The sequence below is a fragment of the Temnothorax curvispinosus genome, unplaced genomic scaffold, assembly GCF_003070985.1.
Source record: "Temnothorax curvispinosus isolate PA1 unplaced genomic scaffold, ASM307098v1 QBEX01012496.1, whole genome shotgun sequence".
In the NCBI taxonomy this organism is placed as follows: domain Eukaryota; kingdom Metazoa; phylum Arthropoda; class Insecta; order Hymenoptera; family Formicidae; genus Temnothorax; species Temnothorax curvispinosus.
Genome location: NW_020222276.1, coordinates 137,351 through 189,811, shown reverse-complemented (window position 1 = coordinate 189,811; position 52,461 = coordinate 137,351). Strand labels below are relative to the sequence as shown.

Here is a 52,461-nt window from a genome sequence, read left to right as displayed (position 1 = left end):
CGGGGAGAGATAGAGGGATGCGACGAAAGCGAGTTCAGGGCGGGTTCGCGAACCGATAGGACCTAACCCGGGATAGCAAGAGGATAATGGTGTTGGTGTATAAGGCACGAGCAGCCAACGTCTGCTCCTGACAGCCCATTACCACTGTACAAACGCAGGCACGGTGGTCTGGTACGATGGCAAAGGCTCTTCTGAATCCTGTCTCTTTCTCCGCAACGTGGCTTTCCTCCTCCTCTTCCTCTCTCTCTCTCTCTCTCTGTCTCTCTGTTTGTCCCTTTACGATCCTTCCTCTCTCCCTCCTCTCTCTCTCTCTCTGTTTCTCTATATCTGTCTCTCTCCCCCTCCTGTCTCTCATTCTCTCCATTCATTTTTCACTCTGCGACTCATTCTCAACGTATCGAGGATTTCTATCCCGCAAGGAAGTAAATCGAATGAGATACACTTGCGACTTCGTCGCCATATTGCGCTTTATAAAGGTGTATAATTTTAGACATTTTTATGTATTATTTTGTATTTTTATCAATATTTTTTTATCCATAGCTCTCAAGTCGATGTCTTTCGAAGAAACATTTCTTGTACAAAGCAGTCGATTTATTGCGATCTTTTATTTTTCAGCATTAATGTCCATTTCTATCACTGCAGATTAACACTTTAATTTTTCGGTTTAATTTACTTTTTATCTTTTTCTAATTTTCTAAGAAACCGAGATTAAAGTTAACATTGGTAGAAATGGACATAAGTGTGCAGTAATTAAATTACAAGTTAAATTTCTTTTAACGCGCGCGCGTAAAATTCAGAATTAATAAAAAAAAGAAACAAAGATTTATATATCTCATTTGACAAGATCCCTTAATTTTTTACTGTTACCAAAAGAATCTCCAATCATAATTTGAAAGAAATACCTACGCCTAACATCTCTCTGCAGCATTCTGAAATTTACTACTTCTATTCAAATAATGAAATTTATCTGCCAACGATTTATATGAATCGACCGCAACTCCATGTCGAAGAAAAAAAGAAAAAAGAAAATATACCCGCGAAAGAGAAAATGCTGCTCATCCGAGCTGTTCAAAGTAGGTGAGCCGGCAAGAAAAGTAGATTTTGCAGCTTATATACATTCGCGTGGGCGAAATGGGATCCATCCTGAATCAATTCCCCGTAAATACATTCCCTCAGCACGCTCTCGTTTCTCTCGGGGTAGCTTTTTCGGGGTTGGCTCGTAGCCACGCCCGACACTCTCGCCAGGCCACGCCCGCGAACACAGATCCCGCACACATACACGCACACACATACGCACACACATATACGTATGTAGACCTGGAGGTTCTCTGTGGAGCCCAAGGGCTAATAATTCACGTCACGAGCACACCCCACTATAAAGAGTCAGCTACAGGCACCGGCGGGCGTATATTCCACCGGCGACAGCATAAACGCTATCCAGTTGCAGTTACTGTTAATTACCGATCATCTTTTATAATTTATTACCGCACCCGCTAGCGCGGATATTCCGCCGGGCCCGGAAAATTCGCTCGATGACTGACTGGCCTGACAATTATGTAACGCACCGCCGAATCATTCGCCGAAGTCACTTAATTGTCGAACTCGTCTCTCATCTTCTGCATAATCGGACGAATAACAATGACGCGGTGTGACTGCTCCGATCATCTCGCCGATTGAACGAAGTCATGCGAAAGGAATTTGATTCTGAAAAAATGTTTCTTTGAGTGAAAAACTTTTCTAGGAAATATAAAAGATTATAAAATTGCATAATTATTTTACGAAATAAAAATGGGACGATTGTTTTCTGACATATGTACGATGATTAGTTTCCGACAATTAGTTTCATTTTACACGGTAATTTGAAATAACACCGGCAACGTGAGATTAAAAGAAAAGAAAAGTGATAAACAGCATTTTTATGGCAGCTCATAACTGAAAAGCGACTCTACTCGTCGCTGTACAGTGACGAAAATTAACGTCACCTATCAATAAGGGCCTCTAGGCTATCAGGCTTATTTTATATTATTTTAACATATAAAAGATAGGAAGAATAAAGATTATTATTGTGATATTAAGCCTCAATCTAATAATGATTAGTTGATCAGTTAATTTAAAACAAACAAAATAGTACATAAATGTATAAATAACTAAGGACTCTCGATAATGAACATAACAAGTAAAAAAGTGGACATAATTACACATCAATGTATAATTATGTGTTTTATTAATGACATACCTTATATTTACTTTAAGCAAATTAAAAATTAGCATAATTGCGATTTACAGTGCTCTGTCTCAGGAACTACTTACAATGGGTCGTAGCTCCTGCCGAACCGTCATTGAAATTTTTGCCGCCGAGACAAAGCGTCGTACGGCTTAATGATGCCGTGGAGACTCGTTAATTGTTAAGACGCGAGCGATGAGGAAAAGGGGGCGGGGGTAATGGGCGTCGACACGAAAAAAATCAGGCCGAAAGTTGGATCTGATGCTGATTGCTGCAGGTTTACAGGATACGATACGCCCCCTTCCCGTCTTTGAGGTTCGGCGGGGGTGCCCGAGTCGCCGGTGGCGCGGGGTAGTTGGCCCCCTAAAATTAGCCACAGTGACATATTGAAGTGCGCGTGTCGAATCCCCTAAGATACAGTTCCCTATCCCCCCCTTTTCACCCCCCAAATTCACAAAGCTGCTGCCCTGGGAAAATCAACTGACGCGTAACTAAACGGTGTATCATTAATTCCGACGTGTATGTTTATATCGCGCTGGTTAAAGAACGCGTGCATGGGACACTGCGGCCCCCCTAACTGTGTGGGGGGAAGGGGGTTCTAGATTTCCAGATTGGCTCATTTGCCGATCACTAAAAAAAGCGACGTCGCTGTAAATTAGCTGTTGCGCGCGCGTGCACGTAACGGGAGGGTGAAACGATATCATTTTGATATCTCATAAAAGTGCTTACAATTAGTATAAAAAAATTTGTTTCTATATCATTACATTTGCCACTTTGAACAATGCATTTACCAGGTAGCAAGTTGACGTTACTTGTCGTCATTTTAAGGTCAAAACCAATGACGACAGATAACGTTAGATTGTTACCTGGGTTCTTGTCTTACAAGTTTCTTTTATATTTAACAAATAAAAAATTACTTTAGCTAATAAATTTTAACACTTTATTTTATATGTACCCTATATCTAATACATTTTGCATACACGCGTGTTTGCACGTGTGTGTGTAGAATATTATCGGCAAGATCTATTTTAGAAATAATCTAACATTGAAAGACAATCGAATTTACATAAATATACGACCCATGTGATTTTATTTTTATTTTCGAATCATAGCTACTTCTGCAATCTATTTTTGTCTGTTTCTTCTACAGCTGACGCTAAAAATCTAGCATGTAGTATCTCGCAAAGTCCGATTGTCCGATTGCAGTACTTTCGCTTCTGAATTCGCGTCTTATCAGGCCAGAGCTCTCCCCGTATTCTTGCGCTCGAAATTTCTCATATTTCGCTAGAAGCACGGCTCGTTTCCAATTGGCAACTACTTCCGTTCTCGCGGAGGAAAGGCACCAAATTGTCGGACAGGGATGTCGATTCTTGGGTGACCATTTTATCGGCGACGCGTCGCGCTGTCCACCTGATCGGCGTGAAACGTATCGGCACGCTAAGTGTCGGGGAAAAAACGACGACGGACGCGCTTTGAAGTCACCAAGTTGAGATGCACTTTGAACGGTCCGACGAATCGCACGTGGCAAAAAAATAAATGCCACGAATCTGTAGATTGGAAGAAAGATGTATATCTGAGATAGATATCTTTGCCTCCGAGCAAATAAAATCATTTTTCTTCACCTCTTAAACATTTTCCGCCATAATAGACACAGGAATCTAAAATTATCTAATTATGATAAAAAATAAATGTATTTTATAATTGTGATGGAGAGGAAGAAGAGGAGGGGGGGGGGAAGAAGAAGAAAAATGAGAATGGGCTGATAGAGACAAATACATCAACATGTACTTGTATTTTTCTTTTTCGTCTACAATTGTATCTTCTAATTTTCATCGAAATGAGAATGAAATCGGTTCGACGAGGATTCCTCGTCAGATTATGGCATTGGCCGAATCGCCGGCCGGCAATGTCGGGGGATTCATCGCCGCGGCGCAAACAGGCTTTAGGCAACCAAGCCTATTTGGTACACGTGTCCTCGCGCATTGAATCGCGGCGATCCTCCTGTTCGCGACGATCGAAACGCGGTCAGGGCGAGCGAGAGAGAAGGAAGGAGCGGGACCCCGCGATCGGGGACAAAGGGCCCGCACACGTCGCCACGTGACCGCCGGTGGTACGACTTCGGGGTACCGTAAGTGCCAGAAAGCACAAAGCTTCACCGCTCTCTTTTTTCTCTCATTCTCTCCCTCCTTCTCTCTTTCTTCCCCTCTCGTCCATCCCCCTCCTCCTCCGTGCTCTCTTTCTCTCTCTCTCTCTCTCCTTTCGTGTCTCTTTATACCAGAAATTGACCGCAATTTAGCGACGCGTCGTTGCACACCGCGCGGGATTTGCGGCGAAGAACGTCAACTGCATTGCTCTGCATATATTTCATTTTTGTTCATTCGCCGATTCATCCGCGATGAGAAGCGAACGACTTCTCACCCCGGAGGAAACTTTCATCGTCGTATTCGCTTGGAAATCAAAGTCCATCTACTTTAATTATACTGAATTAGACGGAAATTATATTAAGCGCATAGTTGTTCATGGCAATTTTATCCGTCTCCGATGATACGCTAAATTGTGTCTATTTCAGGTGAAAACATTTTTGGACCTGCAGCAAAAGGCCGCGGAAATAATGGCAGCAGTTACCATTTGGGAATCGGAATTAAATGATTTTGAGAGGGACCTCAGAAAAGTTAACAAGCGTGGAAAGTCATTTATGAAAGAGAAGACTGGTCCTTCGTACAAGTAAGTAAATCTTTTCATATAATTATTTTATATATATAATTATTGTGTCCAACAAAATTAGATAAAGAAAAGTTTTTAATCTTTTATCATTTACACGTATTTTAAAATACTATTTCGAATATTATTTTTCACATATTTTTGTTATGACATAATTTTTACTATGCGATTATATATGGTTGAAAGAGGCTACAAGATGAATGGCTTAAAATCGAAATTTTTATTACAATTTATAAAAAATTGCCAAAGTATTTTGTAAAAAAAGCGAAGAGTAAAAGAAAGAAATTTTAGATTTCTTTAACTCGTGCAGAGTAAATATGATTTATCAAAAGAACATATAAAAATATCAAGAAATTGCTAAAATGTAGATATATAAATATACATATAAGCGTCTTTTTCGGAGCTACGTCTTTATAAGGATTTTTTAATTGTTGTGTTATCTGAATTTTTAATATCACATTGTGTATTTTAAATTAAATTGAAAGTCATTTCGCGTCGCGTGAAGAATGTATGCACACTAAATACAATATGTGACTGTGACGATACGAGATCGTGAAATGAAAGAAAATTGATACGGCAGGCGGAAAAATTTCACACCCAAAATTATCGTGACCCGTGACATAGTGCAGCGACCATCGGCACTTGCCGTTGATTCCTGGAGGGATAACATTATCGTAACCTGTCCGGGATCGGGACGGATTGTCATTCTCGACAGGAAGTTCAAACTTGTGCGGAAAATTCGTCACCAGGAGATGATGGCACCTCAAGGAGTTGCCTTCCTGCAGGAACACGACGAGATATACGTGACAGGTATCAATATTTAATCCTCGAGCGAGGATTAATCCGTAAAACGGCAGGGCTCCAGATTAAGTTCCTAAAATTTAAATTTTCTTTCGTTTTTGTTGCATCTATACATATTTTCCTTTTTAAACGAACGGTTTAACGAAATAAAAATTAATGAGTATAGACAAATAAATAGTAAATGTATAAATAACCGTTGAGTAGGAAAAATATATATCTAATCATAGAATGGTGGATCAAATTAAATAGCGAGAGATTTTCCTCCACCACTTTTTTATCTATCTTGACTCAGAAAAAAGCTGCAATCCATATACAATTATTACAATAGTGATCTCCAAATTATAGATCACATATATTGATTGAAATTTGTTATTCACAGTTTGATAAGCTTGGTTTATTAATTCGGACCATTATTTACGAAAGAACTAGTATTTCAATAATCAGAAATAATTAGCGAATATCAGTAATTCGTTAATTATTCGATGTTCCTCGCAGATAAATGGAAGCATTGCATCTTCGTGTTTAATCACAACGGCGAACTCGTTCGTCGCATGTGCGAAAAAGGTCACAGAGAGTCGGAGCTGTGCTCGCCGGAAGGAATCGCGTTTCATCCGGAACGTAGCGTGCTTTACGTCGCTGATACCGAGAACAATCGTATCCAGATTCTTGAGAGGGACGGCACGTATCTGGACAGCATCGGGCCCAAGGGTAAAAACACAAGGGGCACTGTCAGATTCCGTAAAACTGGCCCAACCGCGAGCCAATTGAATCAACCGACCGACGTGGCTGTTACGATAACTCGCGTCGCCATCGCCGATTCCGGAAATCACAAGATAAAGGTATAATCATATTAAAGAGTTGTCTTGGATATTTATTCACCTTTCTCTGATGGATTAAATTAATTTTTCTTTGATCTTCATGGAACTTTAAAACTAAACTTGTATACTGCATTAACATTGTGCACAAAATACTTAAAGAATTATATCAAATATTAAAATAAATGATATATATTTATCTCATAATATATATTATTATTGTTTTACTAATGAATATTGCAAATAAACCACAATTTTTTTATGTAGATATTCAATCACGACGGGCAAATTCTACAGTCGATCGGTGGCATCGGCACAGCAAAGGGTTTATTTAGGTTAATATAAAGTTATTTATACTTTAATGACACTAAATTTATATTATTATTAGTATCTAAAAATTTACTAGAGAATAATTTCTAATTTGTAGATCACCTGAGGTGTTGAAGATCGATGCGAAGGGATACATCATTGTTGGTGACGCTGGAAATGGGAGAGTTCAGATTTTTTCCCCGGAAGGCGAATTTCTACGAGTGTTAGGTGTTAAAAAAACTCAAGGACATAAATTTGCATGGGTATCAGGTTTGTTCGTGACAAATAATTATAATATTTTAGTTTCTGATAGCAAAAATAATTTTGTATATTTATTTTAATATTATAGACTAATGTACGAATGTCTTTACCTAATAAGAAAGTCATTCACTTATTGTCTCTGTATATAATGTATATTATTCACTTATTTCATAAATTTTTTAATGTGATAAATATCATACAACAGTATTAGAGTTCGATTTTGAATTGCATTATAAATTATGTTATTTATTTTAAAATCGAAAAAAAAAACATTCACTTATAGTTATAATGTAAAAGAAAAAATTTCTTTTAAATTTTATGTTCTGACAAATAGTCATTTTAGAAAACGTATACTGTATATTTTACAAATGCGCGGCATAAAACTCTATATGCAGTTATACAATATGTTTGATTTGAGTGGAAATTAACATTTAAACGGACTATTAAATAAACAATGTAACAGAGTTGATTCCTTTACAAAGCGATGGATATTTCTCGGTGAAATTAACAATATATTCTACGAACAACATTCTGCTCAATCAAAAAACATGACATCGTAAAAAATTGTGCAACTTTTTAAAAATATTGAAAGCATTATGAAACGAAAATACTAATTTCCTATTCGGTCAGAGAATGAAATAAACGCGTGCTAGCTGCATTTTTTTCGTTCTCCAAGAACATTTATTTATATAATGGCAGCTAATTCTGAATCAAAGTGGATAATTCGCAAAATATTAAAAAATAATAAATCGAACGTCTTTATCTTTAATCTTTAACTGTTCATAAAATAATTTCGCGCCTTTAGTTAAATCATACTGCGTAGCAATACGATTTTAATAGGCTATTGCAAGTATAAAACAATCGCGATCATGCTGTACAGTAATGTTACATAATGAACGTGGCGTCATTAAATGTTGAATGACGTAAATAAATTTATTCCATATGGCTTTTGTGCACGAATTAAAGTATCACAAAATAAGAATATCACGTAAACTTCTATGTATATTCGTCAAAAAGTAAATTTTGTTTAGAATTAAATGTCTAATTTCCAGGAGTTGAATTAGATTTTTGAATTTTAGATTATCTTTTATCTTTAACTTGTCATCTTTATCAAAACGCTAAATACGAATAGAACTTATTTAAATGTATTTTATTCTCTCTCTCTTTTTCTCTTTAGATGCGAAAAATAAAAGAATATTAAGAATTTAAAATCTGATTCCAAGAAATTGCGAAACTTAGAAAATTTTAAAATTTTGAAATTGTGCAACGTTAATTCATGTAAATTTTTACTAATATTAAAATTAACATATAAGATGCTATCAAAAATTCCCCAGACTATAATAGAACAAAAAGAAATAATGACTGACCATATTTCCCACCGCGTACACGATTTAAAGGTTCAATACGTCGCGGTCCAACAGATAAAAATAAAAAATGCAGAATGCACAGGGATCGCGATGTTTGTTTTTCCCAAACCGCACTCCCAATCGCAGATCAAACAAATTCGCGGTAGCGTGGAGGCGCCGTTCTCGTCTGCCCGTTTGACCAATAAATAATTTGGCAAACAAATTGATCCCCAAGGACTATAAACAGATACTTAGAGGCACACGATCTCGCCGTCCGGCGGATTAAATGTCCTCGCACGAGCACGAGCGTAAACCGAACTATCGGACAACAGGAGATCGTTCGACGTACCAGACCCCTACTGTGAGAACCGAAGTGGGCCCTGCGGCGTGAAATCTCTATTATTCCAGGGGTCGAAGAGTGGTTCGAGTACGTTCCAAACCGTTCGACGGACACGCGTGTGCGTGCCGAGGGGGATGCATTGGCGTTGACAGGGGGAGCGGGGTAGTCGGCTGGTCCTCGCCCCCTCGAAAATAATGTAATCGCGAATTAAATGTTTGCTCGGATATCGTCGATCTCCAACCGGGCCTCTTGTCCAAAGAAAGAAACGAATCGGAAGTGGATTTGACTCCGACAACTGCGATCTTCGGAACAGATCTCTCTGTTCCGCGATATGCGATTAGATAATATATAAATTGCGATGTGTCGATTGATCTTCGAGATAATCTCTTTTCATTGTCCCATGATATAGCTTTGTTTTCGAATTCTATTACCTTGATATCACTTTCTTTTTTCAAAAAATATACTTTTGTATTACTTTTTCAGTATTGCAAGGTTTGTGCTTTATATATAGCTATACAAGTTCACGCTTAGATTTAATAATTAATACTTTATGTTAAGTTGCAAGTATAATATATTATGTTGTAAATGTATGTTTTAGGATAGTTTCTGCAATTTTGTTACGTAAAATGCTATCGCATTAAAGAATTTAGTATAAAATAAAGCATGCAAAATTTTTATGTAAATAGATATAATAACTCACACGTACTCGTATACATAAATCTTATCTAACATAAAAGTGTTGTCTGTGCCTATTTATTGCTTAACTTATTCACAGATATATTGCAGTCCGCGTTCGGGTCCACGATATACACGTGCGAGCGATGTAGAGGGAAAAAGGTAGCGAGGCATCGGCAAATCTCGAAACCACCCCTCCTCTCCCCGTCTGCTTTCCCTTAAGCAAACGCGACAAATTGAGATAAATAATGGTTTGTGGGGATACAAAGGTCACTTGAAATTTGTCACGGTGATACTCGAAACGGCACGCTTCCAAGCAGTCGCGGGCCGATAAACGATACGCCCTCAAGTCGCATCTGGTGTGTTCCGCATAAATGAATCGGTAAAGAGCGCAACAAAAAATTTTTTTATCAAAATTCGTTAAATTGAGACAAATTAAGGTAAAGTTAATACGAGCGTTTTTTTAAATCATCATATCCGTCGATGATTAATCTATTATCGAAAATTAAAAGAATTAAAAGTAACTTATTTACTTTTCACCCTTATACTAATGCTGAAAACCTCATTTAAAAATGTGTGAGAGATAGTCCAAAATAATTTGTTAATTTTACTTCGAATTCTCTGCCATATTAATTTCGAATGTTTTTCGCAGAATTCCTCGCCGTAGAAATATGTAAAACGGATATGCGGAGCATTTTGAAAGATCAATCTCGTGGCGGTGATAGGTTTTCACAGATCTCTAATCCCCAATTATACATGAGCGGATCGGCCGTTCAGTAGGCCCGTCAATAATAATCCGGGCGATGCCTCCAACGAGGATCGACCGCGAGGCATCGCCCTCTCGCAAACCGAACTCGTTTCAGCGGGGACAAAACTTTGTCTCGTCCGCGTGTAGTGGAGGTTTGGTACAACCCCGGCGAACCACCATTGTGATCGTATTAACACCTCGCATAATTGCACCGCCGCGCTTCTATCGTCGCGCGTGCACTAAACATGGCTCATTTGAATATTGGCCCATTCATACTTATTGAGGAGGCCAATATTCGCGCCCTTAAAAGAGACAACGCCATCGAGCCGGTCGACCTCGGTTTCCCGGCTCTATTCTCTAGATATCATCCTAGACGACGTTTTCTCAGGCTGTCATAAGCGCGACGTGAATAGTTTTTACAAGCACAGATCATCAAATTTATTTATTTTTTTCGTTTAAATCAAGGCGTTCGCGGAAAGAACGGTTTTGCTGAAGTATCTAAAAATTTAGCTGGATACAGATCTGAAAATAATTTTGTTGCACCATCAGAATAATTATAGCAGGTCGCTGAAGTATAATGATAATGCTGTAAAAAATTTTGACATTTTAGCAATCGATTTGAGTGTTTTACATAATTATTTCGATGGTGAAACAAAATTATTTCTAATCATTCTTTCCATGTTTGTATGTTTAGCTTTTGACAAACAAGACAGAAATAGCAGAAATATTCGCAATAGAATGAATATCGATTTCAACTAGAATGCACTAAAGTAGATTTATATTAATTCAATGAGAACATATTTTTTTTTACCCGAACGTAATAAAGTACATTACTGGTACAGAAAATGTGATAATCTCTTCTGCTTATCAGCTTCCCCGAATATTCTTAGAAAAGTTCACAAAGATATGGGATAGCTATATACAGGCTAGCATCTGTATCAAATATCTAACTTCTAACACAAACATTTAACTCTTTCCGTCTAAAAGAGAAGATAAAAAATAAAAATTCTAAAAAAAATTAAAAATCTATTCAAACGTACTGTTACAGAAAACTCTCTGTACAAAATTATATTAAAAAATCACATTTGTCGTTTTACTGCATGTTCATTTTACTGAAAATAAAATTAATAGATACATATAATATAGATTTTTTACATCAACCATAAAATTTTCATCTTTTTTTTTATATTTATTTTAATACTTTATTACTTGTCATGTTTTATACTTTGTAGTATTAAAATATCATAACACATATATGTAAAGCTAGAATATCATATTCGCAAAAGAATTAACATATGTACACCAAATCAATATGAGAGCGAGAGTGAATGAGCGAGAGAGCGAGAGCAAGAGAAAGAGAGAGAGAGAGAGGGGGGGGAGGGAGGGAGGAAGTTTGGAACGAAGGAGCAGGAAAGAAAATTATTTTCAATCAAAAGAACGCTCGTAATATTTCATCCGTGCTTGGGGAAATTGAAAAACTGTTCCGCCACCCCTCGCCGCGTTCCCTCCCCGTGCCCCCTCCTCCCCCGCGAATAAATCCGCTCCGCCGTCTGCCGTTGAGATGACGACGGGGTAACGGTGGGTGGGGACGAATAAAATTTGTGCGGGGGTGTTGCGCCCCGTCGTCCCCCAGCCGATAAAACCCTCGTTGGAGCGTCCGCCCGCCAATCCCGTGCGCGTCTGATAGTCACGTCCAACACGCGTCTCGGCTCGCCATTGGCCGCAAACCCGCCCAGGGGTTGGTATCGATCATCCCTCACGCAAGCCCGACGCTTTTCATATATAAAGCGGGCCTCCCTGGGGACATCGTCAATAGTCGAAATCCGCGTATTCACCGTATACGAACACTTCCGTTTGCACGATCAATCAATCGATTAATTGTAGCCAGATCGATAAAGAGAGAAATCAAGAAATTGACCGTCGCGAGTCAGCGTGTTATGAAAGAATTCAGAATTTTTTGAAAAAAGAAAACTAAATTAAAAAAATATATATATAAGAGAGAAGTCGAGGCCACGTTTAGTGGTTGTTGGTTGATTCGTGAAGTACAATTTGCGCGGGATACCGCACGACGAATGAAATTGTGAAAACGTGCGTTATGGCGAATCATCATCCCTCGTACGACTTTGACGACAGAAGCCAGAGGATCCGCCATCGGGTCGGCACCGCGTCAAGACCTGCAGATTCCACCGTGGCTTGTACCAGGTACTATCTCACTTTCTCTTTCGGTTGATCAATCACATTAATAAGAAACTCTGAATCGTTATTCAATGTATAACTAAATAATTAATGTTTATATAATTAATTGTAATAAAGAGAGTATTCTAATATTTTTAATTGAGATTTTTTTTTAACGTTCGGTAACAAATATCAATAATATCGACAGAACTGTCCACGTGCGAATAGCTAAAGATTTGTAGGATAGAAAGAAAAATTTAAATCATTATTTGAATTATTATTTAAATTGTTCTTATTAAATTTAATAATAAAGAATTAATTGAGATTTTTATCAATATGAGATATTTTTTTTTAATTTTATATTAAAAGTATTTTATATCTGACACTGACAATGAGTGATTCCTTCCACTTATGTATATAATTCACTACTTGTATGTGATTGCTTTAGCAAGGAACAAAAATTTTTCCTCGTGCCCATTATTTGCTACATAATAAAAAAGTTTATTAGATAACTTAGACTACAATTTAAACAAAGAAAATAAACAATATTTAAATAGCTCTGCATTAATTAAAACAAATTTGTATAATTATTTTTTCCCTATAATAAAAATTAAATGGCACCTTAGCATGGATAATTGTAAAATTTATACTAAATAAAAGTAAAAGTCATTTTTAATTGCAGAGTATTTTCTAATAAAGTATGATAAAAATTATAAATAATAGAATTTATAACATATTACTTATATTACATGAATATATAATTTAAATATTATATAATGTTACAGTATACATATATTATCTAAGCTATTAATATAATCTAAAATCTTATCTCTTTAATATAAGATCGATCTCTAAACAATCTACTTTAAATATCTTTTAAAAATGCGAATTGTGAGTTTTACTAGCTGTAATAAAATTTATAACTATTAATACAAAATTTGTATCAATAATATCGATATACTTAGCATCAGGAAATATGAACAATGAAAACATTATTTTCAATTATTACTTAAAAATACGAATACCAAATTTTTAACAGTTCTATACAAACACAAATATCAAATATCTGAGTAGCACAAACAAATTTTGCATTATTATAATTTTGCAGTACTCAATATTACGTGGGGCACAATAGCGATATCACTGAGGAAGATTTGGCAGAATTACCCTCATGCGTTTACGCGGGCAGATCCACGCAACACGTCACGCACACATCGCCACATACACATTCTCCTTTGCACTATCACATGCCAGTTTCAACGCCAGGTAATGAATGCTAAATAATTATAATAATGCAGTTATTTGATTAACGTTTCATTATATAAATTTTTTTGTTCAGATCATGACACAGAAATGAACGGCGTAGAAGAGGGTTATTATCCAAATGGTAGTCCTTATAGAATTCAAAGACACGCAGCTAATATTCGTGAAAGAAAACGTATGCTGAGGTAAGGAATTTTCAAAAAGTAATTAGCAATAAATTTTAATCTATTGGAACAGATTTTATGAGTAGTCTATGTGCAGAGATTTAATTTTTGAGATAATATCAGCGAAATTATACATTATATAAATGTAAAACGCACTGTAAGTTTATTTCAAAAAAGATAATTGTATGTACCAAAAATATAGCGTAAAATAATTATAAAAATTGTTTTAAACCAATAATAAAATAAAACTAAAGCCTTGCATTTGCGGACCGTCGCTTGCTAAAGAAATCAGTTGTTTACACGTTAACCGTTATATTATTAATATTTTGCGTTAATGACAAAATTGATTCGCAGTTGTAATGTTTTATTCTAAGATGTTTATAATTGTGTAAAATCTCTTTCTCTGCTTTATATTTCCCTCCTAAGATACGCACGAGCGGATTGTTAGTGTGATTGCAATTTTTAGCAGCATCAACTCGGCTTTCGACGAGCTCCGGGTCCACGTGCCGACCTTTCCTTACGAAAAGAGACTGTCGAAGATCGATACCTTGCGCCTGGCCATAGCGTACATTGCGCTCTTGCGCGAGGTTCTAGCGGCGAGGCTCGACCCTTTGACTTACGTCGAGAGGTGCCTTAGGGGTGAGATAAACGGCGAGCGCGCCGAATGGAACACGAGCGGTATGTCTGTACTTTCGTAATTATCTCGATTATTTGAAAAATAACATGACGCGCTAAGAATCGATCATAAGCATAAAAGTCATAAGTAACGTCTCGGTATGCATCTCGTATACATATTTCAGAGAAATTCTATCAATCAGATAATTGAGATAATGATGTGTGCAGGTCAAAAATTATAAAAATTATCTTTCAATTAATAAAAAAAATATAGATTCCGTCTTTGTGTCTTGCATTATAAAAACTTAATATTAAAACAGTAATATTACGATTGGAGGATTCTATTAAAAAATTAGAGGAGTGTAATTTAATATTGAATGCTCAACAAGTTGAATATTGTCTTCTGCAGAGTACCTTTACTTGGAAACTAAATATATCGCTTTCGGGTTCGAAAAGAAGTTACTTTGAAGAAGATGATTACTTCTTCAAGAGTTGGCAATGTACAGCTCTCTCTTGAAAATTTAGTAGGACAAATATCACTACATGTTTAAAATCAATCTTATGAATATCGTTTGAATTACAAACCACACGTAACGTTTACGATTTCTCGATGCGTTAATTATATCGTGACCATTATTGCAGATCTGACGGCACGCTTGTCTTGGATAAATTGGGAAAATTTGGGAGTAAACCCAAACCGTCGATCTGTGCTCACCACCCTCGCGCTGACAACCGACAATATGAATTGAGTGCTCGTAACAAAAAACATTTCGGCGACTCTTCTTTTCTTTGTAAATACCTTTAATGCTGAGATAGGGAAGGGGAGAGAAAAAAAGGGAAAATGCTAAAGACTTTTCCGCGATCTCGGTTTTAGTTCATGATGTGCAATACGAGCGACGAATATTGTATTCAATATCTACATGTATGTACATGTAAAAGAACTATAGTTAGTATAATTTAGTATTTGCTTTGAAATAAAATCGATGCTACTCGAGACTGGCTGTATGTATCCTCAACGACGATTTGGAAATTATGTACTATTTAGAATGTATAATAATGCAAAGTTTATACGGCGCTTTTATTTGAAATGATGAAGCAGCCGTTACCCCACGCTTTCCAGTTGCCAGAGCCTTCGACTGTCAGTTCTTGTCGTCCAATGGATTTGTCAGATCTATGGGTGCGCGCAAACGACCGACCGACGCGATGAAAACACTTGAGAAGCGACACTGTCGTGACAGCCGATCAGTGCTTTGTTTTACGAAAATATCTTTCATTCCACCGTCTACGTCTCCGGAGCTGCTACTCCTTACTATTTCCCGATTGATACCGATCGTTTTATTTGGTCCGGATATTGTTTATAATTTTATCCAACGGCCAATAAATATTTAGGAGTCCCTCAGGAATTCACCAACTTGCCTTCAAAGTACGCGAACTCCATATTTCCTCTTATAACAAAAGAAGAAAAACGTTTACGGTAAAAGACGTCGATAAATTTAACAGCGGATTTCCGTTGTAAGTTGGCCGAAGTGTCTGTCTACGAAGAGGAGTAAATAAAATCACAAGGTACGTTTTTTCCCCTAATTTGCATTTTTTAAGATTATTTTACACTTCACGTTTACTTTTCTCTCGCGCGTTTACATGTCCACAAAGATACAATTCTCATTCTAAATACAGCGTAGTTAGAAAGGTAGTTAATGTAAATTGAATAAGTTTATTTTACAATAATTTGCTGATTTGCCTTAGATTATAAAACGAAAAAAAAAATTACTTAAAGTTACAGTATAATTAAATATCAGAAAAATAAAAAGTTTGTGTCATAGACATTTATATATTTTTTAAAATTCAAGGATACGATATTATGTGCGGTATTTATATTAGAACACAGCTCTATAAAAGAAAACACGCAACACGCACACCCATACGTCGTAGGCACTCGATGGAATTTGTCATTTCACAAAAGTGCCGGTGTTAAAAAAAAATCGACAAATTGCGCGAAATAAAGAAAATACACATGAGTAGATGTCTCAAAAATATATTCGCGAAATTTTTCAATTACACAGTTTTATACGTTTTCAATTATTTATGCGAGATCCTTCCAACTCTCCAGTGCTTTCGGCGCAAAATAAGATCTGTAAATCTTATTGTTTCGTATGGGTTTTCACATAATTTGCCGCGCTTACTAAATATTTCGTGAAAAGGAGATTTTGCTAAGCATTTAGATTAGAACATATACATACGTAGACTAAACTGAATGTAATACAAAATAAATATAAAAAAAGTGATTTAGATTAATGGAGGTACTGCCGAAGAACTCGTATGCATTATCCGAGCAGCGTTCTTTTAAGATCCAAGAAATTAAAGAACCACCCACGAAGATCGACTCGTCGATCGGCGAAGATCGAAACGAAGATGTCACCAGGAGATACGTTTCCTGTCTCGATTTAATTGCAAGTTCGGCGTTAATGAATCGAGAGAAAATATACGACAGAAATGCGGAGATGATCCTGCTGGAACAGACCCGAGCCAGCGATCGCGGCAGGATCAATAATGTAAATCGTCGCGTGATCGAGTTAAGTGACAATGACTCCAAGATGATCCTACGGAGGCAATTCGGAGAGATGGCAGAACGCGAGGGTGCAAATTCGCAAAGCAACGCAGTGGATTATGAAAATATGGAAATTCTGCAGAAACTGCCGCCAGACACGATCGTGATACGGCAAAAACCGAAGTCGGATATGGAAGACAGCGATTATAGGGAATTGACGGAGACGAGTAACAGTAGTAGCTCGACTTCTGGCTGTACGGATGTTAAAATGAAAGGAATTTCACGAGCACTCAGGAACAAAACGTGAGCAATATTAAAAGACGCTTACGTAATAGACTTGTGCTAAAAAGTTTATTATATTTGCCAAATAAAATTCGAATTAATTAATTACGTATGATATAATTTATATATTTGCATATATAAATTATATATTATATATAACATACAAATTAAAAATTATTTATGCATGTATATAAACTTGTATACAATTATTTTATATATAAATGTGTTTATAAGCCTAAAAAATAACTTTTAATCGATGATAAACTTATATATGCAAAAATGATAGATTTTTGTATATCGAAACTTGTTATTTAAATTTTATGTCACACAAAATATAATATAAAATAAGGAATATGAATAATTCTAATTTCATAATTCATTTCAATTTCATTCACTACACATATATATTCCGAAAAAAGATAATAATCTGTTTAGAATAGTTTTTTTCAAATTTTGTGATATCTTTGTTTCATTGTTCAGTCTCAAAACGATGGAGGTGAGACGAAATCCCATGCGAGTGTCTAAGAGAAATATTGATAAGGATTTTTCGCGACCGAAACAACGACTGCTGGCCAACAAGAAAGAGTTTTATTCGAATTATGAACTCGGGAAGCGCGTAAGATCGTCCACGATGCCGTACATGAATACCAGATCTGTTACTCGAAAGATGTATACTGTAGGTGCTACTTATCAAGCACCTACCAAAAAAGATGAGACGGAGTGGAAGGAGTGGCCCGTGCATGGAATGCATGAGAGACCGGTCTACCATCCTCAAGTAAAATTATCTTTCTATACAATATAATATCTATATAATCTTGTATTATCTATAGCAGTTAATGAATTAAAATAAAATATATTTGCGCACTTTAATTAAATGTCAAAGGAGCGAATAGGCAACTGTAATTATTATACTTCAGTAACTGCACTCTATAAGTTTTAGGTAACACTGATTTGAAATTTATTTTAGTAGAATTTTTCATTCTAAAAAGATACACATTTTTTGAAAGTGTTAAAATTCTATTTTTTGAAAAACTTAGAAATAATAAAATTTCTTAATAATTTTTACTAAAAAAAAAAAAGAAAAAGATCAACTCTCTCCAATTTTATGAAAGAAAGAATCTGAATGATCTTAAGACATTCTTCATACGATTATGTTTCCAGGCTGGTTTAGCAGTGGAGTATTTAGGAAGATACTTCACCAGCCTCGATGGATTATCTTATTGCGAGATCATCAACGAGCCTGATATCGAGGTGGTCTCTGTCGATCCGCATTGCGATCGGGTCTCTTCGGCCGAGAAGAAGTCCAAGGGAAAGGCGAGAATGAAAAGCAAACGTTCATCGAATACCAAAGATCCATGGAATACGTATCTCTCCGTGAACAACAAGTCCTTTGAGACATGCATGCACGAAAGTCTTCATTGCGTGTTCGGTTATTGTTCGCAAGTTATGACGCCAGTTTACAGGCAAGCTGTGGAAGAAAAGATGACGAAGGTGACGATTTCCGCCAAGACGAGCTCTTTAGAATTGGCGAAGGAGCCAACGGACGTCAAAGGTAACGTCGCAATTCCTTCGGAGAATGTCACTAAGCTTGCGGAAGAAACAAAATTGTTGGAAGCTTATGCGATCGCCATGGCGCAGAGTATACAAAATAAAAGCACCGCCAATAGCACGAGCGATCAGAAAGTCACCTCGACTTTTCCGTCATCTTCAACAACGTATTTACCAGAAGCGCAGAAATCGACCCCGGACTTCAACAGCTCGAGGACCGCTTCGCAGAATGGAGGAACGATCAGGATGAATTTGAAGCAGATTATTCGAGGCGCTCCAAACAGCTCTCTAATCTTGTTGAGAAGTTCGGCCGCGAGATCCACGAGCGGCGATGCTTGTACAGCAATCGCAAGGAATATATTCAACTCGGCCAAGTTGGAAGATGCGTCCGGCGACGAGACGCTGACGGGGATGTCGTCGATCTACAAAAAGCTGATGTATGCCAAAGAGCCGGTTTCGAAATGCGAGGAATCGCCAGTGAATAACAACGTGCGCACCTTAAAGAGGTGCGCCACGAATACGCAGGAATATACAACGAAGAGGACCTTCCTCGAGAATCAGTTGGACAACAAGAAGACCGTCCAGGTCGTGAAAGAGGCGCGCGAAAACAAGAGTCTCGATCACAAGATGAAAATTAGCAGGGAGTCAGACGGTAGAATATCCATGACGAGTTCCGGCAAGAACCTCGCGTGGTGCACCAACGAAACTTCGGAGATCGCTAGAATCTTATCGGAATACAACAAAGGCACGAGAAAGCCTACGCAGTCCATGCAGAGCCAAACTTACAGCTCGAGAGATACGAAGACGAGCTTGACGAATCCGAGCGTGAAAAGTTTGCCGAAGAGCCTCTGGCAGAAGAGTACGACGGCTGAGGAGACTCAACAATTCGTATCCAATTCGAATACGAGTTTTGATTTCCCGCAGGGAAAGTGGAAGAGGCTTCATCTGATGCTGGAGAAGACCAAGGACGGTCAGGTTGCCGGTGGCAATCAAAACGCTTGGAAGGGCCCTTCGACATCAGAGAGTCACAAAGTTCCTTTGAGGGAACAAGTGAACCTGGGCACGCTGAATTATATAAGAAAGAATTCGATTGACTCTCGCAAGGATCCGAATGAGCACGAAGTTATCATGGTTGATGTGAAGCCGAAAGAAAAGAAATCGGAATATTCTAAAGATGAAACGGGGTCGTTGCAAGAGCTTTTGGAGAACACGGCGATCTTATATTGCGCCGCCAACGGGGTTCATCAGGACGATCTGTCAAGTTATATCGACACTCTCGACAGCAAACAGAGCATTCAATGGCTAGAGACTTGCAATAATTCTGTCGTGTAAGAAATTGAAGATAAAACAGTATTTTGTTTATTGTATACGATATCGTTAAGTTCAAAGTTATGTGTCTATCGCATTAAAACAGTTTTATGAAGATAATTTTATGGGTTAATAGTTTATAATAAATCGCGTATTCCTTTGGTTTATTTTACCCGAAGAACATATACAGAGATATGGATATTATAAAAGATACGCCTTTGAAATTTTTAATCAGCAGCCATTATCGACAAAGTATTAATGACACCTACAAAACATAAAATGCGTAAACTAATAATTATATTTTTCTAGTCGTCACATCTAGATAATATATTTTTTCTCTTTAAATCGGATCAAAATTTTAAAACGTTCTAAAACGCCAAAATCAATTTACATAAATAAACATCTATGTTTTACTATTTGGAAATTATTAAATAGCTACAGACATGCGCACGTGCGTATATATACACGCATTATAAATACATGGAAGTTCGTTTGACTTTACAAATATTACTCATGTTAGTCTCTACGTTGAAAACGTTTCGTTTTTGTGATTAATGTCACGCCGTCGTTAATTCCAGCCTGTATCAAAAGGATGTAAGTGACTAGAATTGCAGAATAAATAAGTAATAATGCCACGATGTCCAAATTCCGTTGTCAATCTCTGTCTTGTCTCCGCTTTCGATGCGTATATTTACGGGCACTGTAAATAATTGTAAATAATGGAAAATTATATCTTTGTGAAGCTAGTATTCCCTCCAAAAAAAATTCGAAATTGTACTTGTGTTAGAATTACGTGCTTCTTACGTGCTAATTTTGTACTTAATTCCCGATTTTTGTGTTTAACATTCAAATATAAAATGTAATACGTACAAGTAACTTAATTTTAACTTGAATTTAAAATATTATATGTTTACCTCTTTCTATCGGATTCCGATTCGCTGCGTTCGCTGATAACTTTACTTTCAGTCAGCTCGTCGCTGAAAGACTCGTTCTCACTATCAAACTTTCGATTGGAGCTCTTATCGGAGTCATCGTCGTTCTTAGTTTTTGTCGACTTCCTTTCGTTTTTCTCAGAAGACTTTCTGCCCCCTCTTCTTTTATGCCTCTCGTCAGACGTGCCACGTCTAGTTTCCTCTCTACGCGATTTTTTCTTTTCTTCACGCTTGTGCAACCTGTCGTGTTTGCTAGAATTACGAGAGCTCGACGTTGAGTATCCAGTGTCTTGGCGAGTCTTTCTAGAATAATTCATTCAATATATGTAAAATACCAATAAAATACTTGTATAATATTTTTATAGACAAAATTTGCCCTAGTCTTTTTAATTTTCTATTTTATATTAAACAAAATTTATAATAGCTACTTCTAAAAGAAAATTTTTTCATAAATTAATACTCTGCTGGATAAAGGAATTTTTTGTATAACGATAAAACATAAGAGAAATGTAATTTAGTGCGCCTTGTGTAAAATAAAAAAAAATTTAATTATTAATTCTGATTATTTTTTAATTATTGTTAAAAAATTAGATTAATTTCATTTAAAAACTAAAATAAATACAAAAAATAAAGAAAAAGATGTTTTCTTGAAAATAATTCTTAATTTTGAGAAATAAGTATTTGCTCTTAAAAAATAAATTCTTTCCTTCGTTTTTGTAACTTAATTATTTTTACTTTAAAAGTAGTTAAAATGCTAACCGTTTGGAACGAGCGACAGTTCTTGGGGACGAATCGAATTTATCAATATCTTCTCCCGAGTCTTCGGTCTCACTATAATTTGCTTCTACGTCCTTATCACGTCGATTCCTATGCCTATTGTTATCTCGCGAATTTCTCATTCTTACATCTTTGTACATGTCACCTCGAGAAATGATACTGATGTTCGACACATCCATTTTACTATATTTCTTATTCCGTTTGCTCTTACTCTCGGTTTGTACTACGTAAAGTCGGTACAATTGTAGCAGTATCACCAATGTGTTCTTGCATGTAAAGAATATATTCATATAACTGACTATCTGATAATGAAATATCAATATCAAACGAAATGCCAAAAACGGTCCGTCCTGCAAAATATCAATATCAATATCAATATCACTAATATCATACATATTATATATATCGTTTATTAAATCGAATTAATTCTAAGACAATAAGAAAGAGATATTTTTTTTAGATTCGTCAATAATCCACCGTAATTTAACATTATGTTTATATCGTAACTTCATCAAAAATATTTTTACCATTTAAAAAAATTTTTAATAACTGGTTATTAAGGTGCTAATAAAAAAATTACTTCAGAAAAATAACAGATGTTACAAAACGACGTTTTATAATTTTGAACAGTCTCTATGTTACTTTTTATTTATTACTGAAGATAGGTCACGAATGAGACCAATGCGTGAATAGGTCTAGAGTTAATACAAATATCTCTGATGTCTTTGAGATGTATTTTACATATATTATTCGTGGACATACTTGAAGAAGCATGTTGAGAGCGATTCCCCATACGTCGATGCTGCAGCAACTGGTTTCCGTCCGGACTTTCTTCCTGGCCACGCCGGACGACAATCGCGACTTCCTCGACTTGGTGGCGGTCAGCACAACCGTGAACTGCATCAGGGACCATGCCCAAATGCCCAAGGTCAGGTATACGAGTACGGGCTCCCTCGCTATCCTGTCCTCCTTGAAGGAATCGAAGAACTCGATGATGTCGGCCGCGGTACCAATGTAGACCAACAGCAGCTGGCTCAATTGATCTCGAGTCAGATCACCTTTCGGCAACATCCACCGGCCGATTATCAGAATCAGCATTAAGAATTGTTCGATCAGAGTGACCCATGTTTCTGTAGAAATTTTTAGGTCCGGTAATCGGATATCAACCTGGATGGTACGAAACAAGACCTTGACTTAATTAATAAATTTTAATAAAATTATCCCTGCTAATTATTATTTTTATTAGTTTTCATAAATTTTATAAAAAAGAGATAAGATTAAAAATTACACGCACGCCTAGAGCTTCTTCCAGATGCTTTAAATCACCTGCTGCCAGATTGGATAGATCGAAATTCTCGGATATATTGATGTTCGACCCGCGAGATTTCAGTCTCCTGTCTACTTTATCCAGTTCTAGCAACCATATTGCAGGCACCACGCTACTGAGATATAAAAATACGGACGGGCAAAACCTAGAAATATAAAAATTGTATAGTAAATAACAAACTCTTAACGCACTACATTTCAGGCTGCAATGATAAAACTAAATAACAAAAATCTTCTTAAACTATCGAGATTCCTTTCATCTCGTGTTTTTCACTTGTAAATCTTATATTATATTATTTTTTATATTTTATTATATTGTTTATTTCATTCTTTTATTATTACTCATTGTTCACATTCTCTTCCTCAGGATTTTCGAGAGCAAATATGCGCTGTGAGACGGTATTCCGCGCTACATCTAATTCGATTGATCGATGAGTCAGGTAAACGGAATCGGGTCACGAGTTCCCTTTTTCGCAGATGTCAATAATTTTTGATACGACCGCTCGTGCCCCGAACAAAGTGGATTCTAACTTGTTGGCTCATGTTACTAATGCTTCAATTTCCGTCTGTCAAACTGAGAGACGGTCTCACAACACACACCCTTTCCGAGGAATCCCTTTTACGCTGATTTTCGCAATGAATGATACTGTATCTAACGCAATATTACCTCTACGTATACTTATGTTTTCCATACAACTAATAACTGTTAGAGATAAAATGATAATCAGGTATAACAATACGACAAGAGAGGAGATAACAATGTATAATCTTTATATTTTACTTTTGCAGTCGCATATATTTGCGTTCAGTCATCTATTAATGTATTTTTTAAAACAATTATTGCACAAAGTAACTAAATTAATAATATTAAATTATATATTTTACAGTTTTTAAATTTTTAATGTAAATTATTCTATATAATAATATTAACACTATAAAATATATTATTTTTGTCTAAGCTTCTTGTTCCTTTTGTAATGCATGAAATAATTATCTCGTAAATATTTACTTTAGCTATCCAATTAACAATTGTAATAGTTCGTAAATGAGAATTAAATATAAAAGCATAGAAAATATAGAGAGAAACTTTGTATAATATTTTATATATTAATATAATGTGACTAAACCATATATTAACTTTAATACACCCATTCATATTACTGCTGAAATAATCCATGTAGTTGTAAATTATAAATAAATAATTAATTTTAAAACTTTATACATTAAAACTGTATTGTAAAATTTGTTTAAAAAATCAAACTATATGTTACTTTACCTTTTCTATTTTTTGGAAAGTCATAGAAATTGAATCTTTCTTAATTTCATTATTCTTACATAAACAATTTTTTCAAAGCATAAAAATTATATTTGCAACTGCAGTTTGACATACCATTTCCATTCTTGATTTTCCTTTATAGTGAGGGTGAAAATACCCTCGAAGAACAGCAACAAGATAGGACAACTCAGGTACCAGAAATACGGATTTTTCTTGAATGTTGTCACCTGCCAGATAGCGATGAAACCGTGGGATGCGAATACCAAGCGCGTGATTATCGCCTTAATGGTTGCCAAGAACTTTGCCATAGCTGGTAATTAAAAGTTCTTCTTGTGATTTGCGAGTATTTCTTACGATAAATAAATTAAATAAAACTATCTTTCACGTCGTTCACGTTAAATATACATGACACACATTCGCAATACCGTCGCCGAAATTTAATTCACACATTTTTATGTTAAAAAAATTCAAATATATAATGTTTATTACTATAAATATAACTTGAAGTGTACGAGGAAGTAATCTCGGGGAAGACGCAACGTTCGAAGCACAGTTCTCCAGAGAACAGTACAAACCATCACCTCTTTCGCGATGCGCACATGCGCCCATTGAATCATCCGGTTTAGAAGACACGGCCTTCCCCGTAGATCTTTTTTCCTACGATTTCAGATCATATTTAAAAAATTCCACGTCAAATTTTCGAAACAGCGTTTTGCTTCGCAATAATTGTCGATGATACTAAGCAATATTATACAACTTCAATATTAATTATTAACATATAATCGATTCTATTAAAATCACGAATTTCCTGTTATGATTCGAAGAATCTGCAAAAATATATTCATATTATCACTATATTATTACTGTAGCTAAAATATATTTTGAACACAAAACAAATAAATTTTTAATATAGAAATAAAATGTATCATTTAAACTAGTCCAGAAACAAAATCAGTATCTCGTTTTATGTCGACTTATAAGACGGGGGAAGCAAAGTACTTATGTTTTAGAATATTTATATATTTAGAATTTGATACATATAGAATATCATTTATTGCAACTTTCGAATTCATAACATTTAAATGTCTTTATAGTTAATATCAAAAGCAGATATGTTAACCATTTCATAATTACTCTTTTTTGTATTGTAATTTGTAATAGTTTACATTGTCTACATAAAAAAAATCTGCGATACCGCGAACATCACACAGACGATACATAAAATATCCCTGTAGATATAATCTTGACATTTATAGCACAACCCTGATTCATATCTTCATCAAGTGGATCTGAGCGTTTACTAAATTTAAATCCCCACAAAATATGGATTCGGATTTTCCTTGGCTTTAAATCTCAACTAGAGCTTCGAATCTTCGCTAGATAAATTTACTCCACTTACGAAAAGTTTAAATTTCCGTTAAATAAAGTCGAGTCTTCAATATCATTTTATTATTGTCTTGTCAAGACTTTATACATGGCATAGAACAGATAAGCAAAGGAAATAAAAAATATGCCAGCAAATATTTAGTATATTTGTAGTAATTCATTTTCATGAAGATAACAGGCTATAGATCGATAAATTATACAGCTCTTTTTTCTTTCTATATTTATATATATAATATATATATCTGTGTATATGTAAATATTCACAATCCAATTACTTAAAAAATAAATCGTAAGTATGCAGTCGATAAAAAGAATATTTAACAAGAGAGACGAAACTGAATTCTTGATGATGAATAAACTTCTGCGAATGTCAGGGTATGTCGCATAGTTCTTCTCGTAATATTACCTACAATAACAGAGAAATAGAGAATAGAAAGAGAAAGAGAGAGCAAAAGAATAACCAAGCCTCTTCTTTGCTTTCCCGAATGTACGCGAAACCGATTGTGCCTAAGAAAAATTACTTTGGCCTCAAATTATGGTGAGTGGGTGCTGGTGTTGGAGGGACTGTTGGCGTACAAGTGGGAGTGGAGGTTTCGGCCACAACAGCATTAGTGGAAGCGTTCGTTTCGCTTTTGTAACGAATGTTGGTGTATTCTCTGCCTAACTGAAGTGATTTCTGTAAAGAAACACACACAAATCAATTAATATGAAAGTAAATCAGTTGTCTGATAACATCATTACACGATATTGAACTATAGTACCTGTTCCGCTTGCATCCGTTGAGATACAGTCTCGATGTAATGAAGGACAGCCAAATAGCAGAATTTATATTGCGCCTCCGTCTGAACCATTCCTGATCTTCGCGCACGTACTCGCTGTACCGTGCGTTGAATGTCAATTTCACAGTCCAGTCCTTAAAAAATCAAGTACACATTAATAATATATATTAAAGGTAAAAATAAATTAATAAAAATATCATTTCATAATGAATCATAAAAAGATAAATTGTTATGTACAATTGGTGTTATTATATGACGTTAGTATATTTAGCGACTTCAATTATCAGCAAGATGCTTAATCGTTTATCAACTGTTTCTATACTTACCATGACGTTTAATTTGATCTAAAATCATGTCAATAACGATAAATGTGCCGGTCCTGCCAATTCCAGCACTACAATGGACGAGAATTGGCCCTATGCATGGTTCATCCTTTTCCTGATCCTTTTCCTTCGCAGCCAAAGATGCAGCAATTGATTCTTGCCTAGCGTTTACATCGTGTAAAAAGTTCAATACGCAACCAGGATCTGATGGAACGCCATGATCAGGCCATGCCTGTAAATTAAATACAGAAATTTATTTCTACTCTCATTATATATAATTCATTATATAGAATATATGTCAATTCAGTGTTAAAAAAAAATATATATGTATATATATTAGATACATTACTTGAAAGTGGTAATGATAAATTCTCCTGGACTCAGAAAACTCCGATTTGGTTCCTTGCAAGAGAAACTCGCGCAGAGTATAATCAGCGGTCGAAGTTCGAGCTACAGCACGCACTTTCCATTCGCCGAATTCGGAAGTTTCCCCTTCTTCCGGCCAATAACGTGCGCACTTATTCTAGAAAAGAAGAGAATAACGTGTCAAAAATTAGCTTTCTATCTGTAACAGCGTTCAGAGGGTTCACGTACCTTTCCCCTCTCTATTTCCTTGGTGGTCATAACAATCACACGAGTATTCTCCTGGTAGACCATATGCCAGAAATCTTGTATGGTATTTGGAAGGCAACCTTGTGTGGCTATGTAACATTTGCCAAATGACGGATCGTCACCACCACTGTCAACGCTAGTGTTTGTTTCATCGCCTTCTTTGTTCTACAAAACGACTTTGTTGTATAATTGATACAAGTAACATTATGCAAGATATCTCAAGATTACTGAATATTCTTTCAGATTTTTTGGTCAATTTAGAATCGATTTTTGAATGAAAATAACAAGATAACTATAATTTTCAAGTAACTGATGATCAGAGATGAGCAAACTGAACTTTAAGAAAGATAGATAACAAAATCATATTCGGTTCGAATTTTAATTAATCTTCAATTTAATGGTTGTATCTCTTAAATACATATTCTATGTTGTAAAATTTGAGAAATTGCAATAAATTATGAATTTGCTTAACATCTTTGCTAAGGAAATTTTTTAATAATACTTTAAATTTTTGAGACACCCAAATATATCGGAGATATTAATAAAAAAAATATTACCCTTATGTAATTAGCGTTAATATAATCGGCTCCAGGAGTATCAGAGTCCACATTTTTTAGTCGTACCCGAGTATGGTCAAATGGTAAAATGTTCTTATAACGATTCTTGGCACGATTTTCTGGACGTAAACCTTCCTTTCTTGAAAACATATGCCGGCACTCCTGCTGCTGCAGCGACTCGAATTCTTCCCAAAAACCAGCCTTTCCTTTGCCTTTACCCACTCCATCCTCGCTGCTTCCGCTAGTACCATTCCAACATAGCCAACCATTGGAACAACCGTTTTCTTTGTGTAATTGTCTAACTCTGCTTTCGATACTACTGGCATTAATGCGCGTTGCATTGAACGGTTGCCTGTAAGTAATCGATAGTATTTACAAGATATGCTGCATTAAAAGTTTGTATTTTATAAGAGTAACATAGAATATGATATAAGAGCCTTACCGAAGATGGACGACGCTTCCACTTGTTTCAACCATTGGATTTCGTTTATAATGCTCTATTAAATCACTAAGGCTATCAAACTTGTGACCACCACCCACGTCGTATTTGTTATCCTGCAATATTAATTAGTTTCTTATATTTGACTTGCATTGTGATATAGCCAAATAAAATATTTTAATATGAAAAAACATGTTATTAATTTTCCAACATTCAAGAACTTGCTCGACAGAAAAGCTGCTACAACAAAAATTTCGTTCTCTATATTTTCAAATTATTTTTTCATAAAGATTCACCAATCGTACCATTGTTACTGTCCTGTATATTTATCTTGGATATATATCAGAAGCTGTATATAAAATATTAATACATATAACTTAGCCTAACCTGAGATCGTATCATAACGTGTGTGACACGATCATCGGTGCGTACCGACAGCACAAAATCACCGGGTTTGCTTTGAGACTCACGCACCAAGAAAGATCCATTTTTCCCACGTTCCAACATTAATCGCTCCGCTTCTTTTGCCGACAAGTGCCCATGGAACCACCTTCAATTATATTTACCATCACTACACGCTATACATTTAAGGTAGCATTAACAAGGAATAGCTGTGTCAAGCGTTTTAAAAGGATAAATATTATGCAAATATTATATTTAAAAAATGTCTCGTGCAGAATCACGATCTGTGTACCTTTCGGTCGTAGGATCAGCGCAGTTGAGAGGAATCTTAAGCTCGATAATTTCACCGTTCTTTTCGCGTAATTGTCCGCCGTTTTCCATGTAAAACTGCACCAATTCTGAAAGCGTGGCGAACTTTTCACCGCCATAAAGATCATAGAAGTCCCCTGCGTTTTTTATTTTAATATGAGTCACTTCGCCATTTCGTCTGAAACAGAGGTATCCAACGTATTATTACATTCTATTACATTCGTATATGGTCTGCAATTAATGTATGTAGCGATATAGCTCAAACGTGTATATAATTCCGTAATCACCTGACGGACAGCGTGAAGTCACCGGGATTTGAAGAACTGGGTCGTGCTAAAAACGAGCTGTCAACTCCTCTTTCCATCAACAACCGTTCCGCCTCTAAACCCGTGATATTCGGGTGAAACCACCTGCAAGCGGAACGTCATCATACATTAATATCATTTGTATCACACGCAACTTGAAACTCTCAATTAATCGCCCAATTATCTATCTATTCAATCTATCTATTCGGTCAATCAATTATCTATACATATCAAAGGCCAGATACGCTTTACTTAGTCAATATTATTTTTTTTCCACATTTGAAAACATTACTAGGATTCTTGGCAAAGGCCTTGGCCACTCGGCTCTCGATTAGCAAGCGAGCAATAACAGCAAGAATGCGGGATTAATGCATAAATGCGGTCGAGCGGTCTCGACAGCGGCGGTGTCGATCGCCGGAGAGCGAGAGGAGAGCGTCATACCAAAAATGGTAACAAGCCGCACAAATGCCGCACCCTGCACGGCCAGGTGGTGACGATCGCGCGGGGGTCTCCTCCGGTGACACTCGCACGCGCGCGAAACACGCGCGGATCGACGACGCTCCTCGCTCGCGGCGATTAACATACGAGCACGAGTGCGCGTCGCGCGCGAACGTGAGAGTGACGGCCCCGCGCCGTCACGTCACGAGAAGGACGGCATTTGAGGCCGCGGAATCACAGGTGGATGTGTCAATCGTCCGCGCGCGTCCGTGACCGAAGGTCGCGGATCGCGCGGATCTTGAACACGCGCGCGCGCGCGCTCGCGCTCACGCTCGCAAGGAGCTTTCCGCGGCTCCGCTTTCCACGGAGATATGCCGGAGACGCTGAAACCCGGGGATCGGCGACGCGGCGAAAACGGGATCTCTCACCTGCGAGATACCATGCTGTAGTTATTCGTACGGCTCATATCAATTATCAGTAAATTCGCAGCGACTCGCTAAGGCGCCCGCGGCAATTTAGCCACCGATCTCATGCGACACAATCCTCAATCTCCTTCCCCGATCGCGCGTCAGACCGAGGACGATGCCACCACCACCATCACCACCACCATCCCTGCCGTCGTCATCTTTGACATGTCCAGCTTGCGCGAAAACAAAAAGGCTTCGATCGGCGGCACGATGCGGGGGCACACGGGAGCGGGGGGACGGGGACGAGGACGGCACGCCACGCGCCATGGAGTAACGCCGCTCTGGAGAAGTCGGAGCGAGTGTGCGATGTAATGTAATGGCATATTCATAAGCGCGTTTTATCAGGATGGCGTTGAGACACGCGAAGCGGAGATTGGGGAACGACTTGAGCCGGCGCGAGGGCGCACGAGGCGATTTCTCGCGCCAATCTTCCATCTCTTATGAATTATTAATGTAAAAGTTAATTAATGTAAAAAGTTAATTATGTTTAATCTCGGCTTAATTTACTTCGTGTTTCTTTAATTCTTAGAACCGAGATTGAAGTTAATCCGCGTCTTGCAAATTTCGATTAATTCCATGATGTATAGGAGATGCATGATAAGATGGTGCATTCGTTTGGTCGATGATTAATGATTTTTTAAAAGTTAATCAGACCTGCGTGCAGTTTCACGATTACATATGACATGGATCGTTTGCGTATTGTTTATAGTTAATATTTATGTTCACATAAACCTTTTTCAGGCGGACAATGTAATCAATATAAATTATTGTAAATTGAATGATTGATTGATCAATTGATTAATTTATTTAAACTGTATTTGTGCAAATAGTCGTACAAGAATAAAAAGGAGTTCTAGACTAGATTAGATTAGATTTCAGTTATAAATTTATTTATTATATGTAGTGACATAAAAAATACATGATATACTAATATATAGAAACATTATATTAAATAATAATGTTTACCCTTATTTAAGAGTTTTTAAACGGCAAAAGCATATTTAGTTCACGGTTGCAAAATATGCACATAATGTTAATTTTTTCCATAAGTATAAAATCAAACTCATTAAAACCATTTGTTAATTTTTCCTAGCGTCCTAAAAGTTGTGCTCAAAAAATAGTAATTCAAAATAAATATGCGAACAAAACATAAATTTCTGACATTTCTGACGATATATGAACGATCCATGTAGATTACTCATTATTTACACGACACGTTAAATATAATTTACATTGTATAAATGTAAATATAATTTATTATATTTTATAAATGAATTTATTTTAGCAATCGAAAAATTTGTATCCATAGTCGATAATATCGATATTCTTGCATAGGACCCCTGGTGCCCTCAGGCCTCATTTGATAATCACGATAACTCGGCCAGGGTCGATGCAGGTCGACTTTGATCGTATCTCACCGGTGGGCGGTGGAACGCGTGCGTTTGTTTGGTTGCCGGCACGTCGCGAGTCGCGACGGGGCATGATCATTATTTGTCATAGATAATAGTATCGATAGCCTCAAAAAATGTCACAAAAACTTGCGTATACTGACGACTGACGTTGATGTAGTATCTTTTGTAAGTACTTCTTTCTGACCTTTTACTCTGTCAAGTTAATAATATATACTTAATACATTCGGAACGCATCAACCTTGAAATCAAAAAGATAACTTCTGTCATACAATTCGAAAAGTTGGTTGAATGCATTATTTTGTTTTACTATGAATTCGCAATCGAATATAAAATTGTTTTAAATTAATAATAAAAAAAATCTATATAGTTGAAAAAAATTCAAATTTCGATACTGCATGCACTGGTATGTACACGGATGGAGAGAAAGAGAGAATGCATTTTGTTTTATGACGCAATCCCATCGTTTGCCGGCAGTGATGATACGATTTTCCGAGTGGAAACGTGAAAACAAGTTTTATATAAATTCGAAGTTTCGCGCAATCACGTGATTCTTTAAGCACGGAAATATGAAATCTTTCACGCAAACCCTTTCGCCAAATAAAATTTGCCAACGAAAAGTCGGCAATCTAAATGATGTAATAATAGACAGTTGTTCAAAGTTAAAAATAGTTTGCCCCGTTGTTAATTTACGTTAATTTGAACAGGGAGAGGCCCGAGTGGACATACCCGTATTGCAGTTGGAACTGGTCCATTACCGCTTCTATATCAACAAAACACGTGACATTGAAATTTGTTTTCTTGGTGCCCTCGTCGCAGTAATTGTTATTGAAGGTCCGAGTTCAGATTCCTTCTCGAAGCCTATCTGGCCAATTTTAGGCGACGCAGGTGTCGAAGAATAAATAATGGTCCTTTTCCAGGAAGTGAGTGAACGCAAATGAATCTCCGTAGATAGATGTTCTGTTTGTCCATGATGTATTCACTCTAGTTATTTGTTCCAAGCCGGAGCGGTGCGTGTCGAGCTCGCAGCCAACTTTTATATATACACCAGGCTCGGTTCCCTAGATGTACTGATATACAGGGGCCACAGGGGGTCTGTTTTCTATGGTAAAGGTTCTTTGGTAGGAGTTCGATTGACCACGTTGCGATTAGAGAAATAGAGACCCTATAATAAGGGTCTAAGCAGAATGGCTGACTTATAATTTTAAGACACTGCTTTATGCTTTAAATCTTTGTATTTAGTAACGCAAAATGTCTTATTGTGTCTCAAGTCTTAAACGAGTGTACGAAGTATCAACATTTGTAAGACACGAGGCAGTATTGTGCGTTGCTAAAAAACAAAGATTTAAAAGGCATAAAACATTAATTGTCTTAAAATTATAAGTCAGTCATTCTGTTCTAGGCCCTCGTGTCCACGATGCTAGAAATCGCTCCGAGATCTCGGACAGAGAAAGAATTAACCAATCGCAATGGTCAATTGTCGAATTGTTGAAATGTGATTGGTCAATTTTTTCTCCGTCCAAGATCTTGGAGCGATTTCTAGTTTTGTCAAAGCAAGAGAAATAGAAAGAGAGATAGAGAAAGAGAAAGCGATATATGAATGTATATCCTTTTCTCTCGCAGGATTTTGATAGAACTGGCCTTACGGCCAGTCTCTTATTATAGGGTCTCTAGTTGCGATTGACCGCAGCCACTCACAACGACCGGTGCCTAGAGTTTTTCCACTGGACCAGCTCTGTGAGTGGGCTGTGATAAAATCGCAACGTGGTTCATCGGATCTTTACCGTTTTCTATTGCTGAACTGACTGCACTAGTTCAGAGTTTTTATCTTTTTCCATCCAATCTGGAGTAAAAAAAGGCCTGTTCGTTTTAGCTGAACTTCTCGCACAGTTCATCTTTTCTCCTTTTCTCTCCAACGCGAAAAGAAAAGAGGAAAGATGAACTGTGCGAGAAGTTCAGCTAAAACGAACAGGCCTATATACACAGATTTTTATACTGCTACTAGCTCGTTATAATTTCATTAAAAACGCTGTAATCGGCCGGATTTCCGGATTCAATCACGATACTTTTCAACAAAATGGCCACTTCAGGAGAACAAACTTTTGAATTGTTGTCTTATCAACACTCCACGTTGATTTTGGTTCTTTTGGAAACGATCTTTTTGAAATTACAAACATTTTATTTGACTATTTTGTTTAAATAAAGTTACTATAGGTATACAGCAAGGAATTTCACAAATTGTTGAATTATATTTATAAATACTATAGTTCCTCAAATAAGAATATCTATAATAAATTTCATAATTAGAGCAATTAAGTATTACAATACTATATAATAATAAAATAAATATTAAATAAGAAAACTCGCTGCGTACATAGGTTGATAGCATTACGTTTTTTGCAGGTGGATCATATCAAACGGATATTTGGGAAAAAATATACATTTGGACCATTCGAAATATGCGTGTATCGCGACTACGTAATTTATCGCGACTGAGCTCAAGAGCCCCATTCCGTATACTAATTAGCAGGTCTCCATTTCAAGTTACACAAATTCCTGTAAAGTCAGCCATCTTAAACGTGGTACCTTATCGATGCTCTTATTTGTGATATACGTATGACACATATACCGTACTTGTATACATATATATTTATCAATGAGACTCTATGCCACCGTGCCACGTTGGCGGTTTAGCGCTGCGCGCTATCCTCATAGAAGAGGCGTTGTTCCGTCAATTTACCGTATTGATATTCCCGAATATCCGAGAATGTGAAAGCGTAGAAGCGTTGACCAAGTGTTGAAGGTGCATTCGAGCGCTTAAAACGAAGTCTCGGCGATTCGAGGATTTCGAGGTGTGCGTTCGGCTACAGGGTGGGGCGAGATTAAAAGCGAGGAACCGGGCCTGGGCTGCCCGAGTGCCTGCTTCGCTGGCGGACTCCCTGTGCGACCCTCGATCGGCGATGATCGCACGTAATGTTGAGTGCTGACCAGTGCTGACCGACCACCGATCCCGATTGTTTAATTGTTAGTGCGGTTTGTTTTTGACAGCGGCGGTAGGCGCGGTGGCGAGCGCGCGACGGTTGTGCCTAATTGTAAAAAAATTTTTCTATGTTAGACAGTGATGTCGTCAGACATGAACCTGTTTGATTTCCTGGACGACACGTTTCTCAAGGGGGACGTTAAAAATGAGCTGTTTGTGGATCACAACTTGTCCGAATTGAGCTCGCTGGAGATCGGCCACCACCTCATCGAAGATGTGGACCATAACTATGGTGACGTCATCACGGTGAGTCCCGGATCTCCCGCAATTCCACCCGCAAGTTTCCGTCGTGCGCTTACCAAGCGCTACGCGCGATTGGCACGTGGGTTCGGCATATTTTTATCCGCACGGATCCAACGCGTCATTTCTCGCGATGCTGAAGGGAGATACTTTCGTTCCGAGATGTTTAATTCCGAAATTTATCGAATTGATAATCTATTAAAAGTCCAAGTATTACACTGTCCATTAATAATGTGTGACATATTGAACTCTACTTAAATACAATTGATAGGGTGACATGATTGGTGATACAATATTAGAAAGATTATAGTATCGCTATAGCATAGAGACAGTCTATTTGATATAAATTCTCGCAATCTTATTACTCGAGGTGTGTTTAGTTCTATAAAATTTGTGTGGCTTTTTTTACCATTTACATAATCCATGAAAGAGCGACTTGTTTAATCTTATGGCATTAAAATTAGTTTACGTAGGACATTCCATATGGTGGAATGGTGATTTACTTTCTGACCAGATGCATATTTTGCAACAGCGTTTTGTTTGATTAAACGATATACGTTGTTGAAGCGAGAAGAGATGATATTTACTGTTGCATGACTCAACTCCACGAGGTCGATAATCAGAATTGTCAAGGATGAATTGTGTCAGCTCGTGTCACATCCTCGTCTGGATTAAACGGTGCTAAAAATCTTGAATTTCGTTGAGAATTAATATCTAGAAAGTCTCAATGACGATATTTCGTCGCATTCCATTTCTTATCTGGTTCACTCGAGCTTCTTGTAATAACTCTGACAAATTAGCTGTGAATTTAAGAGACCTACTTACATATACTTTCAATAAAACTAAAGCAGAGCACACACATATATACATAAATATGTATAAGGCTTGTTCTTTTTAGCTGAACTTCTTGCACGGTTCATCTTTTCTCTTTTTCTATCCAACATGAAAAGAAAAAGAGAAAAGATGAACTGTGCAAGAAGTTCAGTTAAAAAAAACAGGCCTATAGAAGCTCATTGAAATAAAGATAAATTTTAACGCTTTGTCAAATAAATTAACTACCGATTACATTTGAATGATCCTTTTATGTTCTATTACAATGTAACGAGAGCACGTGTGCCTGTTCAAGAAACAAATAATACTCTAGCATTAGTTATTTCAGTCCATAATATGGTCAGCAATGATTGCAATTGCTCGCAAATCGTAATTTTAATCATCTTTGCAGCGACAACTCTGTTCATTATCAAAAGCTGCGTATGTATTTTATCGATAAAGCTTGGCATACGTGAAATTTAATTTCATATTAACATATGGTGTACAAAACGCCATGTGCTCTTGTGCACGCAGACAAGAATGGAATTCCTTATCTATTTGTTTATATTTATATTTGTCTGTTATTCCATATCGTTTTTATCTCATTACTGCAGTCGAGCTACACTTTGAGCGATCTATAATTTTTATCAGAATTTAGAACTTTCGAACTTTATTCATAATTTTATATATTGCAAATATACATTCTGACGTATACTTTGTATATGTGTCTTAATTCTTCAAATATTTTTTCTCTTTATATTACAGGGCACAGAAAATCGTGAATAAAATTCTGTCAGGGATTATAGGCGCATCGTGTAGGGTTTAAAGGCTTCACACCGTCAGGTTTATCATTTAAAATCGCCAAATCGCACGGAGGATAACGTTAATATGAAACGTTCTTTCAAAAACTAGGTCGTAGAGTCTTTGTCGAGAATTATTCAAGAGATAACGTTAATATACGGAGGATGTATATCTCTCTTTTGTCAGTGGCACGCTTTTAACATATGGTGCGCCGACTACCCACGTGGTCTCGCGTTTAACCTCAGTCTCAAGTCGCTGAAACTGAGTATCACACAAGTTGTATCTATATCTGATTGTATCTATTCCGATTACCCGGCCGATGATTAGTCAAACGATTTGAAATGCGTTTTTTTTTTATTTATTGCGTACATAATAAACATAATTGAATGTTCGAAATGCGTCGGCACGTGGCGAATGCGTCATCCGCCGTTCCATGTCTGAAACGTACTACGCAAATACATTTAACGATAGCGTGATTATCTGCACAATTAATATTAATTATTTACGCGTGAAGCCCTTTTTTATCGGTTTTTTTTTCTTCGTACACGATCGCTTCCTAGTAATATTCGTATAAAAATATCGAATAATTTTCAAGTATTTTCTATTTTAATGTCGTGATGCGTTAATGTATTTATGATCGATTAATCGGATCAGATCTCTTTCGGTTTCTTTTTGAGTTTCGTTCGAACCAGAAACTCGAGAAGCCGGTCTCTTCACGCGGCGAATGACCTTTGAACGGATACCGTTATGTTACGGAATTCTTCGTAACCGCAAGTCTTAACTCTCCAGCTTGGCGCACTCACCGATATAAATTTATATTTTTACAATTCTTTATCTTTCTATAATTATATATTATCGTTGTTAATCTTACGTTACTCGCCTGTTTTTTTTTTAAACGTAGTTATTGGCATAGGATGCATTTTATTCATTTCAACATTATATTTCAATTTTCATTGTTCTGTTTGACGATTTACAATTAAAAAAAGGATTGATAATATTCTATGTATCTTTTAGATAAAGATAAGCGCAAAAGTTATCGTTTAATTGTTGGCAATTTGTGCGCAGTATTCGATCGATAAAATTTGATTCTGTGAATTTAATACATTTCGAAGACTGGGATGTATTTTATACCTCGTGCGAGTAACGTAGGATTGATAAAATCGAAGACAATAATGAAATCGTACGCGTTGTTCTTAAGATACACGTCGGATAGCAAATTTATTGCATTGAGATTTGATAAGAGGAGGAACATTTTGTCTTTCTTCAAAAAAATATTCTTTTGATAAGCTCGATATCTCGTTTCACTGCACGTCTACCAATATTTAACGATAATACGCATTCGGCAAATGAGATGCAAATGCGTCGTATTGATTTCGATTACATAAGCCAGATTTTATTTTGCATCCTTCTTTCTCGATTTATCTTAATTTTATGTTAACGCACAAAAAAAAGAAAATATACGGGTGGTTTAGCGGCTGATAAATAACTTGTCGAATTTCTAAATTTTGCACTGATCCGGTGTAGTATACATAAAATCTGTTGTTGAAAGATTAAGACACGGACACGACGTTTGTGTGATATTCCAGGCAGAAGAATGCCCGACGAATTCCGACGACCTGCTTGCCTCGATCTTGAAGATGGAGGATCCACATCTCGATTTCAACTTGATCGGGAAGGATCTGGAAACGATCGCATCCTCTTCGTCGGACAGCGGGCTCTCCAGCGCGCTGAGTCTTTCCTACGAACAGCAATTGAGTCCGTTTCTGACGAGGACGGACAATAATGAGGAAGAGGAGATCGGGAATTCGGACCTGAACAGTCCACAAAATTTTGTGGATTTTGAACCTGCGGCCAGTCCGTCTTTAGGTAGTGTAGATAGTCCAATCAGATCTGTCATGAGCTCGAATATCGGCTCGCCGACCACCGACCTGGCCGAAGAGATGGATTACGAGCAATCTTTAGTTGCCATTGTAACGCCAAACAATACTACGCCGAGCTTGGGCACTACTATCGCTACGGAGCAACCGGTAGTTGATATTGGTAAGATTATCTTATCACGTTCAGGGACATATGTAAATACCTATGATATGTAATAATATGATATACTAAACGCAGGGCTACGGGAAATGTTATTGAATAACGTGTTATTATATATCCTGACTAACATGATGCAATTTTAGTTTCGATAACATGTTCGCGTCTCATAAATTACGATACACACTTATCACATGTACTTGCTATTGATTTGAAGCTTCCCATCACTTGGCAATCAATATAAAAAATCAATTTTAAAAACGGATTATTTTTCTTTTCTAATATGGAAGTTCTCTCCGCATAAAAGTTCAACCTGCAATATGAGAAGATATACGAGGTTCTCATATGATATGAGGTATATGATTATACAGATCCAGCACCTAAACAACAGCAACCTACGCCGCAAGAGAATGCCGTAAATATTCGCAATCTATGTAACGGAAAGCGAAATATTCGACAATTGATACGCGTCACTCCAATGGGCTCCGGTAATCCGCGGTCTATCCTATTGCCAGTGAGTCTGAAGGATATGAAGGAAGTCCGAACTATCAAGATCATGACGACACCAGCAAAAAATTTGAAAGGCTTCAAGATCAATCAAGCAAACATAATCAACAAACCTATTCAGGTACGCGATATGCAATATAATATCTAAATAAACTCTTCGATGAAAAGATTTATTTACGCATGTATTTAAATGTATCGGTGTATCGTTTTTACAATTATACTTTAAATTTTCTTATAACAAATTGAATCTAAAGTTAAATAAAGGATGTAGTATTGCCATTCGTCTGGTTGGTCTGGTTTGTCGAAATTTAATTTGTAAAAAGCACAATTTTCAATTTTGCTTATAACCCAGAAATAACTCGATACTTTAACACTAAGAAGAAATTAAAAGAAATTATAAAATTGTATTAAAGAATTTGTTATTGAAAAAGTGATGTCAAAATATTGTTATATTCATTAAAACACTAATTATAGTTATAATACAAAGATGTTATATTGTAGATAATGATACATATTAACGACTGTTTTCATGTTATAATTAGATGACTATCAAACAAGAGGACTCCAATAGCGACAAAGGTTGCAATTCCAGTGATGAAGTGACGTCGGAAACTGACTCGACTTATCCACGACTAAAGTTGAATGCCGAGGAAAAGCGATTATTGCAAAAAGAGGGTATCACATTGCCCAGTCATTATCCGTTGACAAAGCACGAGGAGCGTGAATTGAAGAGAATCAGACGCAAGATTCGTAATAAGATATCCGCGCAGGATTCCCGCAAGAGGAAAAAAGAGTACGTGGATGGCTTGGAAGATCGCGTGAAACAGTGTACAGAGGAGAATATAACGTTGCTGAAACGAATCAAAGCCTTACAATCGCAAAATCAAAGTTTGGCTGGCCAGTTAAAGAGACTGCAAGCGCTCATACAGAAGGGCAACAAGAGCGCCCAACCGGCAACTTGTCTGATGGTCTTGCTGCTTTCGTTAGCTCTCGTCGCTTTACCGAATTTGCGACCACATTCCAACAATAACAGTAACGATTTAACACAAGAGCAGGAGCAACCAGAAAAAACATCACTCGCGGGTACGTTCTGTCATTCTTTTATTAGAAGACTCTTTCTTATATGAAAAGTTTGAATCACAATAAATTAACTTTCAATAAAGTTAAATGGAATAAGTGTTATGTAATATAAGTGACCATGAACATAATCTTAACAAGATACAATGACATAATATTTAGACCCGAGATTCAATAGAAACCTAAGAGTATCAACGTTTATAAATACCTTTTGATAATGTTCAAAATCTTTTTATGCTTATCCTTCATATTATCATTATTTACACAGACTGTAAAACAGACCAAGCGTCAACAATGACATTAATAAGTCGTAGGCAGTGATAAGAATATATGTAAGATTTTACGTAACACGCAGTAGAAAATGTAATTAATTGTAATTTAAGATTTTTTACATTAAATTATAATTGTGAATTTAAAGATATTTAATAAGATATTTAAAGATATTTAAATTTTGGTGCTGCATTACTATTGATTATTATTTGAAAAAATACTTTTACTTGTACAGATTTCATTTTCTTAAGAAAATTGATTTTTCGTGGTATTGAACTGTGTACACAGCAAATTCCATTTGACAAATAATGATCTCGAATTTCGTCGCAGTTGCACATTGCAAAATAACTGACGCACGTGGTATTTAGATTGTCTAAATTCAGCAGGAAACCGTTCAACGAGTTCATTAACAGATTTGAAAGTGATATTTCGTTTTGTATAATTCGCAAAAAATTAATTTTTTCCGAATTTAAATAATATGCATGTGTAGAAATTAGGACAGAATATGATATAAATATATATAAATTAAAAAGAGAAAATCGGAGAAGCGAGAATTTGAGTAAAAGAGAAAAGAATCGGCTGTTTTAAATTCTAAAAAAATGTAACCCTTCGAACGTGTCATCTTGTTTACAAAATTAATAATAAGAGACCTATATACGTGCGAGAACAGTGAAAACTGTAACACGCTTATGGGATCGTTAAAAAGTAGTCTTACTACTTTCTAAAAGGGGAAAGAAAAACACTGATCCTTTCACTGATTCGTTTATTATTGAGACAATTCTGTTTTCGCGTAACTTGTGTATAGAATCCCTATTGGAATAAACTTTTTTTTTTTTAAATAAAGCATAGCTTTTTCGTTTTATAAAAAATATTTTAAATAACATTTTATAATTTTCAGCGATAAACTATATGTATAAGAAAGTTCTTATATTTTTTATGATATCGTTGACATCAATGCTATATTTCTTAATTAAATAAAAGAATAGATATAAAAGAAAATAAATTATTTAATTTCTTTCGTAATTTGATTCCTACGAGTGATATTAATTATATGCTTACTATCTTTCGTTTTTGTAATAGTAATGATCTCCACCGTACGTCACGATTTTATAATAACATGAGAATATATTTAATGTTTCAAAACATATAAAAAATTTTGATTCTAAAACACAAAAGTAATCATTCACGTGCTCTTGTGCGACAGACTGTAGAATAGATTCGAAATATTTAATGAATGTATCTGCTGATGTATGTAGTTGCTGATGGAATCATAGCGTAAACTATATCACAATAATCATAGCCGAGCCATATTCTACGAGACAATAATTTTAATTTTAGGTCGCTCGAGAACTTTGTTATATACGAAGCAGCTAATGGACGAAGAACTACAGCAATACGGCGAGGAGTTGTTACAGGAGGTCGAAGGTCTTCTAGATCACGATTACAGCCCGGTAATTCAGATGCCTCTGTACAAACGTCCCCGTATTGACAGCGAACCTACTCCTAAGTACGTCTCTTCCGTAAACCATGTGGGAGGAACGCTTGGCTTAAAACCAGATCTTGCCATCTCAAAGACGAAGAAACAGTATATCGAACCACCGCTGGACGACACATGGCCACCGCCGAATCCAGGCGGACAGAGGACGGTCAAAGTCGATAAGCTCGAAGCTCTTACTAACGAGCTCAAGATCAACATCTCTGATACCGAAGGCACCAGGACAGTTCTTGTCAAGATGCCTCGTGACAAGTAAAACGGAATGTGTATGTTTATCTTTTTTTTCTGCAGCGATAAAGTAGTATCTTTTTTAGTTTCGGAATTTACAATGATTAGAAATATATTTTACAGCGAAATATTTTACAATTTTCGCCGGGGTTTTAAAGTGTTATTGATGATTAAGTTCCATTAAAACGTTTTTATATCTAAAACACGACCATGTTCGACGATTATGTTTTAGAGATGCAACGGTTGTGCAATTATAAAATATAAAATTTTTGCGAATAAGTAGTACCTATACACCTGGATAACCATCATTTTTCAAAAGCCAATTATTCGATCGTATTTTCTAAATGTAGCCAATACATTTTTCAGCAGACATCGAATTATCGATCTATTAACAATGCTAGAAATTTTTGGTCATGGTTCTTAGAGCTGACCTTTTATCTTGATGATTGGCTTTTTCAGCCAATTGGTCGGGCCTTTCTTTTTTATCTTTTTCCAATTGGTCGAATACCTTTTTTCTAGTGCCATTGGTCGCCATGGCTTGCTGCGGTATACACGTATGCGCCTAAATGAATTACCTAGAAAATAAGCAAAAAAATTATCGTTAGTAATTACCGTTAGTAATTACCATTAGTAATTTTTTTGCTTATTTTCTAGGTACTTCATTTAGGTGCATACGTGTACCGCAGCAAGCCATGGCGACCAATGGCAGTAAATTTTTGGTCATGGTTTTTAGAGCTGACCTTTTATCTTGATGATTGGCTTTTTCAGCCAATTGGTCGGGCCTTTCTTTTTTATCTTTTTCCAATTGGTCGAAAACCTTAAAAATTAACAAAATTGAATAAATTGGCTGAAAAAGCCAATCATCAAGATAAAAGGTCAGCTCTAAGAACCATGACCAAAAATTTCTAGCATTTAATTGAACAATGTTAAGCTGTTGTTACTAGAAATAGTGGCTGAAGGAGAGAATACTTTATGTGTAAAATTCTCTAAGAACTTTTACGGATTAGACAATATTAAATATTTACTTATTTATATGAAGAGCAGTATAAATACACTATTATTCTTACAATTTTATGATTATAATTATCGATGTTTGAAAATAGTTATATACATAGGGAACTTTTTGTAAATAATTAAATATACACATATACACATAAAATTTATATAGATATTATTGCTTCAATGTTAAACGACAACTGGAATAAATATATGTCTAATTAATAGAAATGTAAAACAGATTTAAGTAATTTACGATTAGATGTATATAAATATATCCACATATATGATTAACCCTTGTCATGAAAAATAATAAACCCATAATAATATGATATGTTAATCACTCTTGGCATGATATATTAATCGTACAATTGTCAACAGTTCTAATGATCTCGGTCTTTGATTTCTATTAATCCTTAAATTCTCGGTTTTACATACGCTTGATTTAACATTGTTTAATTGAGGCTTTTTTATCTCCTAACATATTCATACACTTTTTTCTATCTTATATGAATAATGCCAGTATTTTTTTAATAACTGAAAGAAAAAAAGATGGTTGATATTATCGAAAAATTGTATGCGTGTGTCTTTGCGTACATGAGTGTATGTGTGTGTGTGTCAATCACGCTTCTATATGTGATATTGATATCCTTTTAAAAAATGTTTAGCATAATGCAGCATAAGTGGCATTATTTTATATATGCGATAGTTGTATAAGCTACCCATGCAAATGAAAGATTATGGGAAATGACAAGAAATGGATCATCTAATCTCCAATGATTTTGCAAGTAGCTGATATTGATGGCGAGCAAGAACTTTTTTCGCCGAAAAGACTGTATTATAAGTAAAGTATATATTGAAGTAAATATCGAGGTGTGAAGTATAGACGTTTTATTCCAAATTCGTGAAATATCTCATTTGCCTAGCATACAAAACTATTGAATAAGAGTTTTTTTTTCTATTAGAATAAGTAAAGAGATAAATCACGAACTACTTTTCATATATGTATATGCTTGACAGTATATGAAATGCATGAAAGTGTAGATAAAATATGTTATTGATGCATGACAAGTCATTTTGTAATAACTTGTACTTATACGCTTGCTCAGAAATATCGACAAGAAATCAATTGATCATGTTCATGTTCATACAAGAATATAAATCTTGATAATTCTGTTCATTTCTGAGTATAGTATATAGCTATATTTTTATATACATGTAGAAAATATAAAATGGTCTATGTAAACATACTAAAATCACTATATTATAAACTTTATTCAATGTACGTGTATCGATATCAATAAATAAAATGTTTATGCGTGAAAAGTTATGCGTCATGTTCGTAGCATTAGTCTTTTATGTAGAAGTTAAATTGTCATTAATGACTAAATTAATGGTATAATTTGAATAAATTATATCATAAAAGTAGGGAGGGCATAGTACTTTTTTGTGCTCTCCACACAAACATCTATTACAGTTTGTACTGTAATTCGACGGTTCCACGAATACTGTCTGTTCTTTTTCGAAGAACTTCTTGAACTGGGTGCACATTGGTGCAACAAGTTAGAGTGAAACAGAACGTACTTGTCTCACTCTTAACTCGTCGAAAAAGAACAAACTTCTATACTTAACCTAATCCGAAAGCAATTGTATGAACTTCGCGCCATTTCTCTGTTGTGATCGATTCCGCGTGTTTCTGGTTTCTGTGTTTAAACTTCGTGCGTTGAAACGGGTTTATACATTATTCCAACGTTGATGTATACAATATTATTTCAGTATATTTAACGAGCAGAAAATCTGCAGTAAGAAATAGCAGATTTCGAAGTTGCACGTGCATAACCTTATACGTTCGAGTTTAAATAACATTAGAGCAAGAGACTCTGTGCTATATGACCTAAAGGGCTAGTCAAAAGCGCCTAAAACTCACCCTTGGGCTAGAGGAAACTTGAAGGAAAGAAGTTAATTACATTAAAATGGGTGACATTTCGGATTTGCTTGACTTATTACCAGTCTATTACTCAAGATTGTTTCCCTTCGCCGACTATCATAGGTGGCTGAGTTATGGAAATGGTAAGAGTAAGATTTTTATTTTTCCTTTGCTCGTATTTAATATATATATATTTAATGCACCGTATCTAACAATGTCATATCATTTTTTAATTCTTCCTTTCAGTGGGTACTTTTAGCAAGAGAGAATTCTCGTTCACTCTCTCAGACGACATTTACATACGCTACCAGTCTTTCAACGATCAGAAGGCACTGTCGGATGAGATTAAAAGATTGCTGCCGCATAAAATAGATATAGGAGCAGTTTATAACTCTCAGTAAAGTATATCACAATTTACTGTACAAAGATTGTCGTATTTCTTCTCAGTAATGGATTCTCTTGTAAGATCAGGATTTATTTCTGGTTTATGGTCTTTGATTTTGAAATTTTTAATCTTCATCTTTATTTCTTTAAGTAATTCTAAGCGGTATGTTTCAATGATCTGATATATCGCTACGGTAGACTTTATTCCTAAAATGTTAGCAGTTTGCCAGCAGATTTGAACAGAATATTGAGCATAACATAGGTGTGACGCAGACAGAGACAGGGAGACATTAATAATTACACTATTAATTAAATCTATTTTAAAACAGAATGCTAAATAGTAAAAATGATTGGAAAAAAGTTTAATAATTATCAGTTTAAATCTATATTTCATAAAAAATGTGATGTCAGCTTTAATTTTTATATGTCATAAGAGATATTAGTATAAAAAGTAATAAAATTTTTAAAGAAATAAGGCGTAATGAATAAAATTGAGAGTTTATATATTTTTAGGCCGAAAGATCAAAGAAGAGGCCCAAATTTTCAGCCAGTAGAGAGAGAATTGGTGTTTGATATAGACATGACTGATTACGATGAAGTAAGAACATGTTGCAAGGGAACAGACATTTGCGGCAAGTGTTGGAAATTCATGTCACTTGCTTGTAAGATATTAGACAACGCATTGAGATGTAAGTATGTATTTATGTCACTATACTGCCTGTAACGCCAGTGAATATTCTGAAGTAACTGAGTGTAATTTACCTTTACAGTGGATTTTGGATACAAACATATTTTATGGGTATTCTCTGGCAGAAGAGGTATTCATTGCTGGGTATGTGACTCCACAGCCCGCACCTTGTCAGGACAAGTACGAGCGGCGGTTGCCGAATATTTACAGATTATAGGCGGAGGTGAATTTATGAAGAAGAAGGTACATCTCACTGGCGATAAAATTCACCATTCCATCAAGTAGGTCTACATATCGTTCACAATAATAATAATTTAAATAGAAATCGGTAATATATGGAGAGATGATATATGTTACAGGCGTGCTCTGGATATAATCGATCCTGTTTTCATTGAAATGTGCGTCAGAGAGCAAAACATGTTGGGCACGGAAGAAGCAATCGAAAAGTTCCTTCCGATATTGCCTACTGACGAAGATAGACAGGAAGTAAAGGTGTTGTTCGGTAAAGAAAATACCAGTGAAGCAAGGTGGAACGCATTTATACAGTACATCGAATCTAAACGGACAGGGGTACGATTATATCGGAACGATTCTAATTCATTATCGCATTTTAATTTGGAACATCGAAATTACTTAATTTATTTAATTTCAGGGCGACCGAAAATGGTATTTGTACCGTCACTTGATCGAAGAGATAAAATTACAATACTCGTATCCAAGATTAGACATAAATGTCAGCAAAGGCTTAAATCACTTATTGAAATCGCCTTTTTGCATCCATCCGAAAACTGGCAAAGTTTGTATACCGTTCAACGCGAGTGCGGTGGATAAATTTGATCCTGATAAGGTGCCTACAATAATGACGCTGATAGGTGAGATCAATGCGTACGATGTGAAGGACAAGGCTGAAGAAGAGACATACGACTTAAACAAAAAACGAATTAAAGATTACAAGAAAACGAGCTTGAACAAGTCACTGCACGTTTTTCAAGAATTCTTGCGACACTTGGAGGCTGAGCGACGGGAACAGAGATTAAAAGGAAAAAGTAAGCGCGCCATAATTAGCGAAATCAGTTTTTGTATAAATTTTGTATAATTAACGATCCTAACTTCTATCGTAATTTCATGTTTGCTTTCAGTTTCAGCCGACAGTATGGAATTTTAAGATATCTCACAACGATAAGAAACTACTTCTAAAAGTTGTTATATTCGAGGTAATAATATTATTTATAATGCTTTAAATATATTTTCATAGAAATAAAAAAGGTACATTTTTTTAAATCTCCAAATCCAGCATTTCCATTTTTACATATCATATATAGTCTCTCGCGATAAGTTGCCAGATAGTACTCCTACAGTGTGGGGCAAGAGAGGGACGGGTACGCTGCTCGAAATCTGGATAGCGATTGAACAAAAATCGAGACTTTCGAATTTTTCCCGCGAAACCGAAACGCTCGTTTTTTAAAAGTCACTTAGATGCGCATTAATGAGATTTCTCCTCGATCGTGAGACGTTTACTCCACTTCTCGGATCAACGAGATGAAATTTCGGGCGCACGGACAAAAGCGACTCGCTCTTTCACGTGAATCACCGTGAAATTCCTTCGCCCGGTGGCTCCTCGGTCCCGTTAAATCGGATGCACGTGTTATGCTAATTGGTTAATATAAGCCAAGTTAATTGCTTCAACTTGCCTTGTTCTCACGAAGGCGTATTTGGCCACGCCAGTTTTTAATTATGTCGAGATTATGGGCCATATGCTTTTATCATGTGGCTTTATATGGAATGTTAAAGCGGAATGGAGAAATAGTGAAATTCTTTCTTTCTCCGCTCTTCGTCGCAGGATTTAAATAATTAAAAGTGAAAACGGCGTGTCTATTTGATAGCGATCCGAATATATGAATAATAAATAATATGTATAATTTATTTATATTTTTACTATCGGCAATATGTAATTATTTCTATTTTCGTTGTGATTATAAGTTATTATATTTCCATAATGTTTCTATATTGTACATACATACTCGAAAACTGTTGAAAGAGTTTGGGAGGTGATCGATATACAATCAATTTAAAGGAAAAGATCCAAGACTAATATAGTGTGTAATGTTCATTGACATATTTAATAAAAGATGCCTGATCAACGTAGGTCGAAGCACGCCAGATATAGACATTTTCAGGTTTTGGTAATATAAGTAATTAATTTGCGTTTTACATTTAACGCAAATTTTGGATTTATATTATTCTATCTTTTATGCAAATCAATTCTGATCATTCCGCATGTAAAAGCATTAGATTCATCGAATAGTGACTATCTCGTGAAATATATCACATCGGCGATGTTCCGAATATTCTGCTGCAAAATTATAAAATATATTAGCAAAGCGGAAATAAACAGAACCAGAACAAGTTCGATTTGTGTGAAAAAAAAGTCCTAAAACGGATTTGCGCAAAAATGCAAGCAAATCACTGATATTACCAAAACCGAATATCGTTTCATTTTGATCATGATTTCATGTTTAATCCTTCAACAACTCACGCTGATTAAGCATTTTTTTTTTACTCTTCTTAGTGAACACTATACGTCTCGGATCCTTTTTTTTAATATCCTACGTACGTCGGCAATCCAGCCCGTTAACAGGACATCAATATATACATGTATACACGTGCGCATTTTTTGTTGGCCCAATTATCAGGCTGTGCAAAACGTGCAAGTATGCTGTATCAATGAACCACTATGATGCCGATATGTTTTTTTTCCGTCTGACTACGAAGTTTCATAGACCGTTTCACGGTCGAAGCGTGGCTGAGAGAAGAAACGCATGCGGCACGGGCTCGCTTGCTGCTCGTTAACGGCGCTGTTAAAAAAATTAAGTAGTTTATAGTTATATCAATATCTTTCCTAATTAAAGTAGTCCTCATTTAGAAATTTATAAAATATTTTTGATCGATCATGTCATTACTCGATAAAACATTTTTTATATAAATTATATGAATAGTGATAAACGCACTCTCGATAAGTCTTAAAATTCAACAAGCGATCAGAACTCAATGAATCCGGATCTCTTGCGTGCAATCGATATTTAAATTATAACACGTGTGGCGGCAATTTGTTTCTCTCTTTTTTTCTCTTCATCATCACGAAACGCGCCCGTGCGTGCGCGCGTGTAGAGAAAAACGCGTGCACGCTGGTCGATTTGAAATATCCTGCAACGCCAGACTGCGCTTCCACAATGCGGAACGTCGAGTGTATCTCTTCAAGTGTAGTTTATACTTTTAAGGATTACAATTTGCTGACGCGCCTTTCGATAATTAAATGGTCCCCGTAATTATATAAATTCGTGTGCGGAGGCGGTATCGCGAGAGCGTAATACGATTACGATACCGCCTCCGTGAATGAACGCGTTGGAAAATAAATATAAATGATATTATTGCGTGCACACACCTACGTGGTAAAGACGGGAAAGGACATTACAGATGCGCGTTACTGCCTGTAAATGTAATTTCAGACGCTCGTAATTTTGCAGATCGCGTAATTACTGGCATCACGCAGTGATAATAAGGAGAACACGCGTTGTTACGCGTTTTTATCGCTATAAATATAGCTTTTTCTTTTTCTAGGAAATTGTCAGCCATCGTTCGCTCGTCGTTCGGAAAATGCTATATTAACTCAATTGTCGTTAACTTTTATCATCGATTTGTCGATCTAAGCAATTATGGCCGGCATTCATAGTCAGATCTTATATTTAAGACCATCTTAAGATATTATTTAAGATGGTCTTAAATATAAGATCCGACTATATGAATACCGGCTTATGATTGAATTTTAAGGTCGAAAGCGTTTTAGAAATATTTATAGTTTTGTAACATCAGTGTATAAGCTGGCCGTAATGTTTGTACGCGATTTGCTCGTTGGTCTCTCACGTTAAAATCAATTGCGCGTGAAATCCATTTTTGCTTGAAAATCATCTGGTCAATAATTCTCCGTGGCGTCAGAAATGGAACGGACAAACGATTCTTTTGGAAACGATTGTCGTTAACTTTTATCATTGATCGATTGCTTGTCGGTTTAAGGCAGTCGTGATTGAATTTTTAGATCGAGAGCGTTTTAGAAATATTTATAGAGTTGTAACATCACGTTACTATACCGGCCGTAACGTTTGCACGCGATTTGCACGTCGGTCGCTCTCGTTAAAATCAATTGCGTGTGAAATCCATTCCATTTTTGCCCGAAGACGCGGAACTTAATCTGGTTAATAATTCTCCGTGATGTCCGAAATGGAACGGACAAACGATCCTTTCGCAAACGAAACGATGTATTTCCGTACACTTTCTCCTAACTAATACGCCCGACCAGTTGCACGAATTTATAATGGATTTTTGTATACGATTTCTCTCTCGATGCCTGTTTAATGAATTTTCGTCCGACGTGCCAGTTATATCTCTAAGAGACTGAGCATAAATTACTCATACAAATTCCCAAGTTACTTCGCTTTCCGTTGATGCAGTCTATTTTTTTTTTCTAATTTAACAAGTACATTGTCGGACGAATTTCTAGTGGATTTTTGTATGAATTTATAATGGATACGATTTCTCTTTCAATGTAGCTTCTGACGTGCCAGTTATATCTTTGAAAGATTGAGCATAAACTACGCAATATAAATTCCCAAGCTACTTATTCACTCCCGTTGATGCAGTCTGTTATATATTTTGTAAAGTTACACTGTTAAACTCGTAGTGTCAAATTATATACTCCATTTGTATCATTTTTAAAACCATTCCTGTAGGTCGCCACTGCTCTTTACTCAATATATTATTAATTTAACTAAACCAATAAAGTTAAAATAATACTGTTTTGTGTTAAAATAATAAATTTTGACACACATGGTAGTTAAAAATAATAAAGTATTATTTAACTCAAAATATTGGTTTAAATTTCATCTTTTAATATTTAACAGTGTAATAAGTGCAAATTAAACATTGTTGGAGTTATATGAATTTATAATGGATTTTTGTATATATACGATTTCTCTCTCTCGATGTCTATTTAATTAATTTTCTTCCGACGAGTCATATTTCTAAGAAATTAAGCACAAATCACAAATAAAAATTCCCAAGTTACTTCGCTCCCGTTAATGCAGCCCGTTATATTTTTTCAAATTTAATAAGTGCAAATTAAAAATTTAGTCAATTTTCGCACGATAATTAAAATTCCTATAATTATTCGATGAACGCGAAGTACGGTACCATTAAAAAAGCGTATAGAGCGTTCTCACCGTGCGCCAAAACTTTCTCGAGTGGCACAACGGGAAGAGGAACGGGAACAATCGCGTTCAAAAGCGCGATACTGCGCGTGCCGCATTTTCCACGCCTGGATAATTCGATTATCCGCGTATTTGGAAAGCGGACGGATTTCGACTTCGTCCATTTGACGGTCACATCTCCGCGAGACGGTACTTGCACGTCTCTCTCATCGCGAGATATCCGCGCGTCTCGCGTATTATTTTACCGCTAGATTAAGCTGACCGACGCGAGCCGCACGGCGCGGCGACGCGACGTATATCGAATAAAATACAAATAACGTCACGCTATCCGAGTTTCACGCGAGAAACCGAGTCACTCCTGTGGCTTTTCCCGTAAATACAGCGAACTAGATTTTTCCAGATCTAGGATAGGTATGCGATCCACTGCCGGAGATCACGCGTCCGTCGCGTTGGTACACGGTCGAAAGCTGCTACGAACCGCGTGTCGTTATTATTCCGTGTCGGAGAAACGTGTAATCTGACTTTAAATGGATGTTCTTTTTTAGTTTAGACTTTAAACGGACATACGTTTGGTTTCCGCTTTAATGAATAGCTCTGGTGCGCCCGATTATTACGAATACACGCGTCCTCGTGTTTGATAAATCTCAGCGTTGATTTTCGGCGATTTATGGGAATCGATTTATGGGAAGGCGATTTACCGCGTGTATGGGAAGCCGAAGAGCATAGGTCTCATCGAATTGTGATAAAAAAATGTTGAAAACGATCTGTATTTAAATAGTTACTTAATAATTATTACTAATAGTTGTTTTAGCCTTGCTGTTTTACA

At 36.2% G+C, this 52,461-nt stretch overlaps 5 protein-coding genes across 8 annotated transcripts in view; 4 read left to right on the top strand and 1 right to left on the bottom strand.

Annotated features, from left to right (window-relative positions):
- Nucleotides 1-7,211, top strand: part of LOC112462505 (tripartite motif-containing protein 2-like) — a 10,065-nt gene extending 2,854 nt beyond the window's left edge. Inside the window, exons 4-8 of the mRNA XM_025028308.1 lie at nucleotides 4,794-4,948; nucleotides 5,526-5,755; nucleotides 6,242-6,585; nucleotides 6,829-6,896; nucleotides 6,989-7,211. Of these exons, the coding sequence (XP_024884076.1) occupies nucleotides 4,794-4,948; nucleotides 5,526-5,755; nucleotides 6,242-6,585; nucleotides 6,829-6,896; nucleotides 6,989-7,211 (1,020 nt within the window). The remainder of the gene's footprint in view (nucleotides 1-4,793; nucleotides 4,949-5,525; nucleotides 5,756-6,241; nucleotides 6,586-6,828; nucleotides 6,897-6,988) is intronic.
- A 4,859-nt stretch (nucleotides 7,212-12,070) lies between these two features.
- On the top strand, nucleotides 12,071-20,501 carry LOC112462514. The gene is made up of 7 exons (XM_025028327.1): nucleotides 12,071-12,442; nucleotides 13,524-13,681; nucleotides 13,755-13,863; nucleotides 14,309-14,528; nucleotides 16,803-17,305; nucleotides 17,765-18,059; nucleotides 18,446-20,501. The coding sequence occupies exons 1-7, from the start codon at nucleotides 12,336-12,338 to the stop codon at nucleotides 20,162-20,164; spliced, it is 3,111 nt and encodes a 1,036-aa protein (XP_024884095.1). The 5' UTR covers nucleotides 12,071-12,335; the 3' UTR covers nucleotides 20,165-20,501.
- LOC112462513 (tyrosine-protein phosphatase corkscrew) lies at nucleotides 20,500-30,710 on the bottom strand. Of its 3 annotated transcripts, none has more exons than XM_025028324.1 (12): nucleotides 30,430-30,710; nucleotides 29,546-29,668; nucleotides 29,242-29,436; nucleotides 28,935-29,097; nucleotides 28,551-28,663; nucleotides 28,109-28,460; nucleotides 27,534-27,716; nucleotides 27,289-27,462; nucleotides 26,943-27,171; nucleotides 26,599-26,750; nucleotides 26,359-26,513; nucleotides 24,678-24,761 (listed from the first exon to the last, which is right to left on the bottom strand). In XM_025028324.1, the coding sequence occupies exons 1-12, from the start codon at nucleotides 30,465-30,467 to the stop codon at nucleotides 24,734-24,736; spliced, it is 1,905 nt and encodes a 634-aa protein (XP_024884092.1). In that variant the 5' UTR covers nucleotides 30,468-30,710; the 3' UTR covers nucleotides 24,678-24,733. The 3 variants fall into 3 exon arrangements, with proteins under 3 accessions (XP_024884094.1, XP_024884092.1, XP_024884093.1); XM_025028325.1 differs by lacking the exon at nucleotides 24,678-24,761 and adding an exon at nucleotides 25,879-26,243; XM_025028326.1 differs by lacking the exons at nucleotides 26,599-26,750; nucleotides 26,943-27,171; nucleotides 27,289-27,462; ... (5 more) ...; nucleotides 29,546-29,668; nucleotides 30,430-30,710 and adding exons at nucleotides 20,500-20,840; nucleotides 21,055-21,375; nucleotides 21,832-22,199; nucleotides 22,612-23,016; nucleotides 23,144-23,321 and having other exon boundaries at nucleotides 24,566-24,761; nucleotides 26,359-26,448.
- Nucleotides 30,711-34,536: 3,826 nt separating this feature from the next.
- On the top strand, nucleotides 34,537-44,701 carry LOC112462510. Of its 2 annotated transcripts, none has more exons than XM_025028318.1 (6): nucleotides 34,537-34,901; nucleotides 34,997-35,163; nucleotides 38,355-38,808; nucleotides 39,174-39,430; nucleotides 39,852-40,392; nucleotides 41,995-44,701. In XM_025028318.1, exons 2-6 carry the CDS (start codon nucleotides 34,999-35,001, stop codon nucleotides 42,405-42,407), a joined length of 1,830 nt encoding a protein of 609 aa, XP_024884086.1. In that variant the 5' UTR covers nucleotides 34,537-34,901; nucleotides 34,997-34,998; the 3' UTR covers nucleotides 42,408-44,701. The 2 variants fall into 2 exon arrangements, with proteins under 2 accessions (XP_024884086.1, XP_024884085.1); XM_025028317.1 differs by having other exon boundaries at nucleotides 34,538-34,901; nucleotides 34,993-35,163.
- A 309-nt stretch (nucleotides 44,702-45,010) lies between these two features.
- Nucleotides 45,011-47,634, top strand: LOC112462522 (DNA primase small subunit). The gene is made up of 7 exons (XM_025028342.1): nucleotides 45,011-45,445; nucleotides 45,549-45,699; nucleotides 46,200-46,375; nucleotides 46,457-46,655; nucleotides 46,734-46,944; nucleotides 47,027-47,420; nucleotides 47,514-47,634. The coding sequence occupies exons 1-7, from the start codon at nucleotides 45,349-45,351 to the stop codon at nucleotides 47,537-47,539; spliced, it is 1,254 nt and encodes a 417-aa protein (XP_024884110.1). The 5' UTR covers nucleotides 45,011-45,348; the 3' UTR covers nucleotides 47,540-47,634.
- The last annotated feature ends 4,827 nt before the right edge of the window (nucleotides 47,635-52,461 follow it).

Coding starts and splice junctions, on each gene's coding strand:
- LOC112462514 (XM_025028327.1), top strand. CDS start 12,336: ATGGCGAATCATCATCCCTCGTACGACTTTGACGACAGAAGCCAGAGG. Junction 13,682..13,754: donor CATGCCAGTTTCAACGCCAG/GTAATGAATGCT, acceptor TTTTTTGTTCAG/ATCATGACACAGAAATGAAC. Junction 18,060..18,445: donor GACCGGTCTACCATCCTCAA/GTAAAATTATCT, acceptor TTATGTTTCCAG/GCTGGTTTAGCAGTGGAGTA.
- LOC112462513 (XM_025028324.1), bottom strand. CDS start 30,467: ATGAGCCGTACGAATAACTACAGCATGGTATCTCGCAG. Junction 29,437..29,545: donor GACTTCACGCTGTCCGTCAG/GTGATTACGGAA, acceptor CCTCTGTTTCAG/ACGAAATGGCGAAGTGACTC. Junction 26,751..26,942: donor AGATCAAATTAAACGTCATG/GTAAGTATAGAA, acceptor TGATTTTTTAAG/GACTGGACTGTGAAATTGAC.
- LOC112462510 (XM_025028318.1), top strand. CDS start 34,999: ATGTCGTCAGACATGAACCTGTTTGATTTCCTGGACGACACGTTTCTC. Junction 35,164..38,354: donor ACTATGGTGACGTCATCACG/GTGAGTCCCGGA, acceptor GTGATATTCCAG/GCAGAAGAATGCCCGACGAA. Junction 38,809..39,173: donor GCAACCGGTAGTTGATATTG/GTAAGATTATCT, acceptor ATGATTATACAG/ATCCAGCACCTAAACAACAG.
- LOC112462522 (XM_025028342.1), top strand. CDS start 45,349: ATGGGTGACATTTCGGATTTGCTTGACTTATTACCAGTCTATTACTCA. Junction 45,446..45,548: donor GTGGCTGAGTTATGGAAATG/GTAAGAGTAAGA, acceptor TCTTCCTTTCAG/TGGGTACTTTTAGCAAGAGA. Junction 47,421..47,513: donor ACAGAGATTAAAAGGAAAAA/GTAAGCGCGCCA, acceptor GTTTGCTTTCAG/TTTCAGCCGACAGTATGGAA.